Raw genomic sequence first — 70,286 nt, 5'->3', positions numbered from 1 at the left:
TACTTGAAATTTAGAAGGGCGCGGGGGGGTCGACTGTAGTGGTATAGTCCAGGTAAACACGTGGAGACTCGTATTGAAAAGCTCGCGTGTGGGGAAACAGCAGCTTCTGGAAGCATTTTGGTGATTTTGGAGATGAAAACGCTAAGCTGGGTTCGTGAAATGAAAACCAAACTTCTGGAAAGATTTTGGAACCGCCCATCCATCCATGCGGCTGCAGGAGAGAAGACAGGTGAAATGCAGCCATGCAGATTTCCTGAAAACTGCAGGTAGACCACGTTCTTCTGCGACACAAACTGGTCTTTTCCAGACCTTAAACCTCATTTTTAGAAGCCCCAATCAAAGAACCTGTTTCTGTTTTTAAAGGTTTCTATCAGTTTGTCAATTCTAAAGTCAAGTAAAAACTAAGACTTCAATGGAAAAACCCCAAACTCTGTCAGAAGCTTTTGCTTGTTAATCAGAAGATGAAACTAAAACAATTCGGTGCTTTAACCAGAAGAGAGAAGCATTTAGCTTCATGCAGTTGTCCTGAAGTTCTTATCAATAATTTTTTTAAGCTAAATAACACAAGCAAGGTTTTTTCAAATCGTGAATGAGGAGCAGACGAAAAAACGCTGTTTGAAAACCTTTTTGTTGTGACGTAGGACCTACAACAACGAGCCACGAGCTCCTGGTCTGAGTTGGAATCTGGCTCCAAACTGTACGGCTGGATAGCTCCAATTTTGCTACCATGTTTGATGCATCGCTACTGTTAGCTTGGGATTGTGAGCGGCTGTAAGCTAGCAAAAGAGCGTGTGGGTCATTCCAGAATTGGAGGACATTTTGGCTTCAAAATAATAATTATTTATTTGGTGTGTAAAACATTTGATACAACCCTGTTACCAACACTGAACAAGCTAAAAAAAAAAGTCCATTATTGATTCTGAAATGGAATTCTTTTCCCATTAAGGTCATTATAATATTCTCTCTGAAGAACTATTTGATGTCACCTATGACTTGATTTGAAATCATTTTAACAACTTTCCAAATCTGTCTCTATCAACTTTTCAAAAACAGCATGTTTGAGAAATGAATTGAGAATTATTATTGTTTATTTAAATGATGTAGTAACAGGGTTGAAATCAGAATAACAAGGCTGAGATTTGGGCACAAGAACGTATTAAAAACACCATTTTCATTGGAGTGTGTCATTAAAGACACGCCCCTCCAGAAAAACCGACTGCTCTTTGAGGAGCAAACAACAACCATGGTTGTCATGGAGGTCACAGCATCCAGCTAGTGGTCCGGTTAGCCTTGGGTCTTCAGCAGTGTGCAGCGATGCAGCAAAAACTTCAACTCCTTCAAAAGCAGAACGTGTTGCTGCTGGACCTCCAAAAACAGCAGCTTTCCTTCTTCTGACTGTTTCTTTTGATGTTTCTCAGCACTGAACCACTATTGACAACTCCACATAGATGAAGGTTTGGACCGATCATCAACGGATGAATCGCATAAACCTGGACTCAACTATATTCAGAAACCACTTTAAGAAATGAAGGCAGCAATTTCATAAATATTGAACAGTTTGACTTTTTATTAAATGCAGGGAAGGTATTGTGTACATATGTAGTCCAGTTTGACATAATATTGTTTTCTGGACTAAAGTCAGACTGAAGAAGTCGTTTTTGATTTCTGAAGGGATTTAACTCAAGACAAGACGAATATTCAGTAACATTTGATCAGGTTTAAGAACAATAGAAAAAGCAAAGTAAAAAAAATACCACAAATATTTAAACTCTATAGGAGTTCTAGTTTACGGAGCCCGTGTCCTGACATTAAGATATAAAAATATATCTTGTTCCCACAGATTAATATCTCGTTCCCACAGGTTATTATGTCGTTCGCACGAAATACTATTCCGTTCCCACAAGATACTATTCCGTTCCCACAAGATACTATTCCGTTCCCTCAAAATACTATTCCGTTCCCTCGAAATGATTAACTCGTGCGAACGCAATAATTATGTCGTTCGAACGCAATAATTAATCCGTTCGAACGCAATAATTATTCACGTCATAAGTCATTCACGCGGATATGCTCTTTGTACGCCGGCAAAAGCCGCTTTCAGCTGTAACTTCCGTGTCTCTGTGACCCATATTCGTTCAAAAAAGGAACATGAAAAACAAAAATGATCACTTTATTACCGTCTCAATGAATATAAGAAAAATATCAAAAGATTTATGATAACTAGGCTGCTTTGTCAAACGATAGCTCCTGCTAGGCTAGCTCCGCCGCAGAGCTCTCTGTTTGATCATGTATGCCGGCATTTGGGCAACTGGCTGGTCTGTTGTCAGACAGCTGATATTGTAGTTTAGGGTCGAATAGGAATAATAATATTCAGGACTTGTCTTTTATTAACTTTAGCAGTCAGTCGCTTTACATTCGAAGGCTATTAGGCTACATGCTAACTGACTAGCCGATCATTTCCTGTTATTAATTTACGTCATAGATTTACAGCAGATACCTTCACATTTCTGTCTGTGTGTGTCTCATTACATTGCATTGAAGACACGGAGGATGTTTAGAGAACAGATTTATTTATTTTAAAAAGCACAGAAGCATCCATCGTATTCACGTTCACATCATGGTACGCCCTCAGTCATCTTGCTGCAAAAGCCGCTTCCTGCCGCTACTTCCGGTCTCTGTGAGCATTCAATAGGGGGTAAAAATAAAAGCAAGAATGGTCGATCTGTTATTTTCTCGATGACAATCTGAAAAATATCATATTAAGCTGGCTGCTTCGCCGAAAGCACTTACCTTTAGCTTGTAGCATAACAACAATGGCAGTACGTCACGTTTCCCAGAATGCTTTCCTGCCAATCATTGGCCAATCACCGTGTCCCTGTGACCAAGGTCTAACAACAAGACCAATGGTTGGCCGCAAAGCATTCTGGGAAACGTGACGTACTGCCATTGTTGTTATGCTACAAGCTAAAGGTAAGTGCTTTCGGCGAAGCAGCCAGCTTAATATGATATTTTTCAGATTGTCATCGAGACAATAACAGATCGACCATTCTTGCTTTTATTTTTACCCCTATTAAATGCTCACAGAGACACGGAAGTAGCGGCAGGAAGCGGCTTTTGCAGCAAGATGACTGAGGGCGTACCAGATCATCATGTGAATGAACGTGAATACGATGGATGCTTTGTGCTTTTTGAAATAAATAAATCTGTTCTCTAAACATCCTCCGTGTCTTCAATGCAATGTAATGAGACACACACAGACAGAAATGTGAAGGTATCTGCTGTAAATCTATGACGTAAATTAATAACAGGATCAATGATCGGCTAGTCAGTTAGCATGTATCCTTATAGCCTTCGAATGTAAAGCGACTGACTGCTAAAGTTAATAAAAGACAAGTCCTGAATATTATTATTCCTGTTCGACCCTAAACTACAATATCAGCTGTCTGACAACAGACCAGCCAGTTGCCCAAATGCCGGCATACATCAAAGAGCTCTGCGGCGGCGCTAGTAGTAGCCTAGCAGGAGCTATCTTATGACAAAGCAGCCTAGTTATCATAAATCTATTGATATTTTTCTTATATTCATTGAGACGGTAATAAAGTGATCATTTTTGTTTTTCATGTTCCTTTTTTGAACGAATATGGGTCACAGAGACACGGAAGTTACCGCTGAAAGCGGCTTTTGCCGGCGTACAGAGAGCATATCCGCGTGTATGACTTATGACGTGAATAATTATTGCGTTCGAACGGATTAATTATTGCGTTCGAACGACATAATTATTGCGTTCGCACGAGTTAATCATTTCGAGGGAACGGAATAGTATTTTGAGGGAACGGAATAGTATCTTGTGGGAACGGAATAGTATTTCGTGCGAACGACATAATAACCTGTGGGAACAAGATATTAATCTGTGGGAACAAGATATATTTTTATATCTTAATGTCAGGACACGGGCTCAGTACTAGTTTAATGTATTAGCCTATCATAAACTAAAGGGGGAATTTCTCTTTCATTTTTACTTCTAATGAATTTAGATGAGATTTAAAAATAAAAATCAAATGCTCGTAATAAAGTTTTATTTACATTTACAAATATTAATAAATCATTAGGAACTAAATCAAATAGAACCAGAGATTACTCCAAAAAGTGTTTGTAGTTTTTCCAACACCAACAGTAAAAATCCTCCCAAAAACTTAAAGATGCATTCATAAAACAAATGATCTATTATATTATCACCAAAAGCTCATTTGTTTTCTTGCCTCTTTTTTCAGTGCAGCATTACATCAGATCTAAACACTAAATAAACAACATACTTGACCTATCAAAGGGAAGGGAAGGGGAAGACATGAAATAAAAATGTCTACAATGCAAAAAATAGCTTTACATTATTAACATGCACTGAATATACAAAAGGAACAATCAACCCACCTTTAACAAAACACCACAGCAGAAGACGGAGAAAAAATTAACAAAAACGAGCAGCTGCTAACGGAAAGGGAATTTTCTTACTACCTGATGTGACGTGAAACTTTACCTTGATAAACATTGTTGTCATTTTTTATCGAAATAATACAAAAAAAAATGATTTTGGACTGTTTCATGCATTTAAAATGTCCACATAAAGAAAACTAATAAATAACTTTAAAACATCATACATTATTGGTTTTATATTTAGTCCCTTTCTGTTAGAAGCTGTGTCTCCACTTTCGTTGTTGTGTTTCTAGATTTCTTCATTTGTACCGAGACTGTTTTTGTTATTTGGTATTTGGTAATTCGCACCCTTTGTGTTTCAGTATTTGTTCATCTGTTCCAAGATTGTTTTTAGTGCTTCATGATTTGTTAGTTTGTACCAGATTTGTTGTTGGTTATAACTTAAATGTAAATGTGTCTTGCACCCCTTAATGCCGCCTGGATATCGCACACGCCACCGGTACGGATTGGATACCAATTTCTGCCTTTCCCTGCAACTGTGATCAGATTTGTTGAAGAATAGTGACATGCATGTGTTGTGAGATGAGTGTGTGTGTGTGTGTGTGCTGAAACCAGGGTGTCTGATCTCGTATGCTGCAGGAAGGGGGGGGGGGTGAGTGTGTGGAGCGCATAGACGCGCAGTCAGTCACCCTTTTTGGAGTCAAGAAAAAAAGTAATTAAGAAAGTTTATCTTAAAGAACTTGGACTTTTTTTTGTTTAACCCAATCTGGAGGCTCTGAGGGTTCTAATGAGGAAGTGAACCCTGAAGGAAGATCTCCCTTGCGGCCTCCGACCACAGTCAGAGATCGTACCCCCCCCCCCCCCCCCCCAGGGAGGAAGGCCACACAGTTTGAGAACATACAAAATAAATGTTCCTTTATTTAATTTATTTATACTTTGCATAAAGGATTATTCACTCTGTACATGTTTTCCCTGCCAGGATTCTTTCTCAAATAATCCCAGGCAACAGTGCTCAATATTTGGCTGAGAGATCCATTTAACACAGCAGCTGCTGATTTGAGCTCTACTGAGGAGGATCAATTCATTGAAATCACGTCAGACTCCACCCTGAGGATGAAGTTTACAGCACAAACACTCCCTGAATTCTGCTGGGTGTGGTGAGGGAGCATCTTTTAATAGGGTAGAAGGCTGTGGACATACTGTTTCCATATTACGTCCTATCTTTCTGAGATTTTCTACTGTTGCCACTTTGAAAACAAAGAACAGAGCTAGGCTCAATATTGAGCATGACCTGAGAGTTGCAGTAACAAACTTGCAACCTGGTTTTGAAAAGATGTGCAGCACAAAGCAGGCATATTGCAGCCATTGACACACTTTTTTGTTTCTTTTTTGATCCTTGAAGCCAGTGGTAAGACTCTTGCAGAAGTGTTAATCAAATATGGCACGTAGCGAGGCGATGCTCTGTCCCCACTACTGTTCTGGATATGACTTTACACCCTCAGCCAAATTGTCAATAGGACTTGCTATGGACAAAGTCAACATAGAAAGAACAATAGCTGACATTGAGGACAGTTATAAGTACCTTGGAACTCCTCAGGAAAATGGCAACCTGGAGCCGGCAACAAGGCAAGTCGTAACAGCCAAATACCTCCAACGAGTAAAGGCCCGTACACACCAGGACCAATTTTGCGCGCGATATTCACAGACGTTTAACGCCTCGTGACTAAACAAAGGGCACCAATGTGAGTGTGCACACCGACGCGAAAAACGCCACGCGTAAAAGCGTCATTTTTTTAAAAAACGCCTCGGGTTCGTTTTTTTGGTTTGACGCGCCGCGTCAAAAACTATACGACCAATGAGAATGGCGCTTTTGGACACGTGTCTGGAGCTTCTGAAGTTACAGTAAAACACAACTTGCTGAGCACACATACGTCACGGCGAAGAAGATATACGCCAAGTAGCGTCTACACTGCCGCGAAGAAATAAGACGAAGAAGATGCACTCACTGACGGATATTCTAAAATATCCCCGAAAACGCTCATGATACATTTTCAGCTCTTGTACCAGTTGATAAAACTCCCCATGTTCTTCTCTTCTCGTAACTATGGGATATACGCAAAATCGACATCTTTTCCGGCGTCTTTCATCATTCAACAGAACAATAATTTCTTCATCGCTGGAACTGGAGCTAGAGCTACTGGTGCTGGAAATATTGATCTTTTCTTTGTTTGATTCTGACAAGCGCGTAAATACTTGCTCTCTTTTTCTGAGTGAAAAGCGACTTTAAGAAGCGTAAAGTTGCGCAGCGCCACCTTGTGTACAGGGGGGGTTTCTGTTTTACATTAAGCGCCATCTAACGTCAGGGAATGAAATTGCATGTTCGCTCGGCTCATCGTCAGCGAAAATCGTGTGAACACAAAAAACGTGGCGAAAAACGCTGACGAAAAACGCTGGCGAAAAACGCTGGCGAAAAACGCTGGCGAAAAACGCTGGCGAATATTTGCCCGGGGTGTACAGGCCTTAAGGCAAATCCTGAGAAGCCAAATCAATGGCAAGAACAAGACCCTGGCAGTAAACTGTTACACACTGCCAGTTATCAGATACCCTGCAGGAATAATAAGATGGCCAAAGGAAGAGATACAGCCCACAGATGTTAAGACGCGAAAGCTCCTCTCCAACATGGAGGGTTCCATCTCAAGAGACTGTATGCTAGCCATAAGGAAGGAGGGCAAGGACTAGTTAGCATGGAAGCCACTATCCTGGATGAAACATTCAAGATGCATGAAAACATCAAGGACAAAGCCCCAACTGACAGTGTGCTCAATAATGTCTCAGACGATGGAGTGCAGAGGATGCTGTGCTGGAGGACAGATCGTCATGGGGGGACAAACCCCTGCATGGGATGTACCACCGGACCATTACTGAAGTGGCTGATATTAAGAAGTCCTACCAATGGCTAGAAAGGGCTGGCCTACAGGACAGCACTGAAGCGCTCATCCTGGCAGCTCAGGAACAAGCCCTGAGCACCAGAGCCATAGAGGCTCAGATCTACCACACCAGACAAGACCCAAGGTGTAGGCTATGCAAAGAGGCACCTGGAACAATCCAGCACATAACTGCAGGGTGTAAGATGCTTGCAGGGAAAACATACACAATCAAGTGGCTGGAATAATATACAGAAACATGTTTGGAGAATCTAAACTGGAAACCCCAAGTCAGAGTCTCAAACAGCTTCAAAAGTGGTACAGAATGGAGAGCAAAGATCCTGTGGGACTTCCACATACTGACAGGATGGTAATGGTGAACCAAACTGACATTGCAGTGGAAAAAGAACAGAGGAAAGCTGTTGTGGAGGATGTGGTAGAATCAAGTGATGGGAACATCAGGAAGAAGGAACATGAGAAACTAGAGAAATACCAGGGGGTACTCCAGGTGGACTTCATCCACTCCCTGTGCCTTGCCGCTTGTGTGTGTGTATATACCTGTACATACATGTATATGTATGTACACACACGATGAGTTAATGTGTGTGTACATACATATATAGTACAGACCAAAAGTTTGGAAACACATTCTCATCCAAATGAATAGGAAGGTGTCTGTACTGTACATGTATGCACACACACACACACACACACACACACACACACACACACACACACACACACACACATTAACTCATTTCTGTGATTCACATGTTCAGTTTGATTTGTATTCTCTCACACAACCCTCTGCATTTATCCGGACTTGGGACCGGCACAAGTGGGCACTGGATTGTTCCCCCTTGTGGTTGCATTACACATTCAAGCCATCATTCACTCATTCATTCCTTTATTTATCCATTCATTCATCCAGCCCATCACAACCACACACACTGTTTTTTTCTTTTTTTTAAACGTTTTTTTTTTACTCATAGTAAACCTAAATAACAAATAAAAAACAAAACTTTTTTTTAAACTTTTTTCTCTTTTAACAAAACACAACAACATTGCTAATAATTACATTTTAGGGTGAACCTGAGCAACATCGGAAAACCCCACAAACATTAATCAAAACTTTTATGTTTTTTTTTTGTATCTTTTAACAAAACACAACAACATTAATAAATGAATACAATATTTTTTATATAAAAAAGGCTTAGTTCTTCATCTATTAACAATAAAAAAAATGATAATGATGAAGATTTTTTTTAAGGGCGAACCTGAGCACCAGGAGAAAACCCACACAGATTTAACACAAAAAAATTAAAAAAAAGTATTTTTTCTTCATCTATTAACAATAAAACAAAATTATATTAATGAAACATTTTTTAAGGGTAAATTTGAGCACCAGGAGAAAATCTGAAAAGATCAAACACAAATAAAAAAAAAAGGTTTTGTTCTTCATCTCTTAACAATTAAAAAAAAGATAAATGATGAATATTTTTTTTAAGGGTGAACCTGAGCACCAGGAGAAAACCCAAGTTTGTTTTGGCTAAAATCTAGATTTCCAGTCTATTTTTATTCTGGCGTTTGCTTGCTGGTGTGAGAGCCTTTTTAAATCTTCTCCACACAGAAATCCTCTGACCATGAGAAGACTCATCTTCCTCTTCATCTGACATTTCTTTCTGGTCATCTGAAGTTTCTTCCTCATCATCTGAAGTTTTTTCTTCTTCATCTGACGTTTCGTCCTCATCATCTGAAGTTTCTTCTTCATCTGACGTTTCCTCTTCAGTCAGTCCAGAATCAGTAGACAGAGAGGTGAGCGAGTCACTGTCTTGATCATCCACAGATGGACTTTGAAGCAGATGTTCAACGGCCTCTGCAGTTTCTGTCAACCTTTCATCTGGGATGACCACAGGAGTGTCGCTCTTGTACTTGCGCCAACTTGCAGGTGTGAGAGCCTTCTTGAATCTCCTCCACAGGGAGATTTTTTCTTTTTTGGGTGGCTCTGGTTGACTGAAAGCATCTGCTTCTTCTCTCAGAGGTCCAGACACAACTGATTCCTCTGTTTCAGGGTCTTTCTCACTGATAAAGGTCCATGGCAGTCCTAAGGCAGTTTTGTCTGTTGTCTCCTCAAGTTTGGCCTTGACTGCACTCCTTCGTTTGGCCAGACGAGTCCTTACAAGGACTGGTTTACAGATCCTCTGTTTTTTGATGGGAGGACATTCTGTTGTGTCCATCTCCATAGGTCTCCTGCGCTTTCTGGAAGGTTCTGCAGTCACTGGTTGTTCAGAAGCAAACACTTGGTCTGAAACTTGGACTTGGACTGGAGCCTGGTCCAAGTTTCGGTCGGTTTCCTCTGTGTTTATTTGATCCACACTGCTGTTGTCTGGAGTTTTTTGGTCAGCCAGAGGTGCGCTGACTGGTTCGCAGGTTTCCAGTTCCTCCGGGGCAGGAATTTTCTTTCCCTTCTTATTTTTACGCTTCTTGCGTTTCTTGGAAGGTTCTGGAACTGCTTGTGGGTCTGAAACTGTAACATCCAATGATGCATCTTTTGTCACATTCTCAGATCTTTCCGGTTGTGGGACACTCTCTTCAAGCAAACCCTCGGTTTGGCCAGCACACTCCACAGGTTGGACAGATGCTTGCAGTGTTGTCATTTCCTCAGAAAGCTCCTCAGCAACATTTTCCCTAGATTCTGTGACAGTCTCTTGGGGAAAGCACTCTGCTGCTGGTGAGTCGGTTTCCTCTGTGTTTATTTGATTCAGACTGATGTTTTCTGGAGTTTTTTGGTCAGCCAGAGGTGCGCTGACTGGTTTGCAGGTTTCCAGTTCCTCCGGGGCAGGAATTTTCTTTCCCTTCTTATTTTTACGCTTCTTTCGCTTCTTGGAAGGTTCTGGAACTGCTTGTGGGTCTGAAACTGTAACATCCAATGATGCATCTTTTGTCACATTCTCAGATCTTTCCGGTTGTGGGACACTCTCCTCAAGCAAACCCTCAGTTTGGCCAGCACACTCCACAGGTTGGACAGATGCTTGCAGTGTTGTCATTTCCTCAGAAAGCTCTGCCACCTGGGACTCAAGTTGGTTCGCCAGTGTCATCTCCAACTGCAATTTTGTACACAGTTGATGCTTGAAGCTGGCCTGTTCCTCCAGATCCTGCTTGACTTTTTGGGCTTTTGCCTTCATCAACCGTTTGCAATGTTGGAGTTCTTTTTCACGTCTTTGTCTGAGTCGGCGTTTTTCTTCCAAGGCCACTTCCATGTCTTGCAGCAACTCCCAGTGCAGGACACAGCTCTCCTCAGTGGCAATTCTTCTCTGTTTCAGTTCAGATAACTGCTCATTCCTGTCGTACAGTTTATTCAGTAAAAGGTCCCGTTCTCGGATCAGAGCAGACAAATCCTTTTTGACAGACGGGCCTTTTGGTTTTTCCTCATCAGACATTTTCTGAACTTGTGGAACCTCTGGAGGTTTGGTTTCAGAGGCCACAGGTTTAGTCGATTTGCCCTTTTTTTTCATGTTTCTGAGGTGTAAGTCGAAAATGAAAAAATGAAATGAAGTGAAAATGTAAATGTGAGAACCGATTTAAAACCACTATGTGTGAAATCTCTTGAGATCTTTGAGTCTCTGTTGTGTTCTGAAACAGGACTCTTGCCTTATATTTAAGAACTTTTTGGCCACTGCCCAGTGATGTCATTTGATGATGTAATTACATCAAATGATGTCAAACGACGTAATGTGACGTCAAATGACATCATTGTGTCTTTCATCACAGATGATGTCATTTGACGTCATTGTGTCTTTCATTGGGGATGAAAGAGCCGACTCCTACTCAGGAGAACCAAAGCATTTAGCCAATTAGCCAAGGCCTGTACCATTACTTGAAATTTAGAAGGGGGCGGGGGGGGGGGGGGGGGGTGACCGTAGTGGTATAGTCCAGGTAAACACGTGGAGACTCGTATTGAAAAGCTCGCGTGTGGGGAAACAGCAGCTTCTGGAAGCATTTTGGTGATTTTGGAGATGAAAACGCTAAGCTGGGTTCGTGAAATGAAAACCAAACTTCTGGAAAGATTTTGGAACCGCCCATCCATCCATGCAGCTGCAGGAGAGAAGACAGGTGAAATGCAGCCATGCAGATTTCCTGAAAACTGCAGGTAGACCACGTTCTTCTGCGACACAAACTGGTCTTTTCCAGACCTTAAACCTCATTTTTAGAAGCCCCAATCAAAGAACCTGTTTCTGTTTTTAAAGGTTTCTATCAGTTTGTCAATTCTATAGTCAAGTAAAAACTAAGACTTCAATGGAAAAACCCCAAACTCTGTCAGAAGCTTTTGCTTGTTAATCAGAAGATGAAACTAAAACAATTCGGTGCTTTAACCAGAAGAGAGAAGCATTTAGCTTCATGCAGTTGTCCTGAAGTTCTTATCAATAATTTTTTTTTTTTGCCACATTCTTTTTATTGAATTTTCAAAGTCATAAAAAAATACATAAACACAATTTACAATTATAAATTTCACTTGAGTCAGACATTACAAAAATTACAACTTTATCAACAGTTTTTAGGTAATGCTTTCTCTTATTCACAGTCTTTTTTTAAACCCCCCCCCCCCCCCCCCCAATAACAAGAGTGGCTCTCCTTGGATATTGACAAAATGAAGAATATAACCTTAACACACTTAAAATTAAGAGAAGAAAAAATAATAAATAAATAAAAAAAAAAACAAAAAAAACAGAGGTCTGTGTACCATCCAAATTAACAATCAACATTCTATTCCAGAGGATCCATATTCTTTACAAAGTGTATGAAAGGTTGCCATATATTTTCAAATTCTTCTACTTTGTCTTTCAAAATATATGTAATTCTTTCTAAAGGGACCCCTGACAGCATTTGTTGGAACCATTGGTTTATGCTTGGACTGTGAGTGTTTTTCCAGCGTTTAGCAATACACATTTTAGCATGAATCAAGCTGAGATTTATAAACGCCCTCTCATCTTTGTTGTAGTGATGTATTTTAGGAAATATACCTAATAAGAAAAGCTTTGGTTCGAGTGGGATCTGTTTTAAAGTAATTTTCTCTATTGTGACTTTCACCTCTTCCCAAAAAGTTTGTATACATTTGCATTCCCAAGTACAGTGGAAGAATGTTCCTTTCATTTCCATACATTTGGAGCAAACATCTGGTATATTTCTGTTATATTTATTTAAATCCGCTGGTGTTACATATGTACGCATCAACCATTTGTATTGTGTTAATTTTAGTCTTGAGTTAATTGACACCTTTTGAGCTGCAGCACAAGCAGCCTCCCATTCCTCATTTGTAATTTGTTTTTGGAGATCTTCTTTCCAAGCATTTACTTTGTATTGTGAACTTTCATTTGAATTTGACAAAAACAGATTATAAAACTCAGAAATGGCACCTTTTTTGGAACTGTCTCTCACCATGAACTTTTCTAAAATTGAGCTTGGTGGTTTATTGAGGGTCTTCTGTGTTTTCCTAACAAAGTTTCTGACCTCGAGAAATTTATAAAAATGTTTTTTGCTTAACTCATATTTATTTTTTAATTCTTCAAATGACATCATGATATCAGAATCTGGAGAATATAAGTCCCGGATGGCGGAAAGACCCTTTGCTGCCCATATTTTAAAGGTGGCATCCGCTCTACCTGGGGTGAAGAATTTGTTCCCCCAAATTGGGCTGTATTGTGATAGTGGTTGAGTTTGGTTCATGTAATTTAAGACTCTGAACCATATGTGTATCATGTGTTTAAGAATTGGGTTCTTTGTCTCTTTGCGCAGTTTTTTTGAGGTGTTTGAGTTAAGAAATAATGGGAGGGGCAGCTTTAGATCATGGGATTCCATTTCAACCCAATGAGGTGTATTTTTGACTGTAAAATGAAACATTATAGATCTAATCTGTGCAGCCCAGTGGTACCATTCAATGTTTGGACTTTTTAGTCCTCCTCTGTCAAAGGGAAGATATAGTAACGTCAGACGGAGTCTTGCTTTTTTGTTGTTCCATATAAACCTGGCGAAAAGTTTCTTTAGTTTTGAAAATAAGTCTAGAGGTGGTGGCAGGGGTATGTTTTGAAAAAGATAAATCAGTTTTGGGAGTACACTCATCTTTAATATATTTATTCTTCCCATTATTGAAATTGGTAGTGTCATCCATTTCTCTATGGAGCTGTTTATCTTTTCCATTAAAGGATCATAATTTGATTCTACTACCTGTTCTACTCTTGGTCTGATGTTAATTCCCAGATATTTGAAATTGTCAACTACATTAAATTGGATAATTTCAGAAGTTGGATTTTTTCTTTCTTCTTCATTAAGTAATAAAATAGAGGATTTTGTTTGGTTAACCCTGTATCCAGAGACATCACCATATTTTCTGATTATTTCCATTAAAGAAGGTATTGATTTTCTTAATTGAGAGAGAAACACAATCACATCATCTGCATATAAAGCTATTTTGTGTTCAACTGAACCCACCGTGATTCCATGTAACCCAGTGTGGGATCGTATTGCTACTGCTAGTGGTTCGATTGCCATTGTGAATAGCAAAGGTGACAATGGACACCCCTGCCTGCAGCCTTTTGTTGTGTTTATTGACTGTGAAGTGTTTCTGTTAGTCAAGATTTTTGCCTTGGCATTTTTATATATGATCTGGACCCAAATTTTAAAGTTGGTTCCACAGCCAAATTTGTCCATAACCTTAAAAAGAAAAGGCCAATGGACCTTATCAAAGGCCTTTTCAGCATCTAGTGCCAATAAACCTGTTTCTGCTTTATTTGTGTTATAATGAATAATATTTAAAACCCTTCTCATGTTGTGAAATCCTTGCCTTCCAGATATAAAGCCATTTTGGTCTCTATCAATAATGCTTGGCAACGTATTCTGTAGTCGTGTTGCCAAGAGTTTACAGATTATCTTAAGGTCAGCGTTTAACAAACTTATTGTTCTAAAATTTTCACATTTATTTGAGGGTTTTCCTGGTTTAGGTAATAGAATTATCAACGCACTGTTCATTGATGGGGGGAGATTGTTATTTCTAAATGCTTCTTGGAGCATTTCAAATATGGGTGTTATTAGTTTATTTTTAAATTCTTTATACAAATCAACTGGGAGACCATCTGGACCTGCTTTTTTTCCTGATTTGAGACTATCAATAGCATGTCCAATCTCCTCTTTGCTGATTTCCAGATTTAAAGCCTCTCTTTTGTCATCAGATATAGGTGGAATGGTTAACTGATCTAAGAAATTGTTTATGTTTTCAGTATTTGTTTTCTCTTCTGCATTGTATAACTCACTATAGTATTCTCTAAATGCTTCATTAATTTCAGTGGGATTTACAAGAGTTGTGTCATTTGATATAATAGATGTTATTGGTGTTTTAAACTCCAATTGTTTTATCTGCCAAGCCAGCAGTTTGCCTGCCTTATCACCTTGATCATAGAAGGATTGTTTCAGCCTTAAGAGACTTGCTGCTGCTCGACCAGCTGATTGTTTATTATATTCTGCTCTTAAAGTTGCTAACTCGTTTATCAGTTGCAAATTATTTTCTTTGTTGACCTTTTCCTGAAGCGTTTTAATCTTGTGTTCCAACTGTTGTCTCTCCCCTCTCCACTTTTTTGATTTTGAACCTGTATAGCTAATGATGTGACCTCTAAGAACCGCTTTGAAAGCTTCCCATCTTATACATGCAGACGTCTGCGCCGTGTTTAATTTGAAATACTCATCAATATGTTTTCCTATATATTTGATAAATTCTTTGTCCTGTAACCATTTATCCTGGAAATGCCACCGGGGTGGGTCTTTAATAATATTTTTATCCATATATACTAAACAACATGGAGCATGGTCTGAGATCACAATGGACTCATAAAAACAACTGTTAATTTTATGACATAATTCTAAAGAGATTAGGAAATAATCAATCCTGGAAAATGTCTTATATTTACTAGAGTAGCAGGAGTAGCCCTTATCATTAAGATTTAATTCTCTCCATATGTCTAGTAAGTTCAACTCTTTAATATAACCTTGAATAACCGTTCTGCATTTATTGTGAGATTGATCTGTTCCTGTTGATCTGTCTATTTTAGGGTCTAGAGTACAGTTAAGGTCACCTGCTATGATATATTGTCCTGTGAGTGACGCTATTGTAAGAAAAACATCCTCAAAAAAATTAGCATCATCTATGTTAGGGCCATAAACATTTACAAAACATAAATCCTCTGAAAGTAATTGACCTTGAATGATTAGATATCTTCCCCATTTATCTTTTATTATATTTTTTACTTCAAAAGGAACTGTATTACGGATTAATATCATAACTCCTCTTGCATTAGAGGAAAATGGGGCTGTTATACACTGCCTTGCCATCTTCTTTTAATACTTTTCAAATCTTTATCAAGAAGATGAGTTTCCTGCAGAAATACCACCTGACCATCCATATCTTTTATTCTGTTCATAACTTGTTTAACTTTGTTTGGGTTTTGAAGACCTCTGCAGTTCCATGAAACAAACTTAATTTTTACTTCTTGTGTCATTTTCAACTACGACATACATATTAACTTGACACTTTTTTGTAGAGAGGCACAGAAAACCCTGGATGCTTGAACATGCATCAAAACAAATCCCCTTTCCCTTTGTTTAAATAAGAAAACCCTCCCCCTCCCCCCTGAAAGTCGTCTCCCGTTATCGCCTTGGACCGTTCCACGCCTGCGAGGATCGGTCCTTCCACTCACCATCGTCTTTGTTTGAACACTGGTGCTATCTCGTGTAGTAACACTCCATGATCTACCCTGAAATGTTTTCTAAAAGATTTATTCACTGATTATTTTCCACTTATCTTCATTATCTTCAACATGGTCTTTCCCTCCCCCGTTAACTGTTGCCACAAACTTTAAAGGTATCCCCGATATTACTTGCCTATTCACTAATAATACACATATATGACATCTCCGTGGGTATATATTTACGCTGTGTCCTCCTGGATATTCTCGACAAACTTCTGTGCTTCAGCTGGACTTTTAAAGGTGTGGGTGCGATCTTTGTAGGTCACCAGCAGTTTTGCAGGATGAATCAGCCCGTGCCGAATGCCCCGGTTACGCAGCTCCCGGCGCACCGGGTCAAACTGCTTCCTCAGCTGGTGAAGCCCCGTGGCTAAATCCGGGAAAAATCGAACCAGTTTTCCTTTATATTTTATGTCTTTGCTGTTTTTTGCTGCCACCGCGACCGCTTGCTTCTCCCTGTAATCGGCGAACTTCATTATTAATGTTCTCGGTGGCGCTCCAGGTTCCCTCGCTGGTCCGACCCGGTGTGCTCGCTCGATCTTCACCGTCGCTCCTCGCGCCTGCATATTTAATGCCTCCGGGATCCACTTCTCCAGGAATGTGTACGGGTCTTCTCCTTCGGCCCCCTCCGGCAGCCCGACCAGCCTCAGATTATTTTGTCTGGATCTGGTTTCCAAGTCCAGGAGTTTGTCTTCCATCCCTCTTTGTTTGGACTCCAGCGCGCTCACTTTGGCCTGTAGGCTGGCAACATCCTCTTCTGCACGTGATGTGCGCATCTCCACTTGCGAGATTCGTTCCGTGAACTCACTCATTTCTTTTTTTATATCTCCGATTGCGGTCCCGATTCCATCAAAACGAGTTGTGAACTCATCCCGCATAGCTCCAATGGCAGCCAGGATCTCATCCGCTTTGGATCTCTCCAACTCCGGGTTCCGTTCTCCTTTACCTTCAGCCATGTTGCCAGCCTCAGTTCTTTGGGAACTGCTCCGAGTTTGAAAGTCCGTCAGCTTTGGCTGGTTGTTGGTATCCGGCCTTTGTTTGTTGCCCCTCGGCATTCCTTTTATGTTCTCAAACCCCTTTACCTAAGTTTTGGGGGAGATTGGAGTATTTTCGCAGGATTTAAGTGTCGGGATAGCAGAGCAGTGACTATTGCGTCTGCTCAGGTGGTCGCCATAACCGGAAGCCATCAATAATTTTTTTAAGCTAAATAACACAAGCAAGGTTTTTTCAAATCGTGAATGAGGAGCAGACGAAAAAACGCTGTTTGAAAACCTTTTTGTTGTGACGTAGGACCTACAACAACGAGCCACGAGCTCCTGGTCTGAGTTGGAATCTGGCTCCAAACTGTACGGCTGGATAGCTCCAATTTTGCTACCATGTTTGATGCATCGCTACTGTTAGCTTGGGATTGTGAGCGGCTGTAAGCTAGCAAAAGAGCGTGTGGGTCATTCCAGAATTGGAGGACATTTTGGCTTCAAAATAATAATTATTTATTTGGTGTATAAAACATTTGATACAACCCTGTTACCAACACTGAACAAGCTAAAAAAAAAAGTCCATTATTGATTCTGAAATGGAATTCTTTTCCCATTAAGGTCATTATAATATTCTCTCTGAAGAACTATTTGATGTCACCTATGACTTGATTTGAAATCATTTTAACAACTTTCCAAATCTGTCTCTATCAACTTTTCAAAAACAGCATGTTTGAGAAATGAATTGAGAATTATTATTGTTTATTAAAATGATGTAGTAACAGGGTTGAAATCAGAATAACAAGGCTGAGATCTGGGCACAAGAACGTATTAAAAACACCATTTTCATTGGAGTGTGTCATTAAAGACACGCCCCTCCAGAAAAACCGACTGCTCTTTGAGGAGCAAACAACAACCATGGTTGTCATGGAGGTCACAGCATCCAGCTAGTGGTCCGGTTAGCCTTGGGTCTTCAGCAGTGTGCAGCGATGCAGCAAAAACTTCAACTCCTTCAAAAGCAGAACGTGTTGCTGCTGGACCTCCAAAAACAGCAGCTTTCCTTCTTCTGACTGTTTCTTTTGCTGTTTCTCAGCACTGAACCACTATTGACAACTCCACATAGATGAAGGTTTGGACCGATCATCAACGGATGAATCGCATAAACCTGGACTCAACTATATTCAGAAACCACTTTAAGAAATGAAGGCAGCTTGTAGGGTTGCGAGGGACACTTGGGCCTCCAGATGCTGCGGCACCATCTCCAACACCTTGCTGCAGCTTTCTGTCGCCGCCTCCATGTGGCCCAGAGCCTTCAGACACTCAGCAGCACAGAGGCAGAGAAGCTAGAACCTGATTCATATCCTGGAAAGGGGCCAAAGAACTGTCACTTTGTTGTCAAACATGTAGTAGCATTTTTTCAGATCTTCTCCAGTGCTCTACTCTTGGACAACTCTGTTTTTTTCTTGACATGGCCCAAGTCTCCACTTTCCATTTCTGAACTCAACCCATACCAAACCCAGAAAGACCAGATGGAATTCCTCAAAAATCCACTGGAAGCAGAAGAGAGCAATTTCTCACCAACTCTCTCGTTAAAAACTCAAAATTTACAGCAAATTTAAACAATTTAAAGCCTAATGACATTTAAAACAAACATTTATTGCTTAATTTTCAATTTATGACAAGTTTTTCTTTCTTGATTAGAGCTCAAATTTGCTCATTAGTGCGGTTTTCTTTGATTGGCAGGGGGGCCAACTAAAATAAAAACTCACTTTGTCCTGCCCCCAATACTATTTGTGGAAGTGGGCGGGATAAAGTACCACCCCGCCCACTTCAAACTTCATTTCTTTCAGTTCAGAATGCAAATCATGAGATTATTGGTCTTCTGTGTACATTCCTATGAGCTGAGCCCCATTTTTATACAGTCTCTCAAACAAATAAGTAAACAGGATTTCTAATTTCATAAATATTGAACAGTTTGACTTTTTATTAAATGCAGGGAAGGTATTGTGTACATATGTAGTCCAGTTTGACATAATATTGTTTTCTGGACTAAATTCAGACTGAAGAAGTCGTTTTTGATTTCTGAAGGGATTTAACTCAAGACAAGACGAATATTCAGTAACATTTGATCAGGTTTAAGAACAATAGGAAAAGCAAAGGAAAAAAAAACACCACAAATATTTTAACTCTATAGGAGTTCTAGTTTAATGTATTAGCCTATCATACACTAAAGGGGGAATTTCTCTTTCATTTTTACTTCTAATGAATTTAGATGAGATTTAAAAATAAAAATCAAATGCTCGTAATAAAGTTTTATTTACATTTACAAATATTAATAAATCATTAGGAACTAAATCAAATATAACCAGAGATTACTCCAAAAAGTGTTTGTAGTTTTTCCAACACCAACAGTAAAAATCCTCCCAAAAACTTAAAGATGCATTCATAAAACAAATGATCTATTATATTATCACCAAAAGCTCATTTGTTTTCTTGCCTCTTTTTTCAGTGCAGCATTACATCAGATCTAAACACTAAATAAACAACATACTTGACCTATCAAAGGGAAGGGAAGGGGAAGACATGAAATAAAAATGTCTACAATGCAAAAAATAGCTTTACATTATTAACATGCACTGAATATACAAAAGGAACAATCAACCCACCTTTAACAAAACACCACAGCAGAAGACGGAGAAAAAATTAACAAAAACGAGCAGCTGCTAACGGAAAGGGAATTTTCTTACTACCTGATGTGACGTGAAACTTTACCTTGATAAACATTGTTGTCATTTTTTATCGAAATAATACAAAAAAAAATGATTTTGGACTGTTTCATGTATTTAAAATGTCCACATAAAGAAAACTAATAAATAACTTTAAAACATCATACATTATTGGTTTTATATTTAGTCCCTTTCTGTTAGAAGCTGTGTCTCCACTTTCGTTGTTGTGTTTCTAGATTTCTTCATTTGTACCAAGACTGTTTTTGTTATTTGGTATTTGGTAATTCGCACCCTTTGTGTTTCAGTATTTGTTCATCTGTTCCAAGATTGTTTTTAGGTCTTCATGATTTGTTAGTTTGTACCAGATTTGTTGTTGGTTATAACTTAAATGTAAATGTGTCTTGCACCCCGTAATGCCGCCTGGATTTCGCACACGCCACCGGTACGGATTGGATACCAATTTCTGCCTTTCCCTGCAACTGTGATCAGATTTGTTGAAGAATAGTGACATGCATGTGTTGTGAGATGAGTGTGTGTGCTGAAACCAGGGTGTCTGATCTCGTATGCTGCAGGAAGGGGGGGGGGGGGGGGGGAGTGTGTGGAGCGCATAGACGCGCAGTCAGTCACCCTTTTTGGAGTCAAGAAAAAAAGTAATTAAGAAAGTTTATCTTAAAGAACTTAGACTTTTTTTTTGTTTAACCCAATCTGGAGGCTCTGAGGGTTCTAATGAGGAAGTGAACCCTGAAGGAAGATCTCCCTTGCGGCCTCCGACCACAGTCAGAGATCGTACCCCCCCCACCCCCCACCCCCCCCACCCGGGAGGAGGGCCACACAGTTTGAAAACATACAAAATAAATGTTCCTTTATTTAATTTATTTATACTTTGCATAAAGGATTATTCACTCTGTACATGTTTTCCCTGCCAGGATTCTTTCTCAAATATTTCCCAGGCAACAGTGCTCAATATTTGGCTGAGAGATCCATTTAACACAGCAGCTGCTGATTTGAGCTCTACTGAGGAGGATCAATTCATTGAAATCACGTCAGACTCCACCCTGAGGATGAAGTTTACAGCACAAACACTCCCTGAATTCTGCTGGGTGTGGTGAGGGAGCATCTTTTAATAGGGTAGAAGGCTGTGGACATACTGTTTCCATATTACGTCCTATCTTTCTGAGATTTTCTACTGTTGCCACTTTGAAAACAAAGAACAGAGCTAGGCTCAATATTGAGCATGACCTGAGAGTTGCAGTAACAAACTTGCAACCTGGTTTTGAAAAGATGTGCAGCACAAAGCAGGCATATTGCAGCCATTGACACACTTTTTTGTTTCTTTTTTGATCCTTGAAGCCAGTGGTAAGACTCTTGCAGAAGTGTTAATCAAATATGGCACGTACCGAGGCGACGCTCTGTCCCCACTACTGTTCTGGATATGACTTTACACCCTCAGCCAAATTGTCAATAGGACTTGCTATGGACAAAGTCAACATAGAAAGAACAATAGCTGACATTGAGGACAGTTATAAGTACCTTGGAACTCCTCAGGAAAATGGCAACCTGGAGCCGGCAACAAGGCAAGTCGTAACAGCCAAATACCTCCAACGAGTAAAGGCCCGTACACACCAGGACCAATTTTGCGCGCGATATTCACAGACGTTTAACGCCTCGTGACTAAACAAAGGGCACCAATGTGAGTGTGCACACCGACGCGAAAAACGCCACGCGTAAAAGCGTCATTTTTTTAAAAAACGCCTCGGGTTCGTTTTTTTGGTTTGACGCGCCGCGTCAAAAACTATACGACCAATGAGAATGGCGCTTTTGGACACGTGTCTGGAGCTTCTGAAGTTACAGTAAAACACAACTTGCTGAGCACACATACGTCACGGCGAAGAAGATATACGCCAAGTAGCGTCTACACTGCCGCGAAGAAATAAGACGAAGATGCACTCACTGACGGACATTCTAAAATATCCCCGAAAACGCTCATGATACATTTTCAGCTCTTGTACCAGCTGATAAATCTCCCCATGTTCTTCTCTTCTCGTAACTATGGGATATACCCAAAATCGACATCTTTTCCGGCGTCTTTCATCATTCAACAGAACAATAATTTCTTCATCGCTGGAACTGGAGCTAGAGCTACTGGTGCTGGAAATATTGATCTTTTCTTTGTTTGATTCTGACAAGCGCGTAAATACTTGCTCTCTTTTTCTGAGTGAAAAGCGACTTTAAGAAGCGTAAAGTTGCGCAGCGCCACCTTGTGTACAGGGGGGGTTTCTGTTTTACATTAAGCGCCATCTAACGTCAGGGAATGAAATTGCATGTTCGCTCGGCTCATCGTCAGCGAAAATCGTGTGAACACAAAAAACGTGGCGAAAAACGCTGACGAAAAACGCTGGCGAAAAACGCTGGCGAAAAACGCTGGCGAAAAACGCTGGCGAATATTTGCCCGGGGTGTACAGGCCTTAAGGCAAATCCTGAGAAGCCAAATCAATGGCAAGAACAAGACCCTGGCAGTAAACTGTTACACACTGCCAGTTATCAGATACCCTGCAGGAATAATAAGATGGCCAAAGGAAGAGATACAGCCCACAGATGTTAAGACGCGAAAGCTCCTCTCCAACATGGAGGGTTCCATCTCAAGAGACTGTATGCTAGCCATAAGGAAGGAGGGCAAGGACTAGTTAGCATGGAAGCCACTATCCTGGATGAAACATTCAAAATGCATGAAAACATCAAGGACAAAGCCCCAACTGACAGTGTGCTCAATAATGTCTCAGACGATGGAGTGCAGAGGATGCTGTGCTGGAGGACAGATCGTCATGGGGGGACAAACCCCTGCATGGGATGTACCACCGGACCATTACTGAAGTGGCTGATATTAAGAAGTCCTACCAATGGCTAGAAAGGGCTGGCCTACAGGACAGCACTGAAGCGCTCATCCTGGCAGCTCAGGAACAAGCCCTGAGCACCAGAGCCATAGAGGCTCAGATCTACCACACCAGACAAGACCCAAGGTGTAGGCTATGCAAAGAGGCACCTGGAACAATCCAGCACATAACTGCAGGGTGTAAGATGCTTGCAGGGAAAACATACACAATCAAGTGGCTGGAATAATATACAGAAACATGTTTGGAGAATCTAAACTGGAAACCCCAAGTCAGAGTCTCAAACAGCTTCAAAAGTGGTACAGAATGGAGGACTTCCGGTGTTGTCGAATGGAGTAGACGTGTGTGTCCGAGCTCCCCACCTTTATTGACTTCTACTAAGCCACCTAACTAATTAGTTAAAAATTTGCCCTACAACAACTAATTCAACGGATCACCTAAGTAATCATGTCCAAAAAAACCAAAAGAGATGAACAGGAGAAGGAGGAAGCGGCCGGTATTAGCGCATTCACTGCTGTCCTGACTGCTAAGCTAGCGGAAACTAAGTCCGAGCTTCTTGCTGAAATAAAGGACACATACGCAAGGTACGAGGCCAGACTGAGCACTGTTCAGGCCGCAGTTGATGACCATACAGAACGCATTGCCCACTTGGAGCAGTCTGCAGACTCTACTAGCATCGACGTGACGGAGATGAAGACCACGCTTTCAGCCATTGCGGCTGAAAACGCTAAGCTAAAGGCTAAGCTGACTGATCTCGAAGGCCGGAGCCGCCGCAACAACATTCGGATCTTTGGATTACCCGAAAATATTGAAGGGCCTACACCAACAGTTTTTTTTTCGCAGCTGCTTTTTGAAGTGCTTGGTGCTGACGTTCTCTCATCTCCTCCGGAATTAGACCGTGCACACCGCTCACTAGCTGCTAAGCCAGGGCCCGCCGGTAAGCCGCGGCACGTCGTGATATGCTTTCACCGCTTTCAGACTCGTGAGCTGGTGGTGCGGACGGCTCGCAGACTTCGGGGCAATCTCTCCTACAAAGGCTCTCCGATCCATATCGTGGAGGATTACTGCCCGGAGGTTTTGGAGCAGCGCGGCCAGTATCGTGATGTTATGAGGAAGCTTTACCAGCTGGGCCACAAGCCTGCTCTGAGGTACCCAGCTAAGCTGTTTGTCGTGATGGAGGATGGCTCCAGGAAACATCTTCCCTCGGTGAAAGATGCTGCCGATTTTGTCTCTCGTCGCTGCCGAGATGATGGTGACCGGTCCCTTCCTGAATCCAACTAGTAACAATACGTGACCTGTCAAGAAGGCTGTTGCTACTGTCTAAATGACTGCCACCTCAGGACCTAAGCTAGTTATTATTTTTTATTGTATTTTTTATTTTATTTTATATATAAATATTTTTAATTGCTTATTTACTTTTTTCTTTTGAAGTAGCTATAATTATTTTACTCACACTTTTCTAAGGGTAATTTTGACTTCTGTTATTGGGGCAATTATAATGTGCCTTTAAACTTGGGGATTTGGAGGACTTTGGACGAAAGAGGGAAGTCCCGTGGTTAGGTGTTGACACCGTTGTGCAATGGACACTTGTTTCTTCTTTTCATGTATATATGGGGATGTTCAGGCCAAGCTTATTATTTCATTTTATTATTATTATTATTATTATTTTTTTTTCTTCTTTTTTTTTTTTTTTTTTTTTTCTTCGTTTCACTCAGATTTCCTTACAGAGACCAGCCGTGCTCTTCCAACCTACCATGTCCACGCCCATCACTTTAATTAAAGATCTTGTTTGAGGTATGTCTTCTATAAACATAAATAACAGATTCAGACTTATTTCGTGGAATGTGAAGGGGCTGGGGAATGCTACAAAACTGGGGCGAGTAATGACCCACTTAAATCGCCTTAACCCTTGTGCTGTCTTAGGGGGAAAGAAAAGCATGGATTAAAAAAAAGGTAAGGAGGGGGGGTCATTTTAAAAACGCATACCCCCCTTTGGTATTGACCCCAGACAGGTACACCCGGTACACCCTCCCGCAATCGAAGAGGGTCGAGTTCCTGAAAAATTTTTTTTGTACGTTTCAGGCACCCTCTATATCCCCGACTGGTAGAGGGCGCCAAACCCCCCTTTTCTTTTTTGTCCCCGTCCAGCAGAGGCCGCCATTTCTCCATTTTAGTTATACCCCCCGACCACCAGGGGTCTTGTTTTCCACCGTTCATTTCTATACCCTGCCTCTAGGGGTCACTAATACCCCATTCTCTTTTATTGCCCTCAGCCACCAGGGGCGCCACTTATTTAGCAACCACCTTCCTCCCGCTGGTTCGTGGGGTTCGATTGACCCCAAGTTTTTTTTTTTTTTTTTTTGTGTGGCCACTGAGGGGATTGGCGCTGGCTCATGGGGTGCGATTGACCCCAAGTTTTTTTTTTTTTTTTTTTCTTTAGCATTCACTCTTCTCTCATGGCCCACCACCTGGGGTCTCGCTTTACCGGTTCCCTTTCACCCGCTGGCTCATGGGGTGCGATTGACCCCAAGTATTTTTTTTTTTTCTGTAGCATTCACTCTTCTCTCATGGCCCACCACCGGGGGTCTCGTTTTTCCGGTTCCCTTCCACCCGCTGGCTCATGGGGTGCGATTGACCCCAAGTATTTTTTTTTTTTTCTTTAGCATTCACTCTTCTCTCATGGCCCACCACCGGGGGTCTCGTTTTTCCGGTTCCCTTTCACCCGCTGGCTCATGGGGTGCGATTGACCCCAAGTATTTTTTTTTTCTTTAGCATTCACTTTTCTACATCACCCTTGAGGCTTTTCGAAGTGTACTGTTTGTGTTTACGTTTCTTTTTTTTTTATGTGATCAAGAAAGGTCAAGAGAAACAAATGAACAAACCTAAATGGTTTTCTGCTGCTTTTTTTTTTAAAAAAATAACCGGAAGCAATTTCGGCTTCCATAGTTTTCTTCTTCCGTTACTAGCTAGTTAGTTCAAACCAATTTGGTCTCCAGAGAAGATGCTCTGGTTGTTTTTGCTGTCCTGCAGTCTGGTTCTGTCCAATTCCGGACAGACAGTCAACGGTGAGTGGCTCGACCCGTTTGACATGCTAAACTACGAGGCGAGGACCAAAACAATGAAGAACTCTGAGGTTGGTCAACGTGGGATGTTCGTCAAATCCAACTTCTTTGAAACAACTTATTTTTTTTGATATTCAGTTAATCTTACTTGCCCCACAGTCACAAGCCAGCAACACTGGTGCTGCTGATCCGCAGCAAAGGGAGAAGGTAAACCAGCCTGTGGCCCACTGTAACCCACATGTCATGGATCTACAGAAACAGGTTCGTGTTTGAGCTTTCAAAGAGAAACTGATGGTTCCAACTCTGTACGGGGTCTCACGGACCCCGCGAGACAGCGCGAGGTGCCACTGTTTGGTTCCAAATCGGTACGGGGTCGCTGGGACCGTGCGAGACAGCGCGCGGAGCCTGTGTTTCGTTCCAACTCTGTACGGGGTCTCACGGACCCCGGGAGACAGCGCTCGGAGCCTGTGTTTGGTTCCAATTCTGTTCGGGGTCTCACGGACCGTGCGAGACATCGCGAGGTGCCACTGTTTGGTTCCAACTCTGTACGGGGTCGCTGGGACCCCGCGAGACAGCGCGCGGAGCCTGTGTTTCGTTCCAATTCTGTACGGGGTCTCACGGACCCCCGAGACAGCGCGCGGAGCCTGTGTTTCGTTCCAATTCTGTACGGGGTCTCACGGACCCCGCGAGACAGCGCGCGGAGCCACAGTTTGGTTCCAACTCTGTTCGGGGTCTCACGGACCGTACGAGACAGCGCGCGGAGCCTGTGTTTCGTTCCAACTCTGTACGGGGTCTCACGGACCCTGCGAGACAGCGCGAGGTGCCACGGTTTGGGTCCAAATCGAGATGGGGTCGCTGGGACCGTGCGAGACAGCGCGCGGAGCCTGTGTTTCGTTCCAATTCTGTACGGGGTCTCACGGACCCCGGGAGACAGCGCTCGGAGCCTGTGTTTCGTTCCAATTCTGTACGGGGTCTCACGGACTCCGCGAGACAGCGCGCGGAGCCTGTGTTTCGTTCCAATTCTGTACGGGGTCTCACGGACCCCGCGAGACAGTGCGAGGTGCCACTGTTTGGTTACAATTCTGTACGGGGTCTCACGGACCCCGCTAAACAGCGCGCGGAGCCTGTGTTTCGTTCCAATTCTGTTCGGGGTCTCACGGACCGTGTTAGACAGCGCGCGGAGCCTGTGTTTCGTTCCAATTCTGTACGGGGTCTCACGGACCCCGCGAGACAGCGCTCGGAGCCTGTGTTTCGTTCCACTTATGTTCGGGGTCTCACGGACCGTGTTAGACAGCGCGCGGAGCCTGTGTTTCGTTCCAATTCTGTACGGGGTCTCACGGACCCCGCGAGACAGCGCTCGGAGCCTGTGTTTCCTTCCAACTCTGTACGGGGTCTCACGGACCCCGGGAGACAGCGCTCGGAGCCTGTGTTTCGTTCCAACTCTGTACGGGGTCTCACGGACCCCGGGAGACAGCGCTCGGAGCCTGTGTTTCGTTCCAACTCTGTACGGGGTCTCACGGACCCCGCGAGACAGCGCGCGGAGCCTGTGTTTCGTTCCATATCTGTACGGGGTCTCACGGACCCCGCGAGACAGCGCGAGGTGCCACTGTTTGGTTCCAATTCTGTACGGGGTCTCACGGACCACGCGAGACAGCGCGAGGTGCCACTGTTTGGTTACAATTCTGTACGGGGTCTCACGGACCCCGCTAAACAGCGCGCGGAGCCTGTGTTTCGTTCCAATTCTGTTCGGGGTCTCACGGACCGTGTTAGACAGCGCGCGGAGCCTGTGTTTCGTTCCAATTCTGTACGGGGTCTCACGGACCCCGCGAGACAGCGCTCGGAGCCTGTGTTTCGTTCCACTTATGTTCGGGGTCTCACGGACCGTGTTAGACAGCGCGCGGAGCCTGTGTTTCGTTCCAATTCTGTACGGGGTCTCACGGACCCCGCGAGACAGCGCTCGGAGCCTGTGTTTCCTTCCAACTCTGTACGGGGTCTCACGGACCCCGGGAGACAGCGCTCGGAGCCTGTGTTTCGTTCCAACTCTGTACGGGGTCTCACGGACCCCGGGAGACAGCGCTCGGAGCCTGTGTTTCGTTCCAACTCTGTACGGGGTCTCACGGACCCCGCGAGACAGCGCGCGGAGCCTGTGTTTCGTTCCATATCTGTACGGGGTCTCACGGACCCCGCGAGACAGCGCGAGGTGCCACTGTTTGGTTCCAATTCTGTACGGGGTCTCACGGACCACGCGAGACAGCGCGAGGTGCAACTGTTTGGTTCCAAATCGAGACGGGGTCGCTGGGACCGTGCGAAACAGCGCGAGGTGCCTGTGTTTCGCTCCAATTCTGTACGGGGTCTCACGGACCCCGCGAGACAGCGCGCGGAGCCTGTGTTTCGTTCCACTTCTGTTCGGGGTCTAACGGACCGTGCAAACAGCGCGCGGAGCCTGTGTTTCGTTCCAATTCTGTACGGGGTCTCACGGACCCCGGGAGACAGCGGTCGGAGCCTGTGTTTCGTTCCAACTCTGTACGGGGTCTCACGGACCCCGCGAGACAGCGCGCGGAGCCTGTGTTTCGTTCCAACTCTGTACGGGGTCTCACGGACCCCGCGAGACAGCGCGAGGTGCCACTGTTTGGTTCCAATTCTGTACGGGGTCTCACGGACCACGCGAGACAGCCCGAGGTGCAACTGTTTGGTTCCAAACCGAGACGGGGTCGCTGGGACCGTGCGAGACAGCGCGCGGAGCCTGTGTTTCGTTCCAATTCTGTACGGGGTCTCACGGACCCCGCGAGACAGCGCGCGGAGCCTGTGTTTCGTTCCACTTCTGTTCGGGGTCTAACGGACCGTGCAAACAGCGCGCGGAGCCTGTGTTTCGTTCCAATTCTGTACGGGGTCTCACGGACCCCGGGAGACAGCGCTCGGAGCCTGTGTTTCGTTCCAACTCTGTACGGGGTCTCACGGACCCCGCGAGACAGCGCGCGGAGCCTGTGTTTCGTTCCAACTCTGTACGGGGTCTCACGGACCCCGCGAGACAGCGCTCGGAGCCACAGTTTGGTTCCAATTCTGTTCGGGGTCTCACGGACCGTGCAAGACAGCGCGCGGAGCCTGTGTTTCGTTCCAATTCTGTACGGGGTCTCACGGACCCCGCGAGACAGCGCGCGGAGCCTGTGTTTCGTTCCAATTCTGTTCGGGGTCTCACGGACCGTGTTAGACAGCGCGCGGAGCCTGTGTTTCGTTCCAATTCTGTACGGGGTCTCACGGACCCCGCGAGACAGCGCTCGGAGCCTGTGTTTCGTTCCACTTATGTTCGGGGTCTCACGGACCGTGTTAGACAGCGCGCGGAGCCTGTGTTTCGTTCCAATTCTGTACGGGGTCTCACGGACCCCGCGAGACAGCGCTCGGAGCCTGTGTTTCCTTCCAACTCTGTACGGGATCTCACGGACCCCGGGAGACAGCGCTCGGAGCCTGTGTTTCGTTCCAACTCTGTACGGGGTCTCACGGACCCCGGGAGACAGCGCTCGGAGCCTGTGTTTCGTTCCAACTCTGTACGGGGTCTCACGGACCCCGCGAGACAGCGCACGGAGCCTGTGTTTCGTTCCAACTCTCTACGGGGTCTCACGGACCCCGCGAGACAGCGCGAGGTGCCACTGTTTGGTTCCAATTCTGTACGGGGTCTCACGGACCACGCGAGACAGCGCGAGGTGCCACTGTTTGGTTCCAAATCGAGACGGGGTCGCTGGGACCATGCGAGACAGCGCGAGGTGCCTGTGTTTCGCTCCAATTCTGTACGGGGTCTCACGGACCCCGCGAGACAGCACGCGGAGCCTGTGTTTCGTTCCACTTCTGTTCGGGGTTTAACGGACCGTGCAAACAGCGCGCGGAGCCTGTGTTTCGTTCCAATTCTGTACGGGGTTTCACGGACCCCGCGAGACAGCGCGCAGAGCCTGTGTTTCGTTCCAATTCTGTTCGGGGTCTAACGGACCCCGCGAGACAGCGCACGGACCCACTGTTTGGTTCCAGTCGGCGTTGGGTCTCACGGACCCCGCGAGACAGTGCGCGGAGCTACTGTTTAGTTTTAGTTAGTGTTGGGGTCGAACGGACCTACAAGAGAGCGTGTGGAACTATTTTTTTTTTTTTTTAGTATACATTTTTAGCAGATTTTCACTGAGACTCTTTTTGTGAGAGATTAAGGTCCAAAGCTTCCTCTGATGGTCTGAGTCTCAGAACTCAGGTCAGTGTCCCTAAACTTGGGTCGGAGCCTCTTTGTAAGCCCCCTTGTATCTAACGCTACAACTAATTTTGTTTCTTTTGGTATTTGGTAAGTAAATACCATCGACTTCTGCTGACTTTTCCAACACACTCTTGTTTTGTTTTTGTTTTTCTTTTTGAGTAGAGCTGCATGAAGGTTCTTTGGACCGTTTCATTTCCACCCCACTCTGTTGGTGCTACGGCGAGCGGGAGGTCTGGGTCATCAAAGTAACGTCACAGCAGACAGCTCTGGCTGCCATTCCTTGTATATGGTATTCACTTCATTTAACCTGTGTATATGCTGACCAAAATCATGTAACCTTTGTGTGTGGTAATCACTTTATCTAACGTGTATATACTGACCATTATACGATTAAAAATGTACACACCAATGTATTTTTTTTTTAATTTTTCAATCTTTAAAAACCGAGATTGTGTGATGTATCCAATAATTAGAAAAATATCTCTTCAAATAGTCATGTTGGGACAAAACCCATGAGCAAAAAAGAAAGCGAATATGCAACGTTGAGGTTCCAGTTTGACTTTTATTCGAACAAGGCAAAAAAAAACTGTACAGTAGGCATCAGGGAACAAGCTCTATTGAGTTATCATGGAACTGGCATCTATACAACATGAGCAGTTAGCCATTTTGTTCAACATCCTACATCCTACTCCGTTTTTGGGAGCTCTCCCTGACCCGGACGATGAGCTCCGCTCTGCGAGACCTCTGAGTGGCAACGAGCCTCGGTAAGTCCTGTCTCTGCGGCGATACTCCCCTGACGACTGGGAAGTCGGTCGAAGGACGGCAATCTCCTCCAGATTGATTCGAAGCCCTCGGAGCAGAGCGTCGCCATCGCCGGACGAAGCTGCTTTTCGTTTCCCACGGACGAGACGGACCCTCGACGGGTCGGCGTGTCGACATCGTGGGCTCGGGCCGCCAGAGCAGAGCCGGGCTCCGATTGCTGGAGATCCCCTCGCGTGGGCTTCGGGGCTCCAGCCGTGGCGTCGCCTTCGTGCGCCTCCGAGCCTCGCTTCAGCATCCAAGGGTGGGCCAGTATGTCTTTCAGCATCGGTCTCTCTTCGGGCGTCCTGCTCAAACACCATTTTATCAGGGCCACGCAGTCCTCAGAGAGGTCTTTTTCGAATCTAAGCTCGCCCAGTAGGAGCTCCCTGTCGTTTCCAAATGGTATGTCCCCGTGCACCATGTCGTACAAAAGAATCCCCAACGACCAAACCTCAGATGGAAGAGCTTTGTAGCATCCTTGTGTGAGCCGTTCGGGGGGCCCATATGCCGCAGTCCCGTGGAACATGTCGTACACTTTGTCGGGTTCAAGAAATTCGGCGGAGCCAAAGTCGATGAGTTTCAGCTCGAGCGTCGTCAGGTCCACCAGCAGGTTTTCGTCTTTTACGTCCATGTGCACAACACCGCGGCTGTGACAGTGGAGCAAGGCCTGGATGACCTGACCTAAAAATTCTCTGGCCGTGTCCTCGCGCAGACGCTTACTGATCGTGATGTATTCGTACAGATCTTGCGTGTTCTCTGGCTTCTCCGTGACTATCACCCAATTATACGGGGTCTTGTAAAAGTCCAGCATGCGGATGATCCCAGGAAACGGAGGGTCTTTGGAGACCATTTCCAAGGCGACAGCTTCGAATGGCTTACTGGTCCCATCAACCTCGCAGCATCTCGTACGCGAGAGCGGGATAATCTTCAGGGCCACGGAAATCCCGTCGCTTCGCCTCTTTCCCAGAAACACTTTGCCGAAGCCCCCCTTGCCCAGGCAAAAGCTGGTCTTCCAGTACTTTTCCATGGCAGAAGGATTGATTTTTCTCTCTCTCGAACTGTCGCGCTCTTCACGGAGCAACTTCCCTCCAGTCTTTGTTAAACTCGCGTAAGGTTACTATGACCTGTCTTGGTTTGCACGGAACAAGTTTTAAAGGGCCTGTGATCCAAATCTTCTGGTCTAGTTTCCGTTTCCGGTCCGCCGCACTCCCGTCAGACTTCAGCGAGGCAGAGTCAGACAGAGAGGGAGAAGGAGGACACTGGAAGAAAAAGAGGAAACGTTAGAAGGTGGGGCCTTCATTCTGAAGGAGGAGGAGGCTGATTGTAAGCCCCCCCACACCCGCTGCAGGGAAAGAGGGAGGGGCAAAGAGGACAGTGAGGTCCAACCACAGAGATTAAGACTCAGTGCAGCGTGGCAGATTTCTACCAAGGGCCCGTGCAAAGCCAGTTGTCACGCTGCAAAGAGCAACACAGAGGAGGGCAATCTTTCCTTTGCATACTCCCCTCTTTTTCCACTTTGCAGAATCTCACAAGGCTTCGTGTTGCTGAACCTGGATCGCACAGCTTAGAGCTCAGGACCACGTAAGTGAGTTCATACTTTAAATCCTAATTGATCAACGGTTGGCTTTTCTCTTTTTTTTTTTTTCTTTTACAAAACAGTCGCCCTTTTCGAGCACAGCTTATCGTACCTCGAAGAGACAAGAGTCTAAAGCTGCCTTTGTCCGGGGTGAATGAGGGTCACTGCTCCAGAGGCGTCTCTGTGTAACATTTCCAGCATGTGTCTCCAGTTGTAGTAGAACGCGGGCTTGTAGCTTCCCACGGAACCTTGAAAGTTGACAAGGAACCCTTGGTAGTCTCTCACCGATACCTCAGGCAGGCCCACGTCTGGTGCGAACTTCACGTTGAAGTAGTACACGGGGTCCGTGCGGGGGGTTTCGAGCCGGAGGCCCTGCGAACCGCACATCTGCGAGACCGCGGCGGACTGATTAAACAGCAGGCACAGGACGCAGCAGGAAGGCTGCGGCACGATGTTCGGCTCGCCGTCGCCCGAGCGCTGCACCTTATCTCGTTCCAGAACATATTGCTTGTAAGCCTCTGGGGACATCAGAGTCGTCAAGGGGCCCGTCCGCACGTTGACCAGCATTCCTTTGCAGGAGTTGCGATTAGCGCACCAAGGGAGCCCTCTGTCATTCAGCATCTCCGTGAGCAGGGCCCTGTCGTACGTGTTACGGGCCAGGGCTCGTCCAGGCACCGCGCGCTCCGCGAAAGATGCCATGAGCGGTTTCGGGTTCCTGGCCAGCAGCTCCAACACGGCCAGCACGGGGGTGCAGCGTGGGCACATGGGATTGGGGTCGCCGTTTGCCTCGCACGAGCATCTGCCCGGCCGAGGCTCGCACTCCGGGAAGAGGACGGCGAGGTCGGCAGACGACAGGTGTCTTCTCTCTGCCGCACGCTCCAAGACGCGAGCCTTGATCAGCTCCCTGCCGTCTGAGACTTTGCCCTCGTCCAAACATGGGGCGTCCGAGGGAGGCTCCGCAGCCCGTCGACCCGGATCCGCCGCTTCGCACCAGAGGGAGCGACGCGCGGATGGCTTCCCGCGAGGCACGGGTTTTGAGCACAGCGAGCAGGCGACGCCCTTCTCTCGGACCCCGTCCGAACAGCCCGGGCACATCCAGAGGCAACATGGTTTCTCGACGAGTCCTGCAAAACAGGCGCACGTGGAACAGATGAACCCGCGGAGGGACGGGCAGCTGCTGAAGTGAGGCTCCGTCAGGTACCAGTGTGGGTCATTCACGAAACAGGTCTCGCACACCCTGGCTTCGCAAGGACATCGGAGCTTGACGCCGGCTCTGCTCCTTTGCTTGCTGCCTTTGACCAAGGTCACCAGACACGACAGGCACTTTGCGCACCCCGACCGCTTGTCGACCCTCGCTCTGCCGACCTTGGACGCTCCGCCGACGTAGCTGATCGTGGAAACTCTCCTGTATAGATTCGTAGACTTGAGAGCGGCCTCCACTGAGGCCTTCTGACGCTTTCTTTTACACTCCATCAACAGTTCGACGGGTACCCTCCCTGCAAAGGCGTCGTGAGGGCCCTCTCGAGGAGCTTCCCCCTCTCCTCGCGACATCGTCGACATAACACCCGTGGCCCCCTCCGCCGTCCGAGGAAGCTCAGTCCACGATGGAAGCGAAGCGGGAGCTGTGCTGCTCCCTGTACAGGGCCTTGGCGCTAGACCCCGTGCCAGTGATCGGCGGCGTGCTGTACGCCCCCGGAACTGAAGGCGTGAGCCTGAGGTCTCTCGGAGAGGGCACGACCAACTGCTCCCACCACAGGTTCAACTTTAGGCATGCAGTGGACGCGTTGCTGCGACATGGCACGAAAGAAGGGCCCTGCACTTGCGCGCAACGGATTAGCGCGTCCGCGGAACAGCGCTACAGAGGGGGGGACGGCGCAGATGTTCCGAACCCCGAACGCCGCCGACGGTGCGCCACCAAACCGGGCGGGCAGGGCTCCTCCCGCGAAATCGCCAGAGCCCAGTCCCAAGTCCTGTGGGCGTACGAAATGGAGCCGGTGGCAGCGGCGTACAGGTGGCTGATGTGCAACCGGAGCGCGAGATACCCCAAATGCTGCGACTCTGTGTTGGTCTACCAGGTAGACCGTTCCAGGACCCTGCCTCCGGGACTGTACGTGTACAAATCACGCCCATCCCACTTCGGATGCACCGCAGAGAGACCCCTCTGTGTGGTGGACCAGTTTAATTTTCGTGTCCAGAGACGGGGACCGGTTTCGGTGGAGGAAGAGCCGCATTGCTTCGAGAGTGCGCTGCCCAAGGAGATAACCCTGGAGCTCTTCCCGGGCCGCGACAACTTCAGCGCCCTGTACGTGATAGGGCGCGCCATCACGGCACCCACGCCCGAATACGGAAACAGGCTTTTCGGAGAAGCCCTGGCGCTCGACCTGGTGTCTCCGGAGTCATGCGAGAAAGCCGTCGCCTGCAAGCACCACCTGATCGGCATGAGAACGGAGCAAGCCTGCGTGATAGACCTCCGCTGGAACTCCTTCGACGTGATGAGCGCTTGCATGAAGGCGGTTCCGAAGATCAGGGGAATGCAGGCGGTGGTCTGGTCCAACCACGTGCCCGACCCTGTGAAGATCGAGTCCGATGTGCTGGCCTGGCTCTTCGGGTACGTCACCGCGCTGCCCGCGGCCGTCCGCAGCGTAGACTACAAAAACGAGAGTCTCGGCGTGCGCTACATCATCGTAGACGTGGATGGTTTTTCGGGGACTCTGCCCGAGCCACCCGAGGGTGAAGCCTCCTGCTTCGCGCACACGTACTTCGAGGGAGATGTCGGGCTCGCCGCGGCGGCCATCGGTGAGCTCCCAGAGGCCTCGAGCAGGATGGGCTCCCCGCGGGCAGGATCTCCCGCTTTCTGGTACGAGCTGCCGGCATCCCTGGGCACCCTGAAGCCCACGCCTTTCAGCAGCGGCTCCAGGTCTCGCCGTGTGTGTGAGCCGCAAGGCTTTCGGGACCAGTTCAGGACCTGGGCTCTCGGGAAGACGGACGGGGCTTGCTGCCTCGCCATAGCCGTGCAACACACCCTGTACTACCACGCGAGAGACAGAGAGTACAGACTGATGGTAACGCACACAGTGTTGGACGGCGACACCTCGCTGAACATTTACAAACTGTGACGCCGAGTCAAGATGACAGGGGGGCGCTCGTGATGCTTACATGGCGGGCGTCACGTGAGGGATATTAACAGACTTTTCAGACTTTTCTTCGAAGCGCGAAGCGATCCAGTGAAAAGGACGAGGCAAAGTTATAAAAACGCAGTGAAAAAAAAAAAACTAACCGCGTCTGTGACAAATCATAATCATTATCATCATCATCATCATCATCTGAGTCCTTTCCTCTGTCTCTCACCCCTGCCCAACCATTCCTCTGTGTTATGTTTTTTTTGTCAGTTGCGCAGCTGAGCCCATGGATCCAAAGGACGGCGTCTCCAAGTGGCTGGTGGCAGCCGCAGCACTGCACGCAGGTGCTCTGGAACTCCACGTTGACCGAGACTGCTTCGACTGCGTCGAAGAGGCCATCTGTTACCTCTGCAATCGGGCTACGTGGGAGATTCCACCGGGGGAGCGGGACCGCCTCGCAGCAGAGCGCAGAGATTACTTCTACCACCCGCAAGACCTAAGGGGCTCGATCGGACTAAGTTCGTTTTTCGTCTCAGGCCAGTGCAAATATTGTCAACTGTGCAGAGGGGTGAAAATACGTTTCGAACCATCGTTGTGTCGCCACGTGCTGGAGGTGGAAGATCGCTGCGATAACCGCGCACCGCAAGAAGTGGGGCTGAACCTGCGGCGGTTGGAACACTTGGCCACCCTCCACACTCCGTACTTCGTAATGCTCTTCGTCAGCCTGGCCAAAAGGAGGCGCTACACGTTTTACAGATCCCCCGGCGAGTTGAGGGACGTCGCCAGGCACCTACTTCTAGCGCTAGGTCCCGACGCATCCCGGCGCTCGCCTCACGACCCAGAAGAGGAGCTTCACCTTCATGCCAGCATCCTCAAGCTCTGGTGGAGATATCAGGACAAGCAGAGCACCAGGCTAGGCGTTTCGATTCCCTACTACTTCAACCTGGGCTCGGAGCTGGAGAGCTGGTCGTGGACCCCGTCGACCGACCGCTTCGAGCTGAGGATGCCCGAACCCCTCTACGGCTTCGTGAGGAACCATTGCCTGTTTCACGAGCTGAGGGCCGCGCCCGGACCCGAAATGACGAGCCAAAGGACACAGAGTAAGCCGCTGGTGAGGGTGCGCGAGGTGCGCACCTCGCTCCACGGGGACGTCTCCGTCGTCCTGAGTGTGTTGGTTTCCAACAAACACCTGGAGCAAACCTTGCACGAAGCCGCGAGGGCTTACGAGAACCAATGCAGAGCGAGGCGGATGGTCAGGCTGAAAGACGAAGGACAGGTCTTTTCGCCGGGGGTCGGGCAGCACTACCCGCAGCTCGATTGCATCGCGCTGGAGCAAGCGGGAGGAGCGCCGTCGACTGTCATGCACGTGGTGACAACGTCGGGGGCCGGGTGGCTGCCGCTCCACAGCTGGCTGAGGGAGACCCGAGGAAAGCAGGTCCGCGACGTCGTGGTCCGCAGAGCGCTGGTCTGCGTGTTGGACTCCCTGAGAGACCTCCGCTCCACCGATCGCCATCCTTGCAGAGTTCTGTACCAGAACGCAAAGGATGACGACTCTCACAGCCGCACCTCCAAGCTCTCATGCGCCTTCGTCATCCACCGACACACAGGGGAGACAATGTCGCTGCTCCCCTTAGTTTCCATGCCCGGGCTTTACAGGGCCTCTGCGCTGACCGACGACGAAGACAGTTTTCGTGCCGCGTGCTCCAACTTGGCGCTGAGCGTGCTGCGCGCCGGAGCGCTCCCGGACGATGGCTCGACAACGGAGGCCGCCATCTCTGAGTTTTGCAGGACGGGCATGGCGGACGCTCACCTCTGGTCCACGGTGCTGGATTGCCTCGGGAGACCGCCGCGGTCCGAAGAGACGGGGCGCTGGCCGCGGGCCACGTGGCTGGGGCCCGGGTCCAGGGATCGCAGCTCTTTGAGAGAGCGGTTCGACTGGTTGACGCGGTGCGACGGGGCCGCAGCGGCGCCCGGGCTCGCCTGCATGATAGAGGTCCTGAAGGAGGACGAGTTGTCCTCGCTGGGGCCAGCGAGGAGGACACTGGAGCGCTGTAAGACCCTGGCGGAAATTCTGTCTTGCCAGGCTTCGGGACGCGCCCGTGCCACCAGTCCAGCCCGAACCAAGACCGGCAGGAGGAAGCGCAAGAGTAACACGCTGAGCAATCCGCACGTCACAAAAAGCATGACGATGGATCCCTGTCAGCCGCTTTTTCCAGAGGCATCCCAGTCCGCGAGCCAGCGGACGCTGGAAGAATGCTGCGGCCTGGAGCACATTATGAAGATGAGCAGCGATCTGACAAGGGAACTGGCTCTCTCTCGCGGGTCGTCGAGCGAACCTTCGAGCAAGCCGCGGACCGTGACCTACCTAGACGCGGACGTGAACCCCGTGAACGAGGGCCTCCTCTCTGCGGAATGGGAGAGATTGACAGACTGTGACAGAGGCTGCCACAGTTCGCCCAGTGCCAAGGTCGAAAAGCGGGACGCCCTCGCCGAGCTGCAGGACTTCGGACTTTGCGACGAGGACGAGGCGAGCTCCCTTCGCTCGACCGGCTCCCTCCACACGGCAGGCTCCCTCCACACGGCAGGCTCCCTGGACTGCATTGTGACAGACAACACTACGAATCTCTTCTTCGCCAGAACTGACATCGACAATTTCCAGAGCAGCGACATGGTGTACAGAGTCTTACAAGAGTCCTTTTACCCCGAGCAGAGCACGAGTGCGGACACGACTCTAACCCTTCTTCGCCTAAAATCGGAGGACCCCTTGCCAGAGACGACCCGGTGCGACGGAGAAGAGGCGCTCGTCGCTTCGGGAGGACTCAACCCCTCGGGAAGCGCAGATAGGCAGTCGCTTCAGGGCCCCATCCGAATGGAGGACAGTCGCGGCGAGGAGGACAGTCTCAGCTCGGCCAAACGCGAGCGGGTGCAGAAGGCTAATTGCATGAGATGGAGGTCCAGAGGGCTCTCGCGGCGGGAGAGGCAACTGTCAGACTGCGCCCGCTTTCACCCCGTCACTTACCTGGTTTCGAGGGACATAACCGATTTGATCAGCAACCTCACCGTGAAACGTCACTCAGAGGAGGACTGCGTCAGCAGGCCGTGCCACGGACTCAACAAGCCGGAGCGATGGGATGCGTGGGGCCCGGGCGCAAAGGACAAGCAAATGCAGCGGGGGCCAGCTGTATTGGACCTGGTACACGGATCAATCACTCGCCAAAGGTTTCTGTGGAGGATGGGCAGAGAGTACTCGCACAGGGACGGGGATATGACGAGACGGGGGCACGCCCGGTGCACGAAGCTCTCATGGCCCACAGGGTTTGCCTACGTGCCGGCGGTGGAGCGCACCGTGCTCAACTGCGAGCTCTCGGAGCAGTGGTACTTCACCGTGGACCTCTCTGCTCCGCCGGACCGGGGTTTCAGGCTCACGGAGATTCTCGTGGACAGTTTGCCGAGCTTGTGCAAGGAGGACACGCCACATCTCCTTCGAGTGCTCGGGAAAAAGACCAACTACCTGGGTGCCGTGTGCACCGTCCAGGACGTCCAGGGCTTGATCATACACAGGATTCACATGGCCTACGAGTCTCTGGTGAATCTGCTGGACATGCACACGCGCCTGCAAGTCCACTCCTTTGCTGCACGCACCTTCGCCCTACACTGCGTGACCAAAGACACGGAGGAAATGGCGCTCGGGGTGTTTGTGGGCGAGAGCCCCGGGTCTGTGAACCTCGGGTGCTCCAAGGGGTCGCTCGTGTCGTGGTTCTACGACGACAAGGTACTGCTGGCCTACCACGTGCTACAGTGCCTCCTCAGAGTTCAGATCCTTTCCCTGAGGGTTCTCGGCTTCACCATGAAGCGCATACAGCCGGCTCGCATTTGGAGGGTCAAGACGGGATTTAGGGTCGACCTGCTGGCGTGCCTTGTCGACACGCTGTACGTCTGGGACGGGAACGGGCCCGCATGGGGTGCTTTGGAAGGTCTGGCCGCCGTGTGGGAAACCCTCTCCCAGCTAAACCTGCGACAATACGTGCCCGACGCGGCAGCTGACAAGCTGAAGCGGGCGTACATCGCCGTTTTCGGAGCGTGCCCGCACTCAGCCTACGGCTCTCCGATGTGCTCAAAGGGCGGCCGCAGTAAGGAGCGCAGCTGCGTGTCGTGGCTCCAGGCCGGGGATATGAGAAACTACTTCAGAGAGTGGACTTTGCCCGAGGACGAGGAGCTCATCCACCAAGTGTACGGGCTGTGCGGCTTTTCCGAAAGAGCCACGGGACCGCGAAGCCCGCTGGAGGACGTGCTGGGTAGAGACGGACGATACGAAATGCTTTCTCTGCCCACGGAACAAGGCTTCGAGGTGCAACCCTACGGCCCGTTTGTCGTACGGATACAAAATCAAGTCATCAAGTGGAATCGGGTGATTGTGGTCGAGCCCGCTGTCGCCGGGCCCGTGACCCTCGCTCAGCTCAACCCGTTGGAGAGGTACGACCTGGTCACCAGAGCGCTCGCCGCCGCCTTTGCCAATCAGAACGAAGAACTCGACGGGGAAGGAGTGGCTGGAGACGGGTGGACCTCGAGAGGGTCTGAGCACACGCACGGTGACGGGGCGGGGGAAAGCTCTCTAGGGCTCCCTCAGCGGGAAGAGGACACTCAAAGCAGCATGTACTATTAGGTTTCATCCACTTCAATTTGCTTCAATTTGTAGCGCACGCACCGTCTCTCACTCGGCAACGGGGCAGTGTACCGAATGTTCCTTCTGACTGTGTAGTGACCCGTGTCGCTTCTACCGAGAGCAGTCGCCATGTACCATTTTTGCAGTTTACTTTATCTCGCATGAAGCAAAGAAACTCACCCTCTGACTGCATTGCGGTTGTGTTCATGTACTTGTGTTCATGTACAGTATTTCCAGTGTATTCCTTTTTCACAAAATAAAGAATTCAGTCGTGCACCACAGAATTTGGTATGTCTTTGATTTTTATTTCCATCACCTCATCGAAACAACAAGGAAAAATAAAAAAAAAACATCTGACAGAAAACAGCATAGCTCAGCATCGTAACACTTTGGGTTTCAAGGGCTCGTAATGGTTTCGGGTCCACACGATGTGAGCGCAAGCCCTATCGTAGATCGGGTACGACGTCTCCGTGAGGAGTCCCAAGCGTTTGCCGTGAGCTTCTAGCATGTATTTTACCTCCTGTACACTGAGCCACCTCTTCTCCTCAGACAAGAGTCGCTTCAGCTCAGAGACGTTTTTGGGTCCGTTGACTGTCAGGTACGTCTCTCTGACGTCTGCCCTTTCCGCGTTGAGAAACACAAACTCGGCCGTCCTCGTCACCAGGGACGCGCGGGTTTCCCCTCTGGCCGTGTCATTGAACAGGAGCTGGGCTACGCTGTGGAATCCGCAGTAACCGTCCGAAGGAACCTCGATCACATCGAGGTCGTGTAGCCTCGCGTAGGCGCGGAGCGAGCCCGCTCTGTGATTCGGTCCACTCTCGAACAGAAGTTCGATTGGAGTCGTGTGCGGCGGCAGGCCCCTCAGCTGCCACGATGATCCGTCGCATTCCAGAAAGCCCTGCACCCACGAGTTCCCGTGATGGCTGTTGCAAATGTGAAAGAAGGTCCCCTGCGAGCAGACCGTGACGTTGCGCCCGAACAAACCTGCCGCTATGGAGACGACGGGCAGAAACTGTTCCGGCGCTGCGTACAAGTCGCCGCACAGGGCCTTTATGTCTTTGCAGGGCCCTAGGCCTGAGGTAGAATTTCTATCGATGATTTTCGAGGCCAAGTGTACAACAACCGCGAGGGCTTCCACCGTCAGGGCAGCCGAGTCCGACTCTCGGCGTCCGTACGCGCCGACGAACATCAGCCAGAGCGCTTCCGCCAGGGTTTTGCACGGGCGCGACGCCGAGCTGCATACGGCAGGTTCTGAGCTCGGCACGGCGTCCCTGCGCGTCTTGGCGAAAGTCGTATTCCACACGTTCGTCAGGCAAGGCTTTCTCAGACTCGGAACCGAGCTCACCCCAACAAAGCCCGGCCATTCGTTCGCGTCCGCGGTTTCGCTGGGAAAAACCTTTTGGTGCGCAAAGCCGAGACTATCTGGAGAGTCCACCACCAGCAGCGTTTCCAGCGTCGACCGAGGGCAGTCACGCTGCGCGAGTGCCGCGCTCGGAACGTCTTGATCTCCGGAGGCGACCGGGGGGTCTCGAGGGGCGCTCTCAGAGCAGGTCGCTACTCGTTCCGTCCCGTCTGCAGTGCCTGGATGGCGAGCGGTCGAATCGACGTACTGGTTCCCTGGTTCCACCTCGTTTTCCCAGCAATCTGGGTCGCTCTGAACAGACATGCTCTCCAGGTCGCGCGTCGCGCAACTGAGGATAGAACCCCAGTCGTCGTCGCTCTCGCTCAGAGACAGGAGGCAGCCGTGCCAGGGGTCTGAGGCTCGAGCATCGAGGCTCGCTGGAGGAGCCGCGACGGGCCGCTCGTCGCCGCGATCTAAGGCGCCTCTCATACTGCTGCGAATCCCGTGGGCAATGTCGCCCAGGTAGGCGTAAGGCGGGTCGTTCGGAGACGACTCCGCGTTGCCTAGGCGGGCAGCGAACCACGAGTCGCGTGCCTCGATCGCGCTCTTCACCGTACAGGGAACGACGTTTAGGGCCATGAAGAAAGGCAGCTGAGCCGTGAGCTCGGGCACGTACAGCTGTGCCGCGCGCAGCACGGTTCGAGCATCGAGCAATCCCTCAAACACGATCAGCATGGCTCTCACGATGCTGCGGTCGTTGTACCCGTGGACAGAGTAGCGGCAAGACGGGTCTGGGCCGACGTCGTCCTCTCCCCAGTCTCCTGTCGTGGCGCGTCGGTCGATCTTCAGTTCCATGGCCGCACGCAAGTGCCTGTCTGCGTCCGTTCCTCCCGGGTTGCGAGCCAGAACCTCGAGAGCGCTGGGACGAGAGTGCAGAGCGTTACCGTACACCAGCACGTACCACGCCGCAAAGTACAACAGACCCGCCACGGTGACTCTCACCGCGGACCGGCCGTCCGCCTCTACTCCTCGCCGACCCCGCTCTACTCCTCCAAGGTGACGAGGCGCAGAGAGTCTCAACCCGCTGGCCGCGAACGATAGCGCCAGGGTGGAATTCACAAGCGCGTCGGGTAAGCTTTCCCCTTCGGCCGCGAAGCACGGCAAAACGCCTCTCGCCAAAGCCTCTTGCATCGCCTCCTTTTCGCTCTCACTCGTCAACCCTGCGCGCGTCAAGAGGTCCAGGGGGCCCTCGAAATAACGTTCGTAATGCTCGCGCTCCACAGCGACCCACCCTCCGGAGGCGGTGGGCAGAGGCGAGTCTGGTCGCACGAGGTCCTTCACCCGTCGCCATCCTCGCGCCAACGTTTCTAGCGCGTAAGCGGGACTCGGAGACGCGGGCAGAGCCAGGGCCTTGAACAGCTTGTGGCAGGACCTTGTGGGGTTGACAAACACAGGCCAGAACAAGCTGGCGTCAGCCCTGAGCGAGCTGGGTCGAGGCACTTTTAGGCTCAGACGGTCGAGAGCGCACGGCGACACTTTGGGAAAGTGAAGCGCTATGGCGGCCGCTATCGCTTCGGGATCCTGAGCCCGGGCCTCGGTGTGACTGGGGATCTCCGCCAGGGCGACCGGGGTCCCGGAACCCGAGCGACGGAATGTCCTCGGTGCAGGGAGCTCGTACAGCACTTCTCCGGCGGGGGGGACCCGCATGTCCCGCTCCTCGAGGCGATCCCTCGGGTCGAGCCCAGGAGAGACGAAGCCAGTGTTCAGCGCTGCCGTCTCAAACAGTCTGGGGTCCGGCGACACGCTCGTCGTCAGGATGCCTTGTCCCCGGGCGTCCTGATCGTCGAGGAGCATGGGGAGATGATCGTTTGCGTACAGCACCACGATCTTTTCCAAATCCAGCGAGCCGTTTCGCTCGTAGGTTTGAAACGCGACGCAGTGCGCGGCCACCGAAAAAGCCCAAGCGTACATCGCAGCAGCCCCTCCGTGCTGGCGCGTCTCGCAAGCCGGCAAATCCTCTTCTCCTTCCCCGTTCCCTCCTTCTTCTCCTCGTCTGGGGATTTCTCCTTCTCCTCCACCCCCATCTTCTGATTCTGCAAAGTTTTCCGATACGCAGCAGGCGCCCGAAAGGTCCGTCGCAGGGAACGCGGCTTGCTTCTCGAGCGGAAGGAGGGAATGAACGACCCAGCACAGTTGAATCACGGCCTCGTTGCGGACCAGCCAGTCGCGTTCCCGAGAAGCCTCGACCGCAGCGCACTCCATGAGAAATGCGCAATGGGTAAAAATCACCCGACGGCACTCGGAGCACGACAGCTCCAGCATGGAGCTTTCGCAGCGCCGCACCGCCTGCACAGCGGACCAAGGGGTGTATCCGCAGAGCCTCATCTCCCTCACAATGGCCCGAGCCACGACGCCAAGGTCCTTCGCCTCCCCCGGCTTGCAACAAGGACAAGTCGGGTGGCCCACGAACCTCATCTCACTGTCTGGCGAGCGCGGGACCTCGCGAGCGTCGTAGAACTCCTGAGCCCAGCCCGGTTTCAGTTCGTTGCAGGTGCCACAGTTCCGTTTGCGCATAACGAGCCAGTCAGATCTCAAGATCTTGTGAAGAACCGGCGCGAAAGCCACATCGACGAAAAAGGGCCCGAACATCTCGATCCCGACGGTTGCGTGTTCGCCCCGCCTGAGCCACTTGCTGGCGAGGTGCAGCAGGCCATCGTCATTTTTCTGCTCGAGCACAAATCGTTTCAGGTCGGGCAGGTGAGAGCAGACGTGAGCTGCGCTTCGCAACCGGCCGAGTGCCGCCGCACACTGGTCCACCTCTGACAGCCAGGTTCCGTATTCCGCCGCGTCTCTCAGGTGGACGCTGCCACGGATCGAGGCGAGGCAGTTCCGCACCGTGTAGTAATGCGCGGTCTCGTCCCCGTCCTCCGGGTCGATGCCGCGACCGTCCCTTGTCTCATGCAAAAGCACGTAGGGGACCATGCTGCCGGAAGAAGCCTCCTCGAAAGTGACCGGCCTGACCGAAATGGAAGCCGGGACCCCGTCAGATTCCTGGTGCGCTGGCTGGTACACCAATGCCCTGCGCAGGGAGCGCGCGGAGGAGCAATGCGGACAAGAGTCAATCAGACCGTCAGGTTCAGCGTCGACACCGCCGATCGTCAAGTAATCGCAGTCGACGTCCATGGTGAGGGGGATGGCGAGTTCGGCCCGTCGCCCTCCGCGTTAAGTATCTTACCGCGTCCCGTCCCACCCCCGTACGCGCACCTTCAGAACGCGGAGTAGGAGCTGGCGGCCTCGAGCTGGCGTATCGACGCTCGGGCCTCCGCGAGCTCGCCGCGTGCCCTGCTCAGGCTGAGCTCCAGAGAACCTTCGTTCCTCACGACCTTTCTCAACTGAGAGATCAGCAGGGATCTCTCGTAAAGCAGGCTCTTGACGGAGATGTCGCCGATGCCGATTAGGCTCTCGAGAACCGCCAGGTCGCTCCTGATGTCAAAGTAGGCATCGTTCGAGTGAAAATCCCAGCTCCACATGCCGGAGCCCGCCTCGTCGAGACGCTCGCGCACGTTCTCCACGTGCCCTATGAGGACCCTGTCCCGACCCTCTGAGCTCTGAGGTCTGGCTCTGGACAGTTCGAGGTCCAGCATCCTGAGCGTCCGGGCGCACTCGTCCCCGACGCGCCTGGGCACCAGCGAAGATGCCTTGACGAGCAAGCGACCCACATACGCTCTCGCCTCGCTCCACGGCTCACCGTGGCTCACCCCGGGCCTGTCCCGCACGATTTCCACAAACTCCAGTGGCGTGACATCCCTGGAAATCTTGGCGCACATCCCCCTCCACACCTCCATGTACCTCACGTACAGGTCGGTGTAGCGCTCCAGGATCATCCGCAGCGCCTCGCCGTCCGTGTAGCAGGAGTTCAGCGCTTCGCACACGGTCGCCGCCGCCGCAGACTCTCGACAGGACTCTCGACAGGACTCTCCCCGCCTGGATTCCCCGAGCGCGCGCTCGTGAGTCCTCCTCGCAGAGAGGCGGACCATTTCTCGGACCAGGTTGTTACGGCCCAGCGCGGCCTGAACCATGAAGTGCAGGCGTTCGTCGCCCGTGTCGACCCTGAGCTCGGGATACCTCTCCAGCACGGTCCTGAAGCCCAACATGAGCTCGGACACCGTTTTCGTGTAGCAGCCCAAGGTCCTTCTGTAGCTCTCAGCAGCGGACTTGCAGTGGGCGTCGTAGGCTTCGCACTTGAGGCACCGGGCGGGCCCGCACGGAGGATCTCCCGGACCGAGGCGTCCGTCGCTCAGAGAGTCTTCGCGCCAGCGTCTTTCCCGTCTCACGGGTACCCAGGAAATGCTGTATTCGCGTTCGTCCCCGGGTTCGCCCTCGGGTTCGCCTTCGCTTCCTTGAGAGAGCACAGACATGCTCTCTTCGCTTTCGCAGCGCCTCAAGTTCACTAAGCACCTCTCGGACGGAGAATCCAGATCGAACGACTCGTCCTCTGTGTTCATTTCGACCTCCTCCGGTGCGGACCATCCGGTTCTGCTCTCTCTGCGCTCCCCTCCGCTAGTCTCACGCTCCGTTCGTTCGATCTTCCTCCAAGCGGCAGCCCTTTCCTCATACCTCCGAAACGCAGACTCCACGGCCTGGAACAGCGTCGTGCGCTGCGATCCGCCAGCATGTCCGGCGGCCCGGCTCCACGCGGAGCAGAAAGATGGGGCCGCGCCCGTGTCCATGGGGTAGAAGTGTTCGAGAGCAGCTCCCTCGAAGCCCGTTCGCCTCCGAAAATTTCGGGAGGAGGCCGTTCGGGGCCCCCCGTCCGCATGTGTGATAAGTACATCCGCTACGTGTACGCATGCCTCCGCGCCGGCAAGGCAGAACTCTCGGAAGACGAGCTGGCCTACCTGTTTGGGACGCGGGGCCGAAACCTGCGAGCCCGCCTCCATCCGCAGTGGCTCGAGGGCTACCGGTCGAGGTGCCGCGACGCGTACGAGCGGGAACGTCGGCGGCGCCTGCGGCCTAGCCCCCTGAGCATCTCGAACGCTTCGTCGCTCTACGCTGCGAGGCTGGGTGACGGTGCGCTGATCACCGCCGACGAGGATGGAAGACTGCTGAGCATCCAGCGATTCGCGGAGCCCCGTCCTCCCAGGAGGCTGCGGCCCGCAGACAGCGCGTTCGCCGTGTTCAGGGAGACCCTGTCTGTGTTCTCGGACGTGGCCTTCAGGGCGCTCGCAGGCGGTGGGGCCGAGCCCGCTTTGGTGATCTCGAAGCGCTCAGAGATCGAATCGGGCGGCTCTTCCCACTGGTGGCCAGAAACGAGCGTGGGCTACGAGGTCGAGGAGAGGGACGTGAGCGGAGCCGAGGTCGTCCCGGGTATCATCTACGCTTCAGATGGCCTGTCGCTCTACCAGGTGGTGTCTTCTTGGAAGGCTCGCGTTTGCCTCGTCTTCTCGCCCGACTGCCGCGAGGAGGTTGTCCGCACGCTCTGCGCCCTTGCCTTGGGCGACTGCGGGCTGGGGACGCGGTTCGCCCTGCGGTGCGTGCTACCCGGAGAAGGCGACCGCGCGTTCGACCTGAGGGAACTGGAGCCGAAAGATCCTTGGTTCCCGGGGCCCGCGCTAGGCCCCGGCGCCAGCGGGAGGCAGGGATTTCTACGGGAACTGGACGGAACGGCGGAAAGTCGCCACGGCGCATTCTCCGGCCTTGCGGCTCTGAGGGAGGTGATCTCCACGCCACTGGCGTTCTCGGTGCTCGCCGAGAACGACCACGTCGCCGTGCTGAGGCACCTTCTCAGGGATGCTCTGGTGATCGTGCCCAAGTCGAGTCCGAACGCCAGAAGGGGCACGGGCCGCCAGGACATTGCAGGTGTGAGCAGAGGCGGGAAGACGACAGCACGGGAAACCCGGGAGGCCGAAAGCAAAAGCGAGAGCAGATTGAGGACGAGGACAGCTGCGGAAGGCCCGAGCGGACGGCTCACCGAATGGTTTCCCAGCGGGCACTCTGTGCTGGAGATCGAGACAGGCGCGCCAGGGGCGCCCCGCCTGCTGATATCCTCGCCGAAGGTCGTCCGAGGGAACTCTAGATCACCGTCTGCAAGCAGGACGCCCACGTTGCGTGTCTACAGGACCCCTCGGTACAGCGGTGTCATGCCGCAGGGCTTCAGGTCAGAGGCGTACCTCTTCGATCGGGCCGTGTGTCTGATCCCCGGGGGCATGGACGTGATCGCTCCTCCTCAGCTCGACGGCGCGAGCTGCGCGGCAGTGCTGTACGCGCTGGAAGTCTTCGCGAAGCTGGCGGGCCCAGACGTACCGACGAGCCTATGGTTCTCGGGGCCCTTGGAGTGGACAGAGGCGCGGGCACTGGTCCTTTCTTACCTACGCATGGAAAACGCGGGCTTCGAACGAGGTTCCAGGGAAAGCAGCATTCGCTTCGAGGCGAGCGACTGCTCCATTCTGTCGAAGCTCAAGCAGATCGTGTCAGAGCACGTACCTGGCACCTGTCCTCGCCTAGCGAGTCTTGGGCCGTCCGAGTCGCCCGAGCGCCCGATGCACGAGGATTTGGATGGGGACCTGGCTCTGCTGCGGGGCACCCCGAGCAGGGCGCCGCTCTCGGACGCCAGGGGCATCAAAGAGGCAGATCCGCCGGCCCGCGTGGATTCTCCGTCGATCTGCGAGAGGACCACGGGCCACATCGTCCTTTTCGGGAGGGGGCTCGGGCCGAGCTCTCGTTTCAAGTGGGTCACGATAGGCATACGCACGCTGGGGCCCGCCGACTTGAACATACTGAGGGTCTGCGGGGTGTTTCACTCGAGACGCGGCCGTCACAGGGCCCTCCTGAAGATTCCCGACACGCAGGGCGTGCGCCCGGGCTCCCGCGCATCAGGTGGCGCCCGTTGCACGAGGCTCACCGAGGACTTGCGCGAGATCGCCGCCTCCTCGACTATCCCGCCGCCCGACTGCTACTTTCAGCTGAATTACGCCCCGGAGACAGGGAGGGAACGTATCTGGAGCCGCTCCGGCCACGAACTGGAGCGCTTCCCGCTCACAGCAGACGCCGCGTCCAGCCTGGAACGGGCCGTGCGCAGCGATCAGGCCAGGGGTTACGAGGAGCGCAGGCTGTCGCGCATTTTCAGATCTTCCCGCCGGACGGCCGGGCGTTGCGAGCTGGAGCTGGCCGTAGACGAGCCTTTCGCTCGAGGCCCGTGTGGAGGAGAGCCCCCACACACGCGTTCGTGGCTCAGGTCGCCGGCGGCGGACCGACAGTGCCACAGCGCCATCGGGGACGGAGAGTTCTTCCCCACGGTCGAGGTGGCGAGGGCCGAGAAGGAGTCGAGCGGGAGCGTCTCGGAGGACGCCCTCTCCCATCCCCTGCGTGAATACAACCTGAACCTGGCGGCGAACGCGCGCCCTAAGCGCTTCGCGCTGGACAGGGCCGACAGGTGCCCCGGAGAGTGCGGCTCTGCGTACGAAGCCTGCCTGGATGAGGCTGTGATGCTGGGCCACTGCGCGAGAGTCCTGGCGACGAGGGGGGCAGAGAAGGACTTTGACGTGAGCGCCTGCCTGACTCGCTTCTACAGAGCCGTGCACCCTTGCGTGCCAGAGATGAGCCGGGGTGACGTGATGCTCGACTACGAGTTCGTCCTGCACGGACAGGGCCTTCTGCCCCCGGCGCACGCTCTCCTGGGCCACCTGGCCGAGAGCTGCAGACTGACCTGCCACCCGGCCTGCAAGCTGTTCACGCTGAGCAGGCACAGGGGTGCGTCTGCCTGGACCAGGGGAACGGACGCAGAGGTCCGCCACTCGCGCAGCCTCAGGGTCAACACAATCGGAGCCTTCCTCTGCTCCCGGGACCACAGGCTGGCTCCGCTCCTGGCCAGGTGCTGCGAGCCCAGACCCCTGAGCGCTTCCGAGCTCTGCCCCGGGAGCGAGCTGCTGCCTCGGGGGGATGAGGAAGACCTCCTCCTGAGGGCGTACTCTGAGACGCTGGGACCCGCGCTGGTGTTCGAGAGGGTCGAGACCTTCCCGGGCAGAGTTTCGACGAGCCTGGGGGACTGGAGCTTTCTTAGGCTGGCGAGCGAAGGGGCCTCGAGACCCGAGTCGACGGCGTCCGCCAGACGCCCCGGCATGTCCGTGATAGACGGGCACACGGTGGCGTTCGCTTCTGAGTCTCCCCTGTTCTACCTGAGGGGCAAAGGCCCATTGGTTCAGAGGCTGGAGTCCGTGGCCGTGGTCGCGGAGAACTGTTCGCTGTTCCGGACCGACGCGGTGACGAACGAAGACCCCGCGTGGCCTGCTCCCGAGCCGCTCGAGGCCAGGGCACGCATCAAGTGCCTGGACAAAGCGTCCGCCATCGACAAGATGTTCATGCGTCGGGGGCGCAGGGATCCGTTGGAGGGCTACGCCACGAGCGAGAGCTCCTGGGAAAGACTGAAGGACGCTCTGTGGACTTTTGCCAAAGTCCCGGCCGAGACCTCGCGCCCGAGCGACTGGGAGTGGGCGTCGTAGGCTTCGCACTTGAGGCACCGGGCGGGCCCGCACGGAGGATCTCCCGGACCGAGGCGTCCGTCGCTCAGAGAGTCTTCGCGCCAGCGTCTTTCCCGTCTCACGGGTACCCAGGAAATGCTGTATTCGCGTTCGTCCCCGGGTTCGCCCTCGGGTTCGCCTTCGCTTCCTTGAGAGAGCACAGACATGCTCTCTTCGCTTTCGCAGCGCCTCAAGTTCACTAAGGACCTCTCGGACGGAGAATCCAGATCGAACGACTCGTCCTCTGTGTTCATTTCGACCTCCTCCGGTGCGGACCATCCGGTTCTGCTCTCTCTGCGCTCCCCTCCGCTAGTCTCACGCTCCGTTCGTTCGATCTTCCTCCAAGCGGCAGCCCTTTCCTCATACCTCCGAAACGCAGACTCCACGGCCTGGAACAGCGTCGTGCGCTGCGATCCGCCAGCATGTCCGGCGGCCCGGCTCCACGCGGAGCAGAAAGATGGGGCCGCGCCCGTGTCCATGGGGTAGAAGTGTTCGAGAGCAGCTCCCTCGAAGCCCGTTCGCCTCCGAAAATTTCGGGAGGAGGCCGTTCGGGGCCCCCCGTCCGCATGTGTGATAAGTACATCCGCTACGTGTACGCATGCCTCCGCGCCGGCAAGGCAGAACTCTCGGAAGACGAGCTGGCCTACCTGTTTGGGACGCGGGGCCGAAACCTGCGAGCCCGCCTCCATCCGCAGTGGCTCGAGGGCTACCGGTCGAGGTGCCGCGACGCGTACGAGCGGGAACGTCGGCGGCGCCTGCGGCCTAGCCCCCTGAGCATCTCGAACGCTTCGTCGCTCTACGCTGCGAGGCTGGGTGACGGTGCGCTGATCACCGCCGACGAGGATGGAAGACTGCTGAGCATCCAGCGATTCGCGGAGCCCCGTCCTCCCAGGAGGCTGCGGCCCGCAGACAGCGCGTTCGCCGTGTTCAGGGAGACCCTGTCTGTGTTCTCGGACGTGGCCTTCAGGGCGCTCGCAGGCGGTGGGGCCGAGCCCGCTTTGGTGATCTCGAAGCGCTCAGAGATCGAATCGGGCGGCTCTTCCCACTGGTGGCCAGAAACGAGCGTGGGCTACGAGGTCGAGGAGAGGGACGTGAGCGGAGCCGAGGTCGTCCCGGGTATCATCTACGCTTCAGATGGCCTGTCGCTCTACCAGGTGGTGTCTTCTTGGAAGGCTCGCGTTTGCCTCGTCTTCTCGCCCGACTGCCGCGAGGAGGTTGTCCGCACGCTCTGCGCCCTTGCCTTGGGCAACTGCGGGCTGGGGACGCGGTTCGCCCTGCGGTGCGTGCTACCCGGAGAAGGCGACCGCGCGTTCGACCTGAGGGAACTGGAGCCGAAAGATCCTTGGTTCCCGGGGCCCGCGCTAGGCCCCGGCGCCAGCGGGAGGCAGGGATTTCTACGGGAACTGGACGGAACGGCGGAAAGTCGCCACGGCGCATTCTCCGGCCTTGCGGCTCTGAGGGAGGTGATCTCCACGCCACTGGCGTTCTCGGTGCTCGCCGAGAACGACCACGTCGCCGTGCTGAGGCACCTTCTCAGGGATGCTCTGGTGATCGTGCCCAAGTCGAGTCCGAACGCCAGAAGGGGCACGGGCCGCCAGGACATTGCAGGTGTGAGCAGAGGCGGGAAGACGACAGCACGGGAAACCCGGGAGGCCGAAAGCAAAAGCGAGAGCAGATTGAGGACGAGGACAGCTGCGGAAGGCCCGAGCGGACGGCTCACCGAATGGTTTCCCAGCGGGCACTCTGTGCTGGAGATCGAGACAGGCGCGCCAGGGGCGCCCCGCCTGCTGATATCCTCGCCGAAGGTCGTCCGAGGGAACTCTAGATCACCGTCTGCAAGCAGGACGCCCACGTTGCGTGTCTACAGGACCCCTCGGTACAGCGGTGTCATGCCGCAGGGCTTCAGGTCAGAGGCGTACCTCTTCGATCGGGCCGTGTGTCTGATCCCCGGGGGCATGGACGTGATCGCTCCTCCTCAGCTCGACGGCGCGAGCTGCGCGGCAGTGCTGTACGCGCTGGAAGTCTTCGCGAAGCTGGCGGGCCCAGACGTACCGACGAGCCTATGGTTCTCGGGGCCCTTGGAGTGGACAGAGGCGCGGGCACTGGTCCTTTCTTACCTACGCATGGAAAACGCGGGCTTCGAACGAGGTTCCAGGGAAAGCAGCATTCGCTTCGAGGCGAGCGACTGCTCCATTCTGTCGAAGCTCAAGCAGATCGTGTCAGAGCACGTACCTGGCACCTGTCCTCGCCTAGCGAGTCTTGGGCCGTCCGAGTCGCCCGAGCGCCCGATGCACGAGGATTTGGATGGGGACCTGGCTCTGCTGCGGGGCACCCCGAGCAGGGCGCCGCTCTCGGACGCCAGGGGCATCAAAGAGGCAGATCCGCCGGCCCGCGTGGATTCTCCGTCGATCTGCGAGAGGACCACGGGCCACATCGTCCTTTTCGGGAGGGGGCTCGGGCCGAGCTCTCGTTTCAAGTGGGTCACGATAGGCATACGCACGCTGGGGCCCGCCGACTTGAACATACTGAGGGTCTGCGGGGTGTTTCACTCGAGACGCGGCCGTCACAGGGCCCTCCTGAAGATTCCCGACACGCAGGGCGTGCGCCCGGGCTCCCGCGCATCAGGTGGCGCCCGTTGCACGAGGCTCACCGAGGACTTGCGCGAGATCGCCGCCTCCTCGACTATCCCGCCGCCCGACTGCTACTTTCAGCTGAATTACGCCCCGGAGACAGGGAGGGAACGTATCTGGAGCCGCTCCGGCCACGAACTGGAGCGCTTCCCGCTCACAGCAGACGCCGCGTCCAGCCTGGAACGGGCCGTGCGCAGCGATCAGGCCAGGGGTTACGAGGAGCGCAGGCTGTCGCGCATTTTCAGATCTTCCCGCCGGACGGCCGGGCGTTGCGAGCTGGAGCTGGCCGTAGACGAGCCTTTCGCTCGAGGCCCGTGTGGAGGAGAGCCCCCACACACGCGTTCGTGGCTCAGGTCGCCGGCGGCGGACCGACAGTGCCACAGCGCCATCGGGGACGGAGAGTTCTTCCCCACGGTCGAGGTGGCGAGGGCCGAGAAGGAGTCGAGCGGGAGCGTCTCGGAGGACGCCCTCTCCCATCCCCTGCGTGAATACAACCTGAACCTGGCGGCGAACGCGCGCCCTAAGCGCTTCGCGCTGGACAGGGCCGACAGGTGCCCCGGAGAGTGCGGCTCTGCGTACGAAGCCTGCCTGGATGAGGCTGTGATGCTGGGCCACTGCGCGAGAGTCCTGGCGACGAGGGGGGCAGAGAAGGACTTTGACGTGAGCGCCTGCCTGACTCGCTTCTACAGAGCCGTGCACCCTTGCGTGCCAGAGATGAGCCGGGGTGACGTGATGCTCGACTACGAGTTCGTCCTGCACGGACAGGGCCTTCTGCCCCCGGCGCACGCTCTCCTGGGCCACCTGGCCGAGAGCTGCAGACTGACCTGCCACCCGGCCTGCAAGCTGTTCACGCTGAGCAGGCACAGGGGTGCGTCTGCCTGGACCAGGGGAACGGACGCAGAGGTCCGCCACTCGCGCAGCCTCAGGGTCAACACAATCGGAGCCTTCCTCTGCTCCCGGGACCACAGGCTGGCTCCGCTCCTGGCCAGGTGCTGCGAGCCCAGACCCCTGAGCGCTTCCGAGCTCTGCCCCGGGAGCGAGCTGCTGCCTCGGGGGGATGAGGAAGACCTCCTCCTGAGGGCGTACTCTGAGACGCTGGGACCCGCGCTGGTGTTCGAGAGGGTCGAGACCTTCCCGGGCAGAGTTTCGACGAGCCTGGGGGACTGGAGCTTTCTTAGGCTGGCGAGCGAAGGGGCCTCGAGACCCGAGTCGACGGCGTCCGCCAGACGCCCCGGCATGTCCGTGATAGACGGGCACACGGTGGCGTTCGCTTCTGAGTCTCCCCTGTTCTACCTGAGGGGCAAAGGCCCATTGGTTCAGAGGCTGGAGTCCGTGGCCGTGGTCGCGGAGAACTGTTCGCTGTTCCGGACCGACGCGCTGACGAACGAAGACCCCGCGTGGCCTGCTCCCGAGCCGCTCGAGGCCAGGGCACGCATCAAGTGCCTGGACAAAGCGTCCGCCATCGACAAGATGTTCATGCGTCGGGGGCGCAGGGATCCGTTGGAGGGCTACGCCACGAGCGAGAGCTCCTGGGAAAGACTGAAGGACGCTCTGTGGACTTTTGCCAAAGTCCCGGCCGAGACCTCGCGCCCGAGCGACTGGGAGCGAGACTACCCGGTGTCCCGGAGCTCCAGGTCCGCGGGCCCGGAGGGCGCAGGGGTCGAGATCGTCAGATGGCTCTGCGGGGCTCCGCCGGAGGAGTTCACGCACCACGGCCGCCCCGGCGAGGGCCTCGGGCGTGTGGAGATGGCAGACGGGCACGCCAGGGCCCTGAACCCAAGAGAGTGGAGAGGGTTCGACGTGCTGCGATCGCGCGTTTTGACGTGCCCCTCGGAAAGAAGGTGGACCAGAGGCCTCTGCGTCGTCACGAATAGAGGCACCAGTCGGTTTCAGCGCGAATCTCGCATGCCCATCTCCAGCCTGATCGAAATAGCGGAGCCCGGAAGGTGGTACGCGAAGCCGGTTCCCGAGGACGACGGCCGCGAGCCGGAGGCCGACGGCGAAGAGGAGCTCGAGAGCTGGAGCTTTCGGGCCGAGGTGAGCTCGGCCGGAGAGTTCGCCGACTCGCTCGCGAGAGCCATGCTCTCGGGGAACACTCACGCAGAGCTGGAGATCAGATGCTCGAGACGCGGTCTGTACGGTTACCTGCAGCGCGCGGTGGCTTGGTTCGCGGGAGCCACGGGCCCCTTCAGGAGTCGCGCCGTAACTGTGTACACCCCGGAGGCAGACTCGCAGACTTTCGCCTGTCGCTGGACCCACGCGCTGCCGAGGGACTTGGACGTGCTGAGGAGCAGAAGGACGGGGTACCTGGTGTCACGTCCGGACGGCCCGCGGGAGGACGATGCTATCGCGCTTCTGGTCGAAAGGTCCAAAGGGGTCATACCGGTGAGACACTCTGGCAACTTGGTGCTGCATTCCGAGCCCAGGACCCTAAGGGCCGCAGCGATACGGGGCGATCCCGGCCTGCACGTGCTCGTCAGCGCACCCGAGGACGCCGAACCATCGGAGGAGCAGCAGGAGACTCTGCGAATGCGCAACAAAGATTCGCTCATGGCCTTCTGCGAAATGAACGGAGTGCCTGGGGGGATACGAGGCCCCGAGACCTGGAAGGACCCCTCGCCGTGGTCAAAGAGACAGCCAGGATCGTTTTGCTCAAAGGTGGCCGAGCTGAAGTTCAGGTGGGAGTCGGGAACCGAAGCGCCGCTTGAAGCGCCAGCTCGAGGACCTTGCGAATGGCTTCCCCGTCTACGTTCGAGCCCTCCGAGATGGCAGAGGAGCCCAGACGGTCGACTCGTGCTCAAGCGAGACAGGTTTTGGCATTCGGTGGACACAAAGGCGTCGCTCGTCGAGATGAGGCGCCGAGCTGCCTCCCTGACGCTCAATGCAGAGGCGGGAAATGCACAGGTGCAGACCGAGAGAGCTGAAAACGATGAAGACGAACGGGTAGAAGAGGAGGAGGATGAAGAAGAAGAAGAAGAAGACCAAGATCTAGAAGGGGTAGCTGTGGATGAAGGAGAAGAAGGAGACCCTGCGGTACCAACGCCCGCGCCCCTGAGAGTAAAGTGCGACTTTCGAGAGAGAGGCCTTTCGAGTATCCTCACGTTGAACTCTCGACTGGAAATCGAATTGGTTCCAGACGTCCCTGCCGTGGAGGGCCACGTTTTTTTCGCACCCGCTCCCAACCCGGCCTGGAAAAGGCATTTCGATCTGACGGAAAGAGGCAAGCTCGTACGCTATTACAGACCCTGTTCGTTTTCACCCCTGACGTATCACGTTCACACCGTTTTGACGTTCGGCTGCGGCCTCAGGCCAGTGTTTGAGCACGGATCGGCAGACCCGGCGGGGGATAAGATCTTGGACCTGGTCCTTTGCGCTCTGGCGCTGGGCAACGTGCTATCGACGGACGCGCCCCCGGGACTGTTCGGTGTCACGCTGGTGGTGCGCGGAGGCAGAGGGGAGATGCTGAAGCGCGCCCGAGAGCTCTCCCGTTGCGTGATCGTGACGAAGGCAGGGGCCTACGAGTTCGAAGAACTGCCCGAGAGATTGGACCGCGAGTTGGCCGCATCGCCGTCCTCGTCGAGCTACGGGGCGCGACCCGTCTACGGCGAACCCAGGCGGTTCCTCTCAGAGAGCGGAGCGGCCACGTTCGCTCAACTAACAACCCTCTGGCCTCAGGCGGGGCTCAGGTCAGACGTGAAGCACCCGTCGTGTTCGGGGGACCCGCGATGGATAGGACTCATGGTTTGTCTGGCCGAGTGGCAAGGTCACCGGCTCGTCGCGAACGCGCTGGTTCCGGGCGCCCTGGAAGCCCTGATGGCTCCAGAGATGAAGCGAGAGCCGTGACGGCTCGGAGGTCCGTGGCCGAGCTGTACGACAGAGCCTGTGCGGCGCGCCTGCTGGGCCACGCGGACGCAACGCTGCTAGAATTCGCGAGGACTTTCTCCGAGCCCCGCACGGCCGCCTCGACCCCAGCGGACCCGGGCGGAGAGCGAGTGAACGAGTTCACCCTGTGGCTCGCGGTGCGAGGCATAGAAGAAGGAGAAGCCATCGCCAGGCGGCCGGGCCAACCCCTCACGTTCTCCGAAGCCCTGGAGGTGTACGCGAGGCTGAGCAGGGAGTTCGGCACAATCTCGACCGAAGAGTCGTTGCTCGCGCTGGACTCTCTCAGGGACTTTTTCGCGTTGGTGCTGCGCTACCCAATGATTCCGAGGCTGGTCGCAGACACCAAGGAGTGCCCTGAGTGCTATTTCGAAACCGACATTACCCTGGACACTTGGGAAGAAACCAGGAGAATGTTTTCCTGCTGCCACTTCACGCTGAGGCACGAGGGCGCGGAGCCCCCCGTCGACCCGGACTCTGCCGCGTCGGCCGCGCTGGACTTGGGCAACAGCGAAGGCTTCGGGGAGGTGGCCGGGGCCAGGCCGAGCGGAGGCGCGTTTCCCGGGACGGAGCGGCCCGCGGAAGGTACGGGTGGTGGCCCGAGGTCCGTGAGGTTCCTCGAGCAGCTGGAGTCGATCAAGCGGCGGGACGAGATGGACAAACAGATAGCCCTAGGGAAAGAAGTGGTTCATCAGCTCCGATCGTACGTGCGCACGCTGGAGGAGCTGGAAGCCCCGAGGTACCTGAGCACCCATCCCGTGCGCTGGCTGCACCGCTTTTACGGTTCGCTGAACAGGAGCCGAGAAAGGGCCAGGCTCCTGGCGACGCGTTGCCCCGACCCGGCGAGGGAGGACTATCGCACGCGAGCGGGCCTCGAGGTGGAGCAGCTCAAGCTCTCTTTGGCCTCCGTTGCCTCAACGGGTACCAATGACAAACTGCTCTCATACGTGTGCATGGCCTCGCTGGACCCTGTCCGCAGATACACGGACAGGTACAACGGGACGGCCGAGAGGATCGTTCTGTTCAAGCACCTGGTGGCGTCGGGGCTGTCGGTGGAGACCTCGTGGAGCCTGGTGAGGAGCGTGTCTCGGGTAGCGAAGGTTCCGCTGATCGGAGCGACTTTGAGCGAGGGAGTGGACAGACAGCTAAAACACACGACAAGACCCACGTCCTATAACAGAAAGATCGCTTCTCTGGTCTGGCTGTTCGCTCACATCACATCGTACTGCACACTGCGCAAGCTTCCTCATGGATACGTGCTCATGGGAGACTCGCCCGAGGAACTGTCTCGGGACGGGATCTACGTGTTTGATGACGACCACGTTGGATTCAGGCTGTCTGCGAGAGGACAAAGAGGATCGGACTCGGCCCAACCCGTGGCCTCAGCCCACGTGCCCTTCGAGCGCATCGCGGAACTGCTTGCGATGCGAGATCGCGTTTGTGAGATTTTTCGCCGATAGGCTGGCGAGGGCCAACCCAGAAAGCTCGTACGACGCTTTGGTGCGATTCGGACACGCGCCGTTGACCGCCCTGGTCAACCTCCAGTGGAAGAGGGAGGCGCTGCAGAAGCTCAAATCGGATCGTGCTCTGCGATTCTTAGAGCTGCCTCTGGAGAGCGCGGCCCTACGGGAGCAGGACGCGTCCGGCCACGTGGAGACGAGAGAGGCGAAACGCGCGAGGCGCAAAGGGGTGGAATGGAAGAGACCTCTGTGCTCCAAGCGAAAGAAAGGGAGGAAACTGAAAGAGAAGAGATATGGGGATGTCTAAGGCCCTCCTGTGTCTTTGTGCTGCTGTGGAACGTGTGCGAGTTGCTGGTTCTATGTTTGTTGTTTTGTTTTGTTTTTTGTTTCGTTGTCTTTCGTTTCATCGTTTCTTTGTATCATTGGGGTGACATGGTTGGGAAAATAAAGCCGATACACCAAACCTGAATTTGAACAAGCGCTGTTTTGTTTTTTTTCCGTTCTTTTCTTAAGGGGGGATGAAGGGGTAGAAAAGATGGCAAGGCATGCAAACCAACACATCAGACACATTTTCGTTGGAGATTTTATTGAAGGTAGCGTAGGTACAACACAGCAGAGAAACAACAGCCACGAGGTACAATGTTCAGCGTGAGATGCGAAGACATCGGACGAAAGGTAGCATGTCGTCATCCCACGCGGATTTGTCTGGATCGCTGCGACGAGGGCGACTCGTCGCTCACGCGGATTCTCTTCTCCTCGACCCTGCCTCTGTGGACCTCGTAAAAGCCCGCCGGAGAGGGCATCCCCCTTTTGCCTCGGGAGCGGCATCGGAGCGCGTTTCCATTTTCTCCGAGCGAGGCTCGGACTGGCTCGCGGCCCTTACTGTGGCCGGGAGGCATTTCAGCTCGCTGCTCTGACCCGATAGAGAAACGTAGTCGTCCAAGGCGGCCCTCACGACCAGTGGCAGGAGTCTACCCGGGTCGGCGTCGGCGAGCGCTCTCTGAAACTGAGGCCGTTTCACGTGCAGGTGGACGTTGGTAGAGAGCATGGACCACTGGTTGTGCCTGGCGAGGGTCTTGTCGAAAAACATGAGCACCAGGGTCCTGTTGTCGAACATTTCGCTCAGCACGGCGAGTTTTAAGTAAGGGAAGAAGCAAAGAGAGGCCATGATCACCAGAGTGTAAAAGCCGTCTCTCCTCGAGTGCTTGTCGCTTTGCTTGTTCACCATTTTCTTCACGAAGCGCTTGATCCTAGCTTCGGGTGAGCAGAAAAGGGTGGACACGGCGGCTGCGCTTTTGAGAGCGGCGTCCCTCACCGTTCCCAGATCTCCTAGGTCCGCTCGGACCCGCTCGCCGACGGTCCGGAACTCGATACAGCCCGCGAGCCTGAACACTCGAGAGGTCCATCGGCAGCGCTGCGACGGGACTTGACCCTCTCCGCGCTCAACGGTCCGGTACTCGTCTGCAAATTCCCGCGTGAGGATGGTGGAGAAAAGTGCAATCATGGCCGGCAGGCAGGATTTCAGCACCCGCGCCGATACGCCGCACTGGTCTTCGACCCACGGACCTCCGCGAGGTCCGCCCGTCCGCGGGTCAACTTCCAATGCTCCGTAGCCCACCGTCGCCTCCGTCCCAGAGTACCAGGGCCCCCTGAAGTCAGGGTCCTCCCTGCGAAATGCGGCTAGCCCCACCACGGGGCAGGAAAATTCCCCCGACGCCGAGGCGTAAGAAACTCGGGCGGCCATAGCCCGCACAAGGGCGCAGTCGAATCCCGAGCACGAGTGCTTGCTGAGGTGCGCTGAGCATACGTAACAGCCCGGGATGTATCGGTCGTCAAAAGCGCATTCCTCCTCCACGCAGTGGCTCACCCACTGCGGATCGTCTATTAATTCTGAAGGCCAGCGGTCCATCGGCGCTTCCCTTAGCGTCTCTCGATTCTCCTCCTCTCCCTTCGTATTTCCCTTAGCGTCTCTCGATTCTCCTCCTCTCCCTTCGTATTTCCTTTCTCTGTGTTCTTCTCCTTTCCCTTTTCTTTGTTCCTTATCAATTTTTATTGCCTCTCTTCACAGGCGAGCAGGGGACAGAGCGCCGACCTCATCCTGGTGGACGAAGTAGGCTTCGTGAATTCCAAGGTGCTTCTGGCCGTCCTGCCCAACATCGCGTTCAGAGGACGGAAACAGGTTCACATCACCAGCCACGTCAACAACACGCCTTGGCTGAACAAGGTCGCGGACATCCGCGACGACCGGGGAGGCCCTGCTTACCACGTGGTGTCTCAGAGTTTCAAATGCGCATACCACGAAAGGGATCCGGGGCTCACCTGCTGCTGCCTCGGCGTCTACTGCCCGCAACACATTTCGGTGGACGGGCAGCTCAAGGAGCTCATGAACATGGTCTCACCCAAGGGTTTCGAGAGCGAGGTCACAGGCAGCAGCAGCACTTCGTCCGAAGACATCAAGACCGACACCACAGTCCCGTTCGAGGCTTCCGTCATCAACAGGTTCCTGTCCAACAACTGTTGGGCCCTGGAAGACGTGGCCCGATCGATCGTGACCAGGGCTTACTTGTGTCTGGACCCAACCTTCGGGGGAGGTTCCAGGTCCTGCGCCGGAGTTTGTTGCGCCGTGGAGATCGCTGGAGGCAAGCTAGTGGTAGGTCTCCCGCCCACGATCGGCGCCTCCCTCCTCTGTCCCCCCTAAACCGGACACCAGAAGATCTCTAAAAACGTACCCGTAATCGGGAGCCGGCCCGGGAAGAGCTCGCTCCTCGGGCCCGGGCTTCACGTCCATCAGGGTGCAGATGTACGCGCTTACGCGGTTCTCGTCCTGCACGCTGAGGGAGGTCTCCGCATCTGGCACGGAGCACGAGATGAGCTCCAGGGCCTGTTCCCAGACCCCGCACTTGCAACTCCCCGCGCTATGCCCCGACAGCTCCATCAGCCAGCCCGTAATGGCGAGCGCCACCACCGTGTGCAGAGAGGCCACGTTCCGGGAGCTGGCCTTTACCAGGGCCAGGTACTTAAGGGGCCCGCCGCGCACAGACTCTGCAGAGGCGAAGGCAGAGAGAACCATCTCCTCATGCCCACGCCACTCATGCTGGCTCATGCAATCGTGCACAAAACGTCTCGGCACGCTGTTTCCGAGGGCAAGGGTCACTGCCTCCGAAAGCTCCACAGGGACGCGCGGGGCCGAAGCCAGAGCTTCTCGCCCCGAGTGCTCGTTCCTCGAACTCAGCACGTAATGAGAGACGAGCGAGTCTGTCACCAGTATTCTCGCGGGCGAGAACGACACCACCTGACTGTACGCCGTCCTCAGTTGCCCGATGTCCATCTCGACGAACAGGTCCATGTTGCGGCGGAACGAAGCGAGGGCTACCATGAACTCGTACCGGGAGAGCAGCAGCTCCCACGGCATGCGCATGAGGCTCAAGAGTTGTCTTCGAGCCCTGCGGCACGCGGGACAGAAAGACATGTTGACAAAGCGTAACCTTCGTCTTACTCGAAGGGTGATATTGCAACAAGTGATGATGATGATGATAATGATGACGATGATGATGATGATTAAGAAGCGGAATGTGATCGTGTTGAGCAGCCAGCGGTTTCCTATGTGCAATTCGTTTTTCGCCACAAAGTACCTAAACCTGCTTTCTCCCCCGTCTCTTTGCAGATCATGTCACTGGACGAGCTGGAGATACGTGACCTAGATCAAGTCACCAGGGTGTACGCGGCCCTTTTGAGCGCTCACGTCAGGCTGCTCAAAGTCCTTTTGCCCTCAGCGCACTGGAAAGAGGTGCCGGTGGTTGTGGTGTTTGAGCAAAACACCTACGTGAACGCGCTGGCCGACCTGAAGGAGCTGCTCGAACACGCTCTGGCACGCGCTGGCTTCAGGGTTCTCTTTTACAGCAAGTGGTCCCAGGTCAACTCCAGGTACATGCTGGGGAAACACGTCAGTGCCAAGACCAAACTGGCCATGGTGCTCAGCACCGTGTCCGCCATAGAGAGGGACGATCTGGGCTACTGCGAGTGCGTCATGTCCCTCGGCTGGGCCGTGCTGGCCGAGGCTGTGGGGAAGGGCAGAGCCGTGGAAGCCACCCTGGGCGTCTCTCGGGGCGCCGGCTCCAGCACGAGAACCGGCTCCTCCATGGCCGTGCACATGTACAGGAGGTCGAGGAGCGGTATCAATTTGGCCACGGACGCGACCGCTCGAGCTCTGGAGATCCGAGACACCATCTCCCTACCCGACAGCAGGTTGGCCGACAGGTTGCACGCAGAGCACGGGAAGCGGCTCTTGGGCAAACTGAGGGAGGAAATGGCTGCCGTCTCGATCAAGGAGTCAGCCAAGGGCGGCGGGGGGACCGTGGTCACCGGAGGCAAAAAGTCCAAGGGGGGCGAATACACCAGGGACGACGTGCTCTCCGCGTTTCTGCTCCTTTGCCACACAAGAGACGAGATTCACGGGGGAGAGAGCTCCGTGAGAATATGCGGAGAGGTTCATTGTACGTGAAATGCAGCTGTGTTTTGTTTTGTTTCACCTCAATAAAATGAAAAGGGAAAAGGCTCAAACGCTTGCTGTTGCCGGTGGTCACGTTTCTTTATTTCATTTTATGTCCCCCATTTCAAACTCCCGGCGTTAGGGTTTCGAACCCATGCTCCCCCTAAACCTTTCACTGCACGAGCGTCGGGAGCTCTCGACAAACCCAAGCACACTGGTTATCAGATAGCAGAACCTTTATTGAGTCTCATAAGATAAAGATGGTAGCGAAAATGTGAACAGACACACACACAGCAAGCAGAACTTCAATCGTCGTCTTCAAACACGACGCCTTTAGGCTCAGAGAAGAGGGGGAAGGAACCCGGATCGAACCAGTATCCTTCTTCGTCGATGGCCAGGCCCAGTCCTCGCATGTGGTCTACAACGTCTGGGTGGTGCCACCGGAGTGCTGGGTCGTAGCGATCATAATTTTCTATGCTGCTGTCTTCCTCATCGTCATCGGAGGAGCTGTAGATCTCGCTTCCCGATGAATCGGACGGGGGCTCGAAATCGATCCGCGGCTCTGCGATCCCAGGGTTCGACGAGAGCTGGAGGTAAAGGACGCTGTCCGGTTCGGCCTCGGTCTCCTCAAGGCCCGAATCGCCGTCATACTCCGAGCGGGCCATCTCTCTGGGCGAGAATACGGGAACAACACCGTCTCCTTCGGGACTGCGGGCCGTGGTGAACGATTCAGTGTCCGTTGTGACCGTGAAGGACGATGCCCTGGTGCGCGTCACATCCGAGGAGTACAAGTCTTGTTCTGGAGTGGTTGACATTGCTGCAGTGGCGGATGGGCTTGTTGTATCAGACTGCTTTCGTGTGAGTGTACGCTCCAGAAACAGACAAGTAGACAAGACCGAGGCTTCGTCTCTTCGCTCTTATGCTGCTTATGGGCTCAAGTAGACGGGAAAGGCTCGTCCGACCTCGTTCATCTCCACGGAACATAGACCGGAGCTCTGAGGTGTAAAGTGGTTCCGATGAAAATGGGTAGAAAATGAAATAAAATTTAAAAAAAATTTATTACACACACTCTAAATTTCTAAATTCAGCCCCATTGCCTTGCGCTTGTACGGGTGCTTGCTGCGACGCTCAGGACTTGTTATCTCGGCAGCCCCACGAGTATCCATCCTCTTCGCTGTCGTACTCCGATGGACCTTTCGAATCCGTGACTTCCTCGTCACCACAATAGATCGAACGGATTCCCCTGGCGAAGAGGCGCTCCACGGGTTTCAGGTCTCGACGGACTGGAGGGGGGAAGCCAGGCCAGCGTCTTTCGGATGGGTCGAGGTCCCAGTTAGCCAGACTCGGGCTGACGGGGCGAGCGGCATGGCGGTGCTGGACTTTCACACGATCCGTTGCCCCGAGCCTGAGGTTGCCAAAGCTTTCCCGCAAGCGGTCTCGCTCATCGCCACTCTCGTCGTCCTCGGTCGATCGGTCGCCATCCTCGCATCTCCGCCCCGAGTTCAACCACCCCCCGGCCCTTCGATAGTCCCCGACGTCCGGGATCGTCTCTCCCTGGGGCCGGCTGTCTTTCTCGCGCTCCAAGAGCTTGCGTATCACTTCGTAGTCGTGCCGCGACGCCTCGTTCTCATCCTCGTTGTCCTCCTTCCCCACCACCTCGTCCTCCCGTTCGTCCTGTTCGGAAATCGTGTCCTTCACGCACAGCTTTATCACGTCTTCCGCCGACTCCCCCAATATTCTGGACTCGGATTTCGAGTAGGCGTACCACCCGGCCCCGTCCGGGCGCTTGCGCACCTGGTACTGGACCGTGCAATCTCTGCCTCGCACCCACACGTCGCACGCAGCTTGCTTGAAGACCACGCGGTAGCTGCCAAAGCGGGTGCTGAGCATGGACCTAATCGTTTCTTCCTTGTCTTCGAACTTGGGAGGGTCCATGTCTTCGGTGGAGCGAGAGCTGATCACGGCGGCCTTCGCGGGTCAGCGTCCAGGGTTAATGAGCGGCGGTTTCTGCGCCCAAAAGACCTGCCATGCTCAACAGTCGGAGAGAAAGAAAGCGCAGGCGAACGCCAATCTCGCGAACCGACTGTCGCGCAGCCTGACGGAGAGGCTCAGCTCCGAAAACTCTTCTCGAACCAGCCACCTCGCCCCGAGGAGATCCACTCTGCGCCAGAGCTCATCCAAAGCCGGGTCCCCCTCCACCAGGGCGAAATACGTGGCGTAGAGAGGTGCGAGGATCGAGAGCAACTCCTGACCAGAACGTATCTCTCGAGCGGAGACGTCGCATTCCTCGACGGGGGCCTTACGATTCTGGGGAGGTGCGGAAGCGAGGCCGCCTCTTTGCTTCTCCACGGGCAAAGGGTACCTGGCGTACAGGTTGTAGAAGCGGCCTCGGCTCAGGCGGCACGCGTCCCCGCAAAGCCCGATCAAGGCTGAGTGCGCAGCGCTCGAGTCCTCGGTGAGCCGGGAGCACAGCTCGGGCTGCACTTCCCAGAGAGCCAGGGCGTCCGTGAGATTGCGGTGCCTCAGCAGAGACAACTTGGCGTCTTCGAAAGGCGAGTCGACGACGACCAACCTTCCGTCGGTGGTGAGCCAGAAAGATTTCATCCCGAAGACGTCCGAGAGCCTTCCCTCGCAGCAGAATTCGGGATCGCCGTCTCCCGACATCATTACGCGGTTGAAGCGAACTCTTTCGAGATCTGTTAAAACTCCCGGCAGGCACGCGTCTCTCGGTCGCGCCGCATCGCTGACGGGAATCCCGGAGAAGAGCCAGCAGTACCTGAAGTGGATTTTGAGCGGCAGCACGAACTCGCTCACGGCGGCCTTGCAGGGACGTCTTTCTGCGTCGCGGGTTCGGCGAGCCCAGGCACTGTGCGCGATGAGCTCCGCCGGACACAGCGCCTCACCCGCTGCCCTCTCCTCGAGCAGCGAGCTCACGCGTGGACCTAGGCCATTGCGCCTCGCGCGCCCTGGCCTGTCGAGAGCTCCGTGGAGAACTTTGTCACCAGACCCTGATGACATCCTTTGGTTGCGAAGAGAAATCGTGCGCGATCCCGTGCCTGGCTCCAGGCCGCCGGTGCCTTTGGCTGTGGCTGTGGACTGCGTACGGCTCAGGCTCTACAAGGATCAGGTCGAGGAGGAGAGCAGGCGCTCCGAACGGGAGAGGGTCTCGGAATACAATCGGCTGATGACAGACCGAGTGGCGCAAGCCGTCTTGATTCGCGAGCTGGGTTTGGAAGGCGCGAAGGCGAGGGTGCGCGAGATACGGGCCTCTGGAAATCTAGAAGGGGACGCCTCCGATCGCCTCATGTATCGATTTCGGCGCATGGTAGAACGGGTGTTTGAATATTTCCAAACGAACGGCATGCGCATGGAGCCCTTTCAGATGGAGCTCTTGAGAGGAGTCGTGCTGGGCGTCACCGAGGCACAGTTCGGAGACGAGCTCTTCAGGCACAAGCACGCCCTGCTGAGCACGCTGAACCTCGCGCCTCTGGGTTCCGAGAGCTACGATTACCAGGACCCGGCGCGCAGCCACCTGCACGAAGTGGAAAAGGAGTTTGCTCGATACGCCAACCCGTACACCCTGTGCCTCGCCCCGAGGCAGTGCGGCAAGAGCCTGGCGATGAGGCTGATACTGGCGGCGGTGCTCTTGCACTTGGACATCAACGTCATGGTGCAGGCTCAGAACAAACACATGTGCACCACACTGAGGCTAGGGGTGGAAGCCGCCATGGAGGAACTCCAGAGACTCCCATCCTTCCTTCAGACCGAGAGGACCGTGAGCGTTCACGGAAGCCCCGAGAACCGGGTGTACAGATTCGATCCCGGGTACAAGGGCTCGTCCTTCGCTCACTTTCTGTCCAGCAGCAACGACGTGAGTGGGCACTCTTTTACTAGTCCTCCTCGTCCGTCCCTATCTATCTCATTCTCTGTCACCTCGCTCCTACTTCTTGCTGTCTTTGCTTTTTTCTTTCTCTCTCTCTCCTTTCATTTTATTTCGTAACACCAACTTCAGACATCTGTGCCAGGTAAGTGACTCTTTATAAGGCTCCAGGATTCTGTTTCACAAACATTTTGCAGCCAGGCTCGCATCAGGTGTCAAACTAGTCCAGGGGATGGAGCGACGACAGGGAGACGAACCTACGGTCTACAGCAACATCGTCCGCAGGGACGGCGTGTACGTGCCGATCGGCCTAGACCCGTACTTTGACGTCTCCATGTCGCGCAGGCTCGAGTGGTTGAACAGCACAAATGGAGGCCGAGACGTCCACCCGGACGACAATTCGTATTTTGCGCAAGAAATGGTACGGCTGGGAATGCCCAGAGAGAACGATGAAACGGGTATTTCGCAGGCCGCCCAAGGCCGTGCTCCCGCCGAGCCCACGGGGCACAGTCGATGTTTCTCCTGCGGCATGGACGTGGTCGTTGCGGCGCCAGGCGAGACCTATCTGAACCAGCACGCTTTCGTCTCGGGAGGCGCTTGCCCCGTCCTGACTTCAAACTACACACCTGAGCGCATCGCCATTGAGTTGGGCCAAGCCAGGTTCACTAGAGGCCTAATCGCTCACCCTCAGGCTGTGTGGGTGCCGGCCGGGACGGACATTTCTCTGAAAGTTCATCTCACCCACGGGTTATACGTAACGTTGTCCGAGAAACTGTGGTGCTACATGTGCGGCCGCTGCCCAGGGGAGCACGGGCCTCGCTGTTATCACAAAATAAGAGTGCTGGCGGGCGCTCTACAAGACACCCTCCTAAATTCGGTTCTGTGACGGGTCACCGAGCTTCGGAGGCGAGTTCTCTAGGCGCGAGCGAGCCTCACCCTGCGCCTCGTCCCCGTCGGGCCCGAGAATCTGAGACGAATTTCACTTTGTGGATTGTTACCGAAAGAGAAGGAAAAAAAAAAAAGTAGGAAAAGAATATCAGCAACATCGCACCCTCTTGCAGAACGTCAGTCACACGATGAAGCGTGCGAAAAGAAGGGTGAACACGGCAGAGCAGCAGCAGCAGCAGCAGCGCTCTGGTCCTCTGGGAGGAACTCAGAGGCCCTCGCCTGACCGCGTGTACAAACCCGTCTGCTACCTGACAAGAGGATCTGAGGAGAATGAGTGGAACGTGTGGAACGCGTCGTCCGAAGCTGTGAACCTGCGCCCCGGAGACAAATGCTCGGCGAGGATATTGGATCGAAACTTTGAGAGCTGCGCGAGCATTGTCGTGCAAGCACTCGTAGACCTCGTCCTGCTCGGGTGCTCTGGCAGAGCCTGCGCCCTCGATCGAGATGTGCGCTTTCACACAGACGCACGCGGCGTCCTTCAGTGCGCGGCGCGCCAGGACGAGCTCACGAGACTGTGCCTGTCCAAAGGAGTGGACTGTTCTCTCTTCCTGAATTGCTACGCGCAGAAGCCCGAGGACGAGAAGGGCGAGGACTCAAGGCTCGGAGCCCGGCTTCAGGTCTTGTTTGCGCGCTCCGTGAAGGAGATGCTCCGCAGGCAGTACGACGTGACGCACCATTACCCCCTGTTCCGTCGAGCTTTGAGCCTGCACTACACGTCCGAGGTCCGGTCCGGGCCGCCCGAGGTGGAGGACATGGTGGCGCCAGGGGGGCTGCTCGACCGTAGTGCGGAGGAGCACGTCACTCTGCACGGTGTACCACTGGTGGGTTCGGACCGCTTTTCGTTTTCTCGATGGAGGTACTACGAAGAAGACGAGGACCCTGCGGAGGACCACCGAAAGGGCGAGGCTCGGGACGGCTCTGTCGACGAGACAGAAGGTGACAAACTCGACGTCGAAGAGCCCGGGAGCGCAGAGGCTGAGGGGGAGACCCCTATTAGCGGAGGAAACGGGAGCTCCCGCGAAGAGGAGGTCGGCGGCAATGATGGCGAGGACCTCGCGAGCGGCGAGGACGAAGACGTGGCCGCAGTCGATCCGGGAATCGCTCACGGGGTCGGGGAGATCTATGCCGCCTTCAACAATCTGTCCGGAACGCTGACGGACGGCCCGAAGGGCTTTCCTTACGCGTTCACTGTGTTCACGGGCGCGGAGCTACGCTTCAACGACCTGGTCGACTACTGCCTGAAACGAGCCTCGGGACCCCTAGGTCCCTTGCCCGCGCGCTGTCACTGGGGATCGATAAACCCTGTGCTCCTCATGGAGGACCCGGTTGATCGCGACACGGGGAAGGTTTCGCGCAGGTACACCGTAACCTCCAGAGGCCACCTAAGCACCCTGATCGCAAGATCATCCTCCTCGTCGCCTTGCGACCGACCGCCTCCTTGTTACAACGAGGTCTTCCTGCCGGGCAGACCCGTCAGCAGGCTGAACTTGGACCTGGACCTCAAGTGCTGCCGGGGATGCAGCGAGAAGTTTTCGAACAGGACCGACCGAGCCACCAAGGCTCGCCTGTGTCAGAACGTAGTCTCGAGCCTCGTCCTCGTCGCCGCTGAATCTGTGCTCGGGCTGGCCGGAGTGAAGCGCGCGGAGGTCGAGGGAAACCCCGAGCTTTCGGGGGAACTGTGCCGATCGCTGGGCAAGTTCGCAGCGTACCAGAGGGTGTCCACGGCCAAGGCTAAGCTCAGCATGAGGATCCTGTGGTACCTGCCCGTCGAACTGTGCAGCTTCGATGGGATCGAAGTTTACGGGCGGCTGCTGAGAGAGATGGAGAGAAGGTCCCTGCGCTACTCTGTGCTCTCATACCCGGACGACCAGTCTCAGTGCGGGCTGTGCGATCTCAGAAGAGCGGTCGGTGAGCGGAGGGTGTCCGGGTCGGGATGGCTGAGGACCGAGGACCCGAACGCCGGCTCGCGCAGGCGCTCGGCGATCGACAAAGCTCCGTATTCTTGCAGAAAGTGCGTGAGACTTCCAAACTGCAGCAAGGACGGCTTCGCTTTCGAGTACGTGGACACCTTCAACGCTCGAGAAGACTTAGAGGATCCTCGCTTCGAGGACCCCTGCGCTCTCTCCGTGGGCCTCTCCTCTAACCCCATCGCTCCCGACGTGACGTCGCTCGGCGCACGCTTCGAGTGCGCAGTCGGGGCGGAGAGAATCTGGCCTGGTCCCGAAATGGAGCGACCAGGGGCCCCGGATCGAGCGGTGGCAGAAAGCGAGGCTCGGAGACTGTCAGATCAGTGGGGCGTGCCGGTGACGCTGAGGACGACCGGATCGGGGCTGGTGTACGTGCAAGCCGACGAAAAGTCTGAGACCTACCCGTGCCCCATTCACGGAAGGGTACATTCCAGGACCAAGCTTTGTGCCCTGGTCTTTGACTCACACACCAAAGCCAAATGTTTTGTGGCTTGAGGAAGGAAGACGGGTCAGACCTGCTTGTAACTGATGCTCTTAAGGGACTTACTGGGGGAAACTGGGGTTGTTTGACATCCGCTGCTTTTTTTTCCGTTTTTTTTTTTTCTTTTCTGTTCTGTTTCTCTGCTTTGAAAATCAGTGTCTTACAAATGGATCAATACATATGTGTGAAATAATAAAGTTTGCACCAAACCCCATTTGAGTCTTATATGTGTTGCTTTTTTTTTTTTTTTTGCTTGTTTTTCGAGTGTCAACATTTTATTTCGCCTAGGTTTGCACTTTGGATGCAAATGCATTGACCCTGTGAGCAAAAAATAAAAAAAAATAAAAACAGACGAGGTTAGACAAGAATCACAGAGGGTGCTGTTTTCTAGTCAGAGCTTTATTTGGAACGCTCAGCAGAAACTGAAGCAGCAAGCAAAAGAGTGTATGTGTACAATCGCCCAGACATCTCAAGACAGGAGACACAGAGCCTGTTGGTTTTTAGTTGGAGCTT

At 53.4% G+C, this 70,286-nt stretch overlaps 1 protein-coding gene, 2 long non-coding RNA genes and 1 pseudogene across 7 annotated transcripts; 2 read left to right on the top strand and 2 right to left on the bottom strand.

The window, feature by feature from the left end:
* Nucleotides 1-2,551: 2,551 nt before the first annotated feature.
* On the bottom strand, nucleotides 2,552-2,870 carry LOC144996307 (uncharacterized). The gene is made up of 2 exons (XR_013659306.1): nucleotides 2,791-2,870; nucleotides 2,552-2,675 (listed from the first exon to the last, which is right to left on the bottom strand). It is a non-coding gene; the product is annotated as an uncharacterized LOC144996307 (long non-coding RNA).
* Nucleotides 2,871-2,895: 25 nt separating this feature from the next.
* LOC144996309 (uncharacterized) lies at nucleotides 2,896-3,961 on the top strand. The gene is made up of 2 exons (XR_013659307.1): nucleotides 2,896-2,970; nucleotides 3,085-3,961. It is a non-coding gene; the product is annotated as an uncharacterized LOC144996309 (long non-coding RNA).
* A 21,525-nt stretch (nucleotides 3,962-25,486) lies between these two features.
* On the top strand, nucleotides 25,487-62,568 carry LOC144996414 (uncharacterized). 4 transcript variants are annotated; one of them, XM_078955875.1, is made up of 5 exons: nucleotides 25,690-25,865; nucleotides 25,954-26,055; nucleotides 30,185-30,311; nucleotides 60,077-60,658; nucleotides 61,673-62,568. In XM_078955875.1, the coding sequence occupies exons 3-5, from the start codon at nucleotides 30,309-30,311 to the stop codon at nucleotides 62,507-62,509; spliced, it is 1,422 nt and encodes a 473-aa protein (XP_078812001.1). In that variant the 5' UTR covers nucleotides 25,690-25,865; nucleotides 25,954-26,055; nucleotides 30,185-30,308; the 3' UTR covers nucleotides 62,510-62,568. The 4 variants fall into 4 exon arrangements, with proteins under 4 accessions (XP_078812000.1, XP_078812001.1, XP_078812002.1 ...); XM_078955874.1 differs by lacking the exon at nucleotides 30,185-30,311 and having other exon boundaries at nucleotides 25,487-25,865; XM_078955876.1 differs by lacking the exon at nucleotides 25,690-25,865 and having other exon boundaries at nucleotides 25,919-26,055.
* Nucleotides 30,628-32,054, bottom strand: LOC144996416 (serine/threonine-protein kinase pim-3 pseudogene; annotated as a pseudogene). The gene has a single exon (XR_013659374.1). The product of XR_013659374.1 is annotated as a serine/threonine-protein kinase pim-3 pseudogene (transcript).
* Nucleotides 62,569-70,286: the final 7,718 nt, after the last annotated feature.

Source organism: Oryzias latipes, chromosome 12 (assembly GCF_053564925.1).
Source record: "Oryzias latipes strain Hd-rR chromosome 12, Olatipes_Hd-rR_3.1".
Classification (NCBI taxonomy): domain Eukaryota; kingdom Metazoa; phylum Chordata; class Actinopteri; order Beloniformes; family Adrianichthyidae; genus Oryzias; species Oryzias latipes.
This window is presented reverse-complemented; position numbering and strand designations above follow the sequence as displayed.

Coding starts and splice junctions, on each gene's coding strand:
- LOC144996414 (XM_078955874.1), top strand. CDS start 25,734: ATGCTCTGGTTGTTTTTGCTGTCCTGCAGTCTGGTTCTGTCCAATTCC. Junction 25,866..25,953: donor AAACAATGAAGAACTCTGAG/GTTGGTCAACGT, acceptor CTTGCCCCACAG/TCACAAGCCAGCAACACTGG. Junction 60,659..61,672: donor TCGCTGGAGGCAAGCTAGTG/GTAGGTCTCCCG, acceptor GTCTCTTTGCAG/ATCATGTCACTGGACGAGCT.